General features: G+C 45.1%; 4 protein-coding genes across 4 annotated transcripts; 2 read left to right on the top strand and 2 right to left on the bottom strand.

The window, feature by feature from the left end:
• Positions 1 to 9758: 9758 nt before the first annotated feature.
• LOC112928710 (olfactory receptor OR51C1-like) lies at positions 9759 to 10730 on the bottom strand. The gene has a single exon (XM_072727456.1). It carries the CDS (start codon positions 10728 to 10730, stop codon positions 9759 to 9761), a length of 972 nt encoding a protein of 323 aa, XP_072583557.1.
• An 18979-nt stretch (positions 10731 to 29709) lies between these two features.
• LOC140594371 (protein FAM90A5-like) lies at positions 29710 to 36015 on the bottom strand. Its single transcript, XM_072725327.1, has 5 exons — positions 35959 to 36015; positions 32564 to 32740; positions 31859 to 32061; positions 31298 to 31406; positions 29710 to 30642 (listed from the first exon to the last, which is right to left on the bottom strand). Exons 1-5 carry the CDS (start codon positions 36013 to 36015, stop codon positions 29710 to 29712), a joined length of 1479 nt encoding a protein of 492 aa, XP_072581428.1.
• A 4691-nt stretch (positions 36016 to 40706) lies between these two features.
• On the top strand, positions 40707 to 46996 carry LOC140594370 (protein FAM90A5-like). The gene is made up of 5 exons (XM_072725326.1): positions 40707 to 40763; positions 43971 to 44147; positions 44645 to 44847; positions 45300 to 45408; positions 46064 to 46996. Exons 1-5 carry the CDS (start codon positions 40707 to 40709, stop codon positions 46994 to 46996), a joined length of 1479 nt encoding a protein of 492 aa, XP_072581427.1.
• An 11626-nt stretch (positions 46997 to 58622) lies between these two features.
• Positions 58623 to 63104, top strand: LOC140594369 (protein FAM90A5-like). Its single transcript, XM_072725325.1, has 5 exons — positions 58623 to 58805; positions 60069 to 60245; positions 60753 to 60955; positions 61408 to 61516; positions 62172 to 63104. Exons 1-5 carry the CDS (start codon positions 58623 to 58625, stop codon positions 63102 to 63104), a joined length of 1605 nt encoding a protein of 534 aa, XP_072581426.1.
• Positions 63105 to 71020: the final 7916 nt, after the last annotated feature.

Here is a 71020-nt window from a genome sequence, read left to right as displayed (position 1 = left end):
CAGTAGAGTTCCAGGCTTTGCCTGTGTCAGCTTCTAATTTGGTTTGCTGGCTACTCATGGAGTTTTCTGCAAAATTTTACATGCTCTTTGTTTTTAGGACACTTGTCATCTTTTCCCAGTTACTTTCACTTCTGTTAACTTTGGATAATTTCTGAAGACTGAGCATATGCCATGTCTATTCTCATTGATAGATTTTGGTTGGAAACCTGTGCTCATTATTCTCACTTCCCTTCCCAGTGACATAGATCTGCTCATTCTTCTTTGCTTTTCTTGATGCTCTAGATGTCGACTTAAATGTGCTGATATGGTCCAGTTTCTCTTATATACTGACTTCTAATTGGGTTATAAAATGGAGGGCATGAAGAGAAGAAGGAAGGGTGAGAGGAGAGGTCCTACTTTGATAAATATCTTTTATCCTGTTGGCTCCTGGGCTAGTAATGTTTTCTCACTCTCCCTGGTCTCTAGATCTCTCAGCCTCCCCTGTTTGTCTCCTTAACCCCGTCTTCCTTCTGTAATTAAAACTTTCATTAAAGTCTCTTCATTTAAGTTATCCGTGTAGTTTTTGTTTCCTGGTGGTTCTGTAACTGATATGTAGTCTTCAATGAGCAAAGATAATGGCTCCTTGATCTGTCTGGATATACTGCTTCTATTTGAACTACATTTATAAGTCAGTTTTGAGTATGAGATGCATGAGATGGGTACTAATTAATCTTTTTGTCACCTGAGGCATAAAGTAATGCCTTTTTCTGAGCCTCTCATTCCAGGTCTTAGTACCAAGAGCCTTGCTTCAGACACATAGAAGAAACCAGGTCCAGTCCCACCATGGTGATTCCTAGACATAGAGGGTGATATAGGATTTTCCTCTACATCCTCTCAGGGTCTGGACCAGAAAGTTGGATGGAGTAGCCATCTGACATCTTGGCTGGCTGGTCTGTGGGAATCTGGGTACACAACCTGGTATATTTTCTCTAGTGCAAAATATATAGATTGCTGTCTGACAGCCAGAATTCCAGACTGGGAAGGGGGAGAGAAGCTTTGATTCTTTCCCAAAATTCCTTCTTTGGACTTTACTATCATAAAATTATAAAGTTGAAAGAATATACTCATTGTTTACTTTGTACTTAACCTTCTAGATCCAAAGTTTATAAGATAAATAGCTGTTAAGGATGTAATGTATAACATGCTAACTATAGTTAGTATTGCTGTATGGTATATATGAAAGGATTTAAAATTGAATCCTAGGAGATTTTTTGGTATATATGTTTATTGGAAGTCATTTTGCCAATATATAGCATAACACCCAGTGCTCATCCCCTCAAATGCCCTCCTCAGTGCCCGTCACCTAGTCACCCCAACCCCCTGCCCACCCTCTTTTCCACCACCCCTTGTTCATTTCCCAGAGTTAGGTGTCTCTCATGTTCTGTCACCCTAACTGATATTTCCCACTCATTTTCTCTCCTTTCCCCCTTATTCCCTTTCACTATTTTTTATATACCCCAAATGAATGAGACCATATAATGTTTGTCCTTCTACGATTGACTTACTTCACTCAGCATAATACCCTCCAGTTCAATCCACGTTAAAGCAAATGGTCGGTATTTGTCCATTCTGATGGTTGAATAATATTCCACTGTATACATAAACCATATCTTATTTATCCATTCATCTTTCAGTAGACCATAGCTCCTTCCACAGTTTGGCTATTGTGGACATTGCTGCTATAAACATTGGGGTACAGGTGTCCTGCAGTTTCACTTCATCTATATGTTTGGGGTAAATCCCCAGCAGTGCAATTGCTGGGTCGTAGAGCAGTTCTATTTTTAACTCTTTAAGGAACCTCCACACAGTTTTCCAGAGTGGCTGCACCAATTCACATTCCCACCAACAGTGCAAGAGGGTTTCCCTTCCTCCACGTCCTGTCCAATATTTGTTGTTTCCTATCTTGTTAATTTTCGCCATTCTCACTGGGGTGAGATGGTATCTCATTGTGGCTTTGATTTGTATTTCCCTGATGGCTAGTGATGCGGAGCATTATCTCATGTGCTTCTTGGCCATGTCTATGTCTTCCTCTGTGAGATTTCTGTTCATGTCTTTTGCCCATTTCATGATTGGATTGTTTGTTTCTTGGGTGTTGAGTTTAATAAGTTCTTTATAGATCTTGGATACTAGCCCTTTATCTTGATATGTCATTTGCAAATATCTTCTCCCATTTTGTAGGTTCTCTTTTAGCTTTCTGGACTGTTTCTTTTGCTGTGCAGAAGCTTTTTATCTTGATTAAGTCCCAATATTTATTGTTGCTTTTGTTTCCTTTGACTTCATCGACGGATCTTGCAAGAAATTGCTGTGGCCAAGTTCAAAAAGGGTGTTGCCTGTGTTCTACTCTAGGATTTTGTTGGATTCTTGTCTCACATTTAGATCTTTCATCCATTTTGAGTTTATCTTTGTGTGTGGTGTAAGAGAATGGTCCAATTTAACTCTTCTGCACGTGGCTGTCCAGTTTTCCCAGCACCATTTATTGAAGAGATTGTCCTTTTTCCAGTCGATAGTCTTTCCTGCTTTGTCAAATATTAGTTGACCATAGAGTTGAGGGGGGCATTTCTGGGTTCTGTATGCTGTTTCATTGATCTATGTGTCTGCTTTTGTGCCAGTACCACACTGTCCTGATGATCACAGCTTCATAGCACAATCTTAAATCTGGCATCGTGATGCCCCTGGGTCGGGTTTTCTTTTTTAATATTCCCCTGGCTATTCGGGGTCTTTTCTGATTCCACACAAATCTTAAGATGATTTGTTCCACTCTCTGAAGAAAGACCATGGTATATTGATAGAGATTGCATTAAATGTGTAGATTGCCCTGGATAGCATTGACATTTTCACAATATTAATTCATCCAATCCATGAGCATGGACTATTTTTCCATCTCTTTGTGTCTTCCTCAATTTCTTTCAGAACTGTTCTGTTCAGTCTCTTCAATAAATGGTGCTGAGAAAATTGGACATCCACATGCAGAAGAGTGAAACTAGACCACTCTCTTCCACCGTACACAAAGATAAACTCAAAATGGATGAAAGACCTAAACGTGAGACAAGATTCCATCAAAATCCTGGAGGAGAACACTGGCAACAACCTTTTTGAACTTGGCCACAGTAACTTCTTGCAACATACATCCATGAAGGCAAGAGAAACAAAAGCAAAAATGAATTTTTGGTACTTCATCAAGATAAAAAGCTTTTGCACAGCAAAGGATACAGTCACCAAAACTAAAAGACAACCTACAGAAAGGGAGAAGACATTTGCAAATGACGTATCAGATAAAGTGCTAGTATCCAAGATCTATAAAGAACTTATAAAACTCAACACCCAGGAAACAAACAATCCAATCATGAAATGGGCAACAGACATGAACAGAAATCTCACAGAGGAAGACATAGACATGGTCAACAAGCACATGAGATAATGCTCCACATCACTTGCCATCAGGGAAATGCAAATCGAAACCACAATGAGATACCACCTCACACCAGTGAGAATGGGGAAAATTAACAAGGCAGGAAACCACAAATGTTGGAGAGGATGTGGAGAAAGGGGAATCCTCTTGCACGGTTGGTGGGAATGTGAACTGGTGCAGCCACTCTGGAAAACTGTGTGGAGGTTCCTCAAAGAGTTAAAAATAGATCTGCCCTATGACCCAGCAATTGCACTGCTGCAGATTTACTCCAAAGATACAGATGCAATGGAATGCCAGGACACCTGCACCCTGATGTTTATAGCAGCAATGTCCACAATAGCCAAACTGTGGAAGGAGCCTCGGTGTCCATCAAAAGATGAATGGATAAAGAAGATGTGGTCTATGTATACAATGGAATATTACTCATCCATTAGAAATGACAAATACCCACCATTTGCTTCGATGTGGATGGAACTGGAGGTTATTATGCTGATTGAAATAAGTCAATCGTAGAAGGACAAACATTATATGGTCTCATTCATTTGGGGAATATAAAAAATAGTGAAAGGGAATAAAGAAAGGAGAAAAAATGAGTGGGAAATATCAGAAAGGGAGACAGAACATGAGAGACTCCTAACTCTGGGAAACTAACTAGGGGTGGTGGAAGGGAAGGTGGGTGGGGGGTGGGGGTTACTGTGTGACGGGCACTGAGGGGCCACTTGAGGGGAGAGCACTGGGTGTATTCTGTATGCTGGCAAATTGAACATCAATAAAAAATAAATTTATTTAAAAAAGAACTGTTTTGTTGTTTTTTAGTGTATAGATCCTTAACCTCTTTGGTTAGGTTTATTCCTAGGTATCTTAGGCTTTTGGGTGCAATTGTAAATGGGATTGACTCCTTAATTTCTCTTTCTTCAGTCTCATTGTTAGTGTATAGAAATGCCACTGATTTCTGGGCATTGATTTTGTATCCTGCCACACTGAGGAATTGATGTATGAGTTCTAGCAATCTTGCGGTGGTTTTTTGGGTTTCCTATGAACAGTATCATGTCATCTGCAAAGAGTGAGAGTTTGACTTCTTCTTTGCCAATTTGAATGCCTTTGATATCCTTTGTTGCTTGATTGCTGAGGCTAGGACTTCTAGTACTATGTTGAATAGCAGTGGTGAGAGGGGACATCCCTGTCTTGTTCCTGATCTTAGGGGTGGCTCCCAGTGTTTCCCCATTGAGAATGATATTTGTTGTGGGCTTTTTGTAGATGGTTTTTAAGATGCTGACGAATGTTCCCTCTATCCCTACTCTCTGAGGAGTTTTGATCAGGAATGGATGCTGTATTTTGTCAAATGCTTTCTCTGCATCTATTGAGAGGATCCTATGATTCTTGTTTTTTCTCTTGTTGATAGGATCTATCACGTTGATTGCTTTATGAGTGTTGAACCAGCCTTGCATCCCAGGGATAAATCGCACTTGGTCATGGTGAATAATATTCTTAATGTATTGTTGGATCCTATTGGCTAGTATGTTGGTGAGAATTTCTGCATCTGTGTTCATCAGGGATGTTGGTCTATAATTCTCCTCTCTGGTGGGTTCTTTGTCTGATTTTGGAATTAAGACTATTCTGGCCTCATAAAACGAGTTTGGAAGTATTTCATCCCTTTCTATCTTTCGGAACAGCTTTAGTAGAATAGGTATTGTTTCTTTAGATGTTTGATAGAATTTCCTTGGGAAGCCATCTGGGCCTGGACTTTTTGTCTTGGGAGGTTTTTGATGACTGCTTCAATTTCCTCACTGGTTATTGGCCAGCTCATGTTTTATGTCTTCCTGTTCTAGTTTTGGTAGTTTGTGGTTTTCCAGAAATGTGTCCATTTCTTCTAGATTGCATAATTTATTGGTGTTTAGCTGCTCATGATATGTTTTTAAAATTGTTTGTATTTCCTTGGTATTGGTGGTGATCTCTCCTTTTTCATTCATGATTTTATTAATTAGAGTCTTTTCTCTTTTGTTTTTAATAAGGCTGGCTAATGGTTTATCTATCTTATTAATTCTTTCAAAGAACCAACTCCTGGTTTTGTTGATCTGTTCTACAGTTCTTCTGGTCTCTATTTAATTGAGTTCTGCTCAAATCTTTATTAACTCTCTTCTTCTGCTTGGTGTAGGTTTTATTTGCTGTTCTGTGTCCAGTTCCTTTAGGTGCAAGGTTAGCTTGTGTATTTGAGTTTTTTCCAGTTTTTTGAGGGATGCTGTATTGCCATGTATTTCCCTCAGGACTGCTTTTGCTGTATCCCAAAGATTTTGAATGGTTGTATCTTCATTCTCATTAGTTTCCATGGATCTTTTTAATTCTTCTCTAATTTCCTGGTTGACCCTTTCATCTTTTAGTGGGATGCTCTTTAACCTCCACGTGTTTGAGTTTCTTCCAAATTTCATCTTGTGATTTAGTTCTAGTTTCAAAACATTATGGTCTGAAAATATGCAGGGGACAATCCCAATCTTTTTGTATCTGTTGAGACCTGATTTGTGACTCAGTATGTGATCTATTCTGGAGAAAGTTCCATGTGCACTTGAGACAAATGTGTATTCAGTTGCATTTGGATGTAAAGTTTTGTAAATATCTGTGAAATCCATCTAGTCCAGTGTATCATTTACAGCCCACGTTTCTTTGGAGATGTTGTGCCTAGAACATCTTTCATTTTTAGAAATTGCTGTGTTAAAGTCTCCCAGTATAAGTGTATTATTACTAAGTATGTCTTAACTTCCGTTATTAATTGATTGATATACTTGGCAGCTCCCATATTAGGAGCATAAAAATTCATTATTGTTAGGTCCTCTTGTTGGATAGATCCTTTAAGTATGATATTGTGTCCCTCTTCATCTCTTACTACAGTCTTTGGGATAAACTTAATTTATCTGATATGAGGATGGCTACTCCTGCTTTCTTTTGAAGACCATTTGAATGGTAAATGGTTCTCCAACCTTTCATTTTCAGGCTGTAGTGTCCTTACTACTAAAATGAGTCTCTTGTAGACAACAAATAGATGGGTTTTGCTTTTTTATCCAGTCTGAATAAAAACTGTGTTTTTTGATGGGATCATTAAGCCCATTCACATTCAGAGTTACTCTTGAAAGATATGAATTTAGTGTCATCATAATACCTATTTAGTCCATGTTTTTGTGGGTTATTTCTTTGTGCGTCCTCTTTCTTTTATAGAGTCCCCCTTAATATTTCTTGCCGAGCTGGTTTGGTGGTCACATATTCTTTCAGTTTCTGCCTATCTTGGAAGCTCTTTCTCTCCCCTTCTATTCTGAATGAGAGCCTTGCTGGATAGAGTATTCTTGGCTGCAGGTTCTTCTCATTTAGGACCCTGAATATATCCTACCAGCCCTTTCTGGCCTGCCAGGTGTCTGTGGAGAGGTCTGCTGTTAGCCTAATATTTCTCCCCATATAAGTTAGGGATCTCTTTTCTCTTGCTGCTTTAAGATCTTCTCTTTATCTTTGGAATTTGGAAGTTTCAGCATTAGGTTTCGAGGTGTTGAACAGTTTTTATGGATTTTAGGGGGAGGATCTCTCTATCTCCTGGACCTGAATGCTTGTTTCCCTCCCCGGGTTAGGGATGTTCTCAGCTGATTTGTTCAAATACACTTTCTGGTCCTCTGTCCCTTTCAGTGCCTTCTGGAACCCCAATTAAATGTAGATTTTTTACCTTCTGAGGCTGTCATTTATTTCCCTTAACCTTTCCTCATGGTCTTTTAATTGTTTTTCTCTTTTTTCCTCAGCTTCCTTCTTTGCCATCAACTTGTCTTATATGTCACTCACTTGTTCAACCTCATTAACCCTCGTCGTTAGGTACTCCAGTTTGGATTGCATCTCATTTCATTGATGTTTCATTTCAGCCTGATTAGATCTAAATTCTGCAGTCATGAAGTCTCTTGAATCCTTTATGCTTTTTTCCAGAGCCACCAGTAGCTTTATAATTGTGCTTATGAATTGGCTTTCTGACATTAAATTGTAATCCAAATTCTGTTACTCTATGGGAGAGAGGATGTTTCTGATTCTTTCTTTTGTGGTTATTTCTTCTTTCTAGTCATTTTGCTTAGTTCAGAGTGGCTAAAAACCAGTTGTACTGGAAAAAGGAAGAAAAAAAGGAGAAAAACAAACAAACAAACAAACAAAGAAGGAGGGGTATCCTCTGATTCTATATACTGTAAATCCCTTGACTTCCCCTTGAGTTTTCCAGTACTTCTTGGTCAAGCACATGCTTTTCCCCTGTCCTTCCAGCTGGTCTTCTGAGGGAGGGGCCTGATGTGCTGATTCTCAGGTGTGTGCACCTGGGGGTGCTGCCCAGCCCCCTGCCAGGTGCACAGCTCAGTGGGAGCTGTTTATCCTGTGAGGCCTTTGTTCCCTGGTGGCCCACTCTGTTCCAGGCAGAAGGTGACACAAGGAGGAAGAACAACACTGCTGGAAGCCAGGTCTCCAGCCCTGGAGTCAGCTTTCCAGAAAATACTGCAGGTCCCATTCCGCACTGGCCTGGATGCTCTGGGGGCGGGGGGGGGGGGGGGGGCGGCGCTGATCTGTACAGCTCGGGGCCGCTGAGCGCAGGAGCGTCCTTGTTGTCCTGTGCCTTCCCTGCCTCCGCCTGTCCCAAAGGCAGCGCCGGATTCTGGTATGTGTCCCCTGGGATCCGGGGCCTGTGCTGCTGGAATCGTGCTCCCAGAGCGTGCAGCTCCCTCTGGCCGGAGCTGCCACCTGAGCTTCTCCCAAGGTCCCGTGGGACACTTGCTCCAGCCCTTCAGCCTGCTCCGCGGGTGTGTGGCGCGTCCCCCCTCCCCCCGCTCCGGGCGCACTTCCTCTGTTAGTGACCCTGGGAATCTGGAAGCTCCACTGCCCTTCCTGGGATCCTGCCCAAGTTCCCTGTGAATGCCTTTCCCTCCTGTAAGAATCTCGTGTGGATTTTTAAAAGTTCCTGCTTCTCTGGGACTGGGCTTTCCAGTCCTGGAGGCTTTTGCCACCTGGCTTTAGCCGGGCTCCTTGCAGGGAGCCCTCCCCCACTTGATTCTTTTTCTTTTTCTTTTTCTTTTTTTCTCTTTCTTCTTTCTTTCTTTCTTTCTTTCTTTCTTTCTTTCTTTCTTTCTTTCTTTCTTTCTTTTCTTTCTTCTTTCTTTCCTTTCTTGTTAGAAGCACAAACTCTTCTCTCTGTAGCATTCCAGCTGTTTTCTCTTTAAATCTCAGGCTAAATTAGTAGGTTTTCAGGACGATTTGAAAGTTATCTAGGTAAGTTGGTGGGAACAGGTGACTTGGGGACCCTACTCCTCCACCATTTTGCCCTGCCTACCTATCTGTAAGGCTTTTTTAATTAGGGAATTTAGAAGCTTGTGACAGCCTATATTTATATTTATTTATATTTTTATATAGTCAAAAGTACATAAAGGGGAAAAAAGGATCCTGGCAAAACACTATAAAGGACAAAATATGGGACACCTGGGTGGCTCAGAAGGTTAAAGATTTGCCTTCAGCTTAGGTCGTAATCTCAGTTTCCTTGGATCAAGCCCTGCATCAGACTCCTTGCTCAGCAGGGAGTCTCCTTCTCCCTCTTCCTCTTCCTCCCCCCCCCCACTCATTCTCTCTCTATCAAACGAATAAATAAAATCTCGTTTTAAAAAAAGACAAAATATGGAAGGAGAGGTCAAGTGTCATTGGGGAAATCATGAAAAATTTAATGAAGAGGATATTTAAAGACAAGACTTGACATATAAGTAGAATTTCAAGGTGGAAAGTGGGTGTCAAGGTTGAAGTGTAGTCAACAGTGAAGCTTGCCTTTAGGATAGTTGCATGTTCATGAAGGAATAGGTAGAAGACTGGTTTTCTTAGACTGTGGAGTATATGGAAAGAAAAAGGGGTAGATTAAATTTTAAAGGAAAGTTGAATCCAAGTTGTGGAGGACATTGTCAGAGCTAGGAATGGTTACTTCATTTAGTTGGTGTATGAGAAATAAACATGGAAGAGATGCTTATTGATTTGTGACTAAATTTTATTTGTACTGGATATTTGGAAAATTAATTCAAAGTGAGTTATGTGTGGTTTTAGGTAGAAACAGTAGAAAGACAGGAAGTCAGTCATCTATAGGAAAAGGGTATCAGAGGTACTGAAAATCTGAGTTAGTATTTTGGTGGGAGAAAAGGTAAGGTTGCCTTAGGTAGGACTCATAGAATTGGATGGCACCTAATTTCACCCAACTCTAAAATTGCATGGGTTATAACTCCAATTTATGATCAACTTTCAGACTTTGAAATAGGTCTTTATGGATCAGGAATTGTTAAATACGAGTTCCCTTGGAACATACAACTTTGAGCACAGCTTTTTGAATCTGCTTTGTTTTCACACTATAGATGATGGGATTCATCACAGGGGGAATGAGCAAGTAAATATTAGCAATCAGTGTGGGCACATATGGTGGAGAATGTTTTCCAAATCTATGAACAAAAGACAGGCTGATTAAAGGGATGTAGAATATGGCCATAGCCAGGATATGAGAAATGCAGGTGCTAAAGGCAGGTGCTAAAGGTGCGAAATGCAGGTGCTTTTTCCTTTCCTCCACGGATGCAATGTTGAGAACTGAGTGAATGATCAGGACATAGGAAAGTAGGATAAAGATAGAGTCCACTCCAGCAGTAGAGATAATTGCAGTTAGTCCAAATGCACTGTTGATCTTTGTGTCTGAACACGAGAGCTTCATTACATCAGGGTGGAAGCAGTAGGAATGATGGAGCACATGACTTCGGCAGAATGATAGGTGCTTAAGAAGCAAGACTAGTGGTGTCAGAATGACAGTCCCCCTGGTAATGACTGCCAAACCAATCTGTGTGATCCTTGCATGAGTTAGAATGGTCGCATATCTCAAGGGGTTGGAAATGGCCAAAAAACGGTCAAAAGCCATAGCCAGGAGCACTGAAGATTCCATGAACGTGAAGAGGTGAATGAAGAACATTTGTGATAAGCAAGCATTAAAGCTGATCTCCCGGGCATTGAGCCAGAATATTGCTAGTACTGTCACCAGTGTAGAGATGCATAAGCCAATGTCAGTGGTGGACAACATGGAGAGGAAATAGTACATGGGCTCATGGAGGCTTGGTTCAGTGAGGACTACAAACAGGATCAGGGTATTCCCAGAAAGAGCAGTTAAATAGAGGCAACAGAAGGGAATTGAGATCCAGGCATGGGCCCACTCACGTCCAGGGACCCCAGTCAAGAGGAAAGTAGGAAAAGTAGAATTATGGAAAATTGGCATTATGATCTGCAGAAGCTGAATTCTCTTGTAATATCTTGATTTTCTAAATTTATAATTTTAAAATTACTTTTAAAGTTTAGTACACATTTAGTAAAGTGCTCAAAACTTTTGAATACAGCTTAATTAGTACAGCTTAATGTATCTGTGCACACTCATATAACCACTTTCAAGATAACTGATAGAACATTACCAGCAACCCAGAAGGCTTCCTAATGCCTCATCCTCATCAATATCCTCTGCTGTTATAATCATTAGTCTGACTTCGATTACCATAATTACTTTTCCCTGTTCTTGATCTTGATATAAACAGAATCATGCAGTATGTATTAATTGCATCTGGCTCCTTTTACTCAATATTATGTCTGTGGGATTCATCACTGAAATAAGATATTTAATTAAGTTCAATTTAATTTCATACTTAGCTAAATTTGTTGTTTATCACTAATTTGGACTCTTATCTTTTTGTTAAATTTTTATCCTTCAACTGGATTATGAATTTATACTTATTAATATGGTCTTATTAGAATAAGAGTTTATTTTTAGCTAATCTTTGCTTAGTAGAATTATTTGCTCATAGAAGGTAGCAAATATATTTTTGCTAATTTCTGTTTTATTTGCTTTTCCTGAAATACTCTAATGATGAGTAGGTCCAATCCTAAAAAAGAAATTAGTTTTGTCTTGGAATTTTAGAATTATTAAACTCAATTTTCTAACTGAAAATTTATTTTAACTTAGCCAGAAAACATCTCTTTTCATGGATAACCTAAAAATCCACATTAGATAATGCCAGTTCATGCTGTCTCACCCTCATTACTAGAGGGAACTGAAGAAAGTTGCTTCAGTTTCTATGGATCTGAAGCTTAATACTCTTCTTAATTTGTAAACTAAAATACTGGCTTGTTTACCATAATGTAACCTGCCTCTGTTGTGGTAAATATCAATGAGTAAAATGATAATCTTTTGTATACCCTGGTCTTTAATCTGACTTTTGATTTCTTATTGGGTTATTTGAATATATATTATGTGAATGATAAGATGTTCCATATAATGTTCTAAGTATTTTGCTAGATACTTCATTTGACTCTTGGAAAACCTAAGGGAGAAGTATTTTTATTTGTTATAGATACATAAGGTGAAGTTTAGAAGTTTGGTTAAATAGCTGAAGATCATAAAATCTGAAGGTACTGATGTTGGGAATCAGAGAAAATAAGACTTTAGAACCTGTGCTATTAGCAACTACACTGCACTTTTCAATAATAATAATGATATAGTAACAATAATAATGATATATTTCTACTTCTATTTCTACTATAATAATTATAATACCCTATCAATAAATAAGGAAAATGTGTTAGAGATATCTATGTTTGCAAATCTCCTAATTATTTAACATTTCTATGGTTCAGAGTCAAAACAATTTTATTTCAGAATAGCATACATATTGCATGATACATAAACTAATGAGACTTAATTTTAGCAAATTGTAAGTTCTTAAGGATATTATCAGATATCCTTAAATTAAATCCACTGGATGCTATAATTTAAATTAACCCATGGTGGGGGTGCCTGGGTAGCTCAGTCAGTTAAACGTCCAACTCTTGGTTTCAGCTCACATCATTATCTCAGGGTTGTGAGATTGAGCCCCACCTTGGGCTTCATACTCAGCATGAGATCTACTTGAGATTCTCTCTCCCTCTCCCTCTGTCCTTCCCACTTATGTTCTCTCTCTTTCTCAAATAAATAAATCCTTAAAAAAAAAAAAACCTCTTTAAGATGTCCATTGTTCCATTAGAAGCCATCCATGATAATTTCTATTAAGTATGCCCATTTATCTACAATTTTATTATCTAATTGGCTACATAACTCATTTATGGATATAGATAAAAATTAGTTTGACTATTTAAATAAACATATTGTCTATTTCTGCATTCTTTCAATTCTGTAGGCATTCTATGTACAATGTTTTTATTCATTTATTTTCCTAATTTAGTATACTTCTATTTATCCCAGGCTAATCCCTTAAATATTAGATCCATGTATCTAACTCTTTGATTTTTCTGCTTAAATATCTTTTTTTAAAGATTTTATTATTTATTTATTTATTTATTTATTTATTTATTTATTTATTTATTCATAAGACACAGAGCGAGAGAGAGGCAGAGACATAGGCAGAGGGAGAAGCAGGCTCCATGCAGGGAGCCCGACGTGGAACCCGATCCCGGGACTCCAGGATTGTGCCCTGGGCCGAAGGCAGGCGCCAAACCTCTGAGCCACCCAGGGATCCCCTTTGCTTAAATAGCTTAATGTGAACTTGAGCACAACATGACTGCATCTGAATTAGCCCCCAGAACCCCCACAACTTGTATGTTCTGTTTTCCTCATTTCAATAGAAGAGCTATAGATCTGTGATAGCATGATTTTTCAGATTGTCTGACCCAGAAATCTAAATGTGCTTTCACCTCACATTTGTTAATCATCAATTTCTGTCTGTACTGCAATTGTTTGTAATTTATACAACACATTTATTTCAGAATTTTCTTTCAAAGATTTAAGATAGACTTCCATTTTAAAGTAATTTTAGCCAGTATTGCCTGAAACAGTTTTCCCCAACTTTCTGTTACATTTTTGATAAAGATAAAAGATAAAAGGGAACAGACCAAAGAAGTACAAATGCTAAAACTGAAGTCCTATATCCAAGATATTTTGAGGGTGATTAACTCCTAACTGAGGAATATGGAGATCTATTGAGTCAAAATGCAGGACAGCACTTGAGCAATCAAGGAAAAGTAAAACACCTCTATTCTTTTAGGAAGGAAAATTATAGTCTGATTTTCTAGAGTACTAGTCATTTCATATAAAGAAAAGTTTGGAGTTATATCCTGCTGCTGAGGAAAATCAGTTACCATCACATGATGGTCTGTCAAAAACAATGAATAACAATACAATATCCCTAGAAAGGCAAAATGCTTTGCCATCATTGAAAATGCCTGGATTCAGTTAATTTACTTATCCATTCAGAGAACCATTTGAGAGTCCTTCATTGTATCTTTCTGAATTTATGAATGTTACAAAGTTAACCACTTACACAGAGAGTAAGCAGTTCCTGTATCCTGTGAACATGCTGACCTGAGAGGTATTGTAGTCTTCATGTCCAGAGCCTGGGCTGAAATATGCTCTAAGTGAAAGGTTGGAAGACCAGTGAGAGGGTAGCCCTAGTAGTATTCTTAGTGAGAAGAGAAAATACTGAACCAGGTTCTCTGCCTGTTGTTGCTTTAGTTCCATAGCACCATTAATAGGCTATAACTAACATTCTCAGCTTTTTGGTGAGAAGACTTTGGTTCAGAGTGAAGGTCCCCCTAGACAGGATAATAGGGCCAGTGTGTGAATCCAGGTCTGTCTGATTCTCTAAGTATGCTCATTTAACCATGTCATACTGCTTCTGGTGTCTAGTCAAAATTAAAAAGAAACAAATCAGATTGCTGCAGATTTGAGAAACTGAGTAGAATAGTCATGTTATAGTTAAGTGTAAACCAATTAGAAATATAAGTAAAACAATAGATATACCAGTGATTTTGGGCTTTGGTTATTATATGTGTCAGAAAATATATACATTAGAAGAAGCTCAGTTTTGCTATGATTAGCTAAACAGATGAGGACAAAATGTCTTTATGGAATTTGTAATTTCTGAATATGTATCAGTCAGGTTCATGGAAATGAGCCAAACATTGGAGAGTAAATGTAATCAGTGGCTCCGAGGGTTTGGAGATCAGAGGCCAGGGGTAAGTGGGGAGAGTCTTACCTTCAAGATGTGGAAAATTAGAGAGGATTCGAATAAGATGTTGAAGGAGCAATGCCAGAGACTAAATGAATTATTGTCTTTAACTTCACTTCCAAGAAATCTTTCCTTATATTTATCTAAGCTAAATTACTCATGATGGAGCTGAAAGTCCTCAGATATTTTATTATAGACACAATGAAGTACTGGTGCTGATCTGAGCAGCTGCTTGACTTGGCCTTTAGACAAGGAAAGGAGCTTCTCTTACTCTTATATAGAGTGGGGTATATTAAGGTCATCTATTTACCTCTATGTAGGGAAAATTTTTATAAAGAACGTTAATGGTGTAATAATTTACCCAACTAGGATAAATATACCCTTGGGGGATTTCAGTGCCATTCTATTATGCTTCACCTCTCTGCCGCCAAGTTATTTAACTGGCACCAGGGACTGTGGATGCTCCAACAGGCAAAGAAGAACCAAAGAAAAATAAACATTGACATGGTAACTCTGTGTTTATGTGTTTTAACTAAAAAATGAAATTGAATCATTACTTTGAACATGGATACAACATTTAAGATGAGGATCCAATATTTCTTCTTGACTTTTATTCTATATGTTTCTTGAAAATAGTCTATTATATAGATTTTTGTGTACAACTAAGTGGAATAACAAATACTTTGAAAGTATCTCTAGATAATAGCATAGTGCCAAGTACATAGTACATATGAATGAATATTTGTTAAAACGAGGAAATGGATTCCTACCATTCAGAAACCAACAGTAAAATAGAATTGCAAAGTCACGGGGTTCCATGAAGGTTACCCTTTCAATAGAAGGAAGATTTGTCAGCATAACCACTCAAATGGAAGAAACTCCATTTGAGGAAAAAAAAAGGTAGATTGGCTCTTCTTCAGGGATTATGTTAATTAACATCTGTATAGTGATTGATTTTTACGAGTAATTTCAGGTACATTATCTTATTTAGTCTTAGTTTTTCAGTCTAAAACAAACATTTGTGATTTATCTGACAAATACTGATAAACATAGTACTTGACACAAAATCAGTGGTCAATAGTGTTTATCAAATTAATTTATCCCTCACTCTTGCAGATCCATTTCACAGTCCAGGAAAAAAATCATAAATAAGCAAAATAGAAGCCATGTTATTCAACTCTATTTTGATTGATGATTAGGCTAATTAGCTAATAAAGTTGGTTAAATATAGGAATCATAAAAGTAATTTTAAAGTACGTTAAACATTTTATTTTAACCTGAGTCTTAAATGTGTAATTTATTCATCATTGTTTATGTAGAGTTAGGGCCTTTCAATGTAGTTTTGCAAATTGCAATTTTATATTACTTGCTAATTGGAGAAAGAGCTATGAGTGTTCAACTGGCTACTAGCATTACTCAGTATGTTCTATAGAGGGAATACATATTGCTGTATAATTTAGCAATCTTATTCAGTAGAACTTTTGTGGAAATCTTTTTTTTTAAACCATTTTATTGAGGTTTGATTGACATATAGAAAGCTGTATATATTTAATATGTATAACTTGATGGATTTGGGAATAAGTATACAACCATGAAACCATTATCATCATAAAGGCCATAAACATATGTTACCTCCAAAAGTTTTCTCCCACCCCTTTTAGTATTATTTTGTGTATGTATATATGTGGTAAAACATTTACCACAATACCTACCTTTTCACATAATACCTTTTCACAACAGGTGGGTGAAAAGATGCTCGACATTAATAATCATCAAAACAAATCAAAATCACAATAAGATATCATCTAACACTTATTAGGATGCCTGCAATTGGGAAAAAAAGCAGCAAAAAATAAAAGATAACAAATGTTGGTGAATATGTGGAGAAAAGGGAATGCTGGTACACTATTGGTGGGAATTTAAATTGGTACAGCCACTATAGAAGATAGTATGGAGGATTCTCAAAAAAATCTTAAAAAGAACTAGTATATGATCCAACAATTCCATTCCTGGGTATTTATCCAAAGGAATTGAAATCAGGATCTCAAAGTGAGATTTGCTCTCCCATAATTATTGCATAGAAATCTTTATACTTAAATTTTTTTTGTACATTTTTAGAAAAGTGGAAACACAGGGGGGAAAAAGAAACTCATCAAATATGGCAGGCAAATAGTTGAAGCATCTCCAGTTTTGAGAGAAACAGGGTAGTAGAGTTCTAAAAGTCCTATATTATTCAACCATAAAACTTTGCTCTGCTAATAATGAAAAAAAAAAAACACACCATAGAATGATGAACTAGATAATCTTTGAAAATTTTAAAGAAAAGTACGCAGGATTAGAATATAATGTTTTTTTGGTTGGCAGAACTCATGTACAACTTGGACAGCAAGAGAAGCTATTGAAGATTTTAAGCAATGTTGTGATTCTATTATAAGATTGATCTGATATTTGCATAGAAGGTAAATTAGAATCAAGGGAGATTGAAAGTGGGGCCACCTGGTAGAGTGTGCTTGTAGTACTGGCAGATTCTGAAGATACTGAATAGTGGAGTTGGAAATGAGAAAAGTATACTAATTGCAGCATCAAAGAAGTTATTTATGTTATGTTACCACTTTCAGTGTGGAAAGACATGTTGCCAGGGGTCGGAGGAGGCTGGTGGGGTTTTTGCAAAGTAAAACTTTTAATCACTTTACATTCTTCACTATCAAGGATGATTTCACTCATCAACAGAAGGATCAGATTGTAAATGAAACAAAATAAATTTGGCTTTGGACTTGCTGAATTTTAGATACTGAAAGGACTCATGGATCAGTTTGGTAGGAAGAAATGTTTCATGAGGGACACCTGGGTGGCTCAGTGGTTGAGCCTCTGCCTTTGGCTCAGGTCGTGATCACAGGGTCCTGGGATTGAGTCCCACATCAGGCTCTCCAGGGGAGCCTATGTCTCTGCCTTTTTGTGTCTCTCATGAATGAATAAGCAAACAAACAAACAAACTTAAAAAAAAAATAAATGTTTAATGAGAGTATAAGTCCTTGGAGATCATGTTTTATTTGTTCTTACATGTAGTAGGTGTTGATAAATATTTATTGAATGAATAATGAACAAATTACAATTTTGTGGAAATTAGTTTTGCATAATGGATTTTTCTGTCTGCTTCATGTAGGGAAATGAGTACAGAAACAGAGTTAAGATGCTATGGACATTTGGTAATTGTTTTTGCATATTTTCTTCAATTTTCATAAATTTTCCCAGACTAAGAATTATGCTTTCTTTTATTTTTAAAGATTTTATTTATTTATTCATGAGAGACACAGAGACAGAGGTAGAGACCCAGGCAGAGGGAGAAACAAGCTCCATGCAGGGAGCCAGATGTGGGACTCAATCCTGGGACTCCGGGATCACGTCCTGAGCCAAAGGCAAGATGCTCAACCACTGAGCTACCCACGTGTCCCTAAGAATTATGTTTTCTTAAGGTTTAATGGTATATAGCATTATTTATTATTAATAGCAAAGCATCTGGCATTGTATTGAATTTATAAAACACTAATTGTCAGAATAAGTAATTCTTTAATATAGTAAACATGAAAATTTCATGAAGAATCTAAATGTAGACATGAGGGACATTTTATTGTTTCTGTGTCTAACAAAGTTGATTTTTAATCTTGATCATTTTTAAATCATTGCTTCAGAATATCTGAATCTGTCTCTTCTGCCCTGAAGGAAAGATATGACATGCTAATATATGTACTTACATTTTATAAATTTACATAACTGTCTTGTTATTCATCTAATCGGTGATTTTGTAATCCTTGGTACTTTTGCCTTGAGGAGTTTTGCTAAAGGGAAATTTTCACATTTAAAATATCAGAAAGGGAGACAGAACATGGAAGACTCCTAACTCTGGGAAACGAACGACCTAGGGGAGGTGGAAGGGGAGAAGGGCAGGGGGTGAGGGTGACTGGTTGGCGGGCACTGAGGGGGGCACTTGATGGGATGAGCACTGGGTGTTATTCTGTATGTTGGCAAATTGAACACCAATAAAAAATAAATTTATTAATAAAAAAAACCACAATGAGATACCACCTCACACCAGTGCGAATGGGGAAAATTAACAAGACAGGAAACCACAAATGTTGGAGAGGATGCGGAGAAAAGGGAACCCTCTTACACTGTTGGTGGGAATGTGAACTGGTGTAGCCACTCTGGAAAACTGTGTGGAGGTTCCTCAAAGAATTAAAAGTAGACCTGCCCTACGACCCAGCAATTGCACTGCTGGGGATTTACCCCAAAGATACAGATGCAGTGAAATGCCAGGACACCTGCACCCCGATGTTTCTAGCAGCAATGTCCACAATAGCCAAACTGTGGAAGGAGCCTCGGTGTCCATTAAAAGATGAATGGATGAAGAAAATGTGGTTTATATATACAATGGAATATTACTCAGCCATTAGAAATGACAAATACCCATCATTTGCTTTGACGTGGATGGAACTGGAGGGTATTATGCTGAGTGAAGTAAGTCAATCGGAGAAGGACAAACATTATATGGTCTCATTCATTTGTGGAATATAAAAAATAGTGAAAGGGAACAAAGGGGAAAGGCGAAAAAATAAGTGGGAAATATCAGAAAGGGAGGCAGAATATGGAAGACTCCTAACTCTGGGAAACGAACTAGGAATGGTGGAAGGGGAGGAGGACAGAGGGTGGGGGTGACTGGGTGGCGGGCACTGAGGTGGGTACTTGACGGGATGAGCACTGGGTGTTATTCTGTATGTTGGCAAATTGAACACCAATAAAAAATAAATTAAAAAAATAAAATATTCTGCTTAGTCAACCATTTAATTCTTAGGATATTTGTCATTAATCAAATGTTCTTAATGCACTCTTTTGGATAAAAAGCAGGTATTTGAGTGGTGTTGGGTAGTTCTTTGGTAAAATATTTTCCCTTTTCTGGTAGACCCAAACATAGAAGTAGGCCCAATATAGTCCTGTACAAATGAACCTGATTAAGTATTACTAGGGGCTTAGATACCTGTCTCAAGAAGGGTCAATCAAATATTTTCTCATGAGAATTTTTAAATTTTTATTTTATAGAGAGAGATAGAGAGTGCACAAGCAGGGGTTGGGTAGGGCCAGAGTGAGGGGGAGAGAGAATCTTGAGCAGGCTCCATGCCCAGCAAGGAGGCCAACATGGGGCTTGATCTCATGACCTTGAGATCATGATATGAGTCAAAATCAAGAGTCAAATGCTTAACTGAGCCACCCAGGCATGTCTTCTTATGAGAATTTTTAACAGTGAATTTCAAAATAATTTCTGGGTTATAGAAAAGCTGCAAAAACAATACTAAAATTTTCATATCCTTCACTTTGATATTCAATTTTCTGAGTATTTGAAACTTCAAGGGAAGCCCATGATCCTGAGAAATGGCAGACTGTTAAACTTCTCCTGAGCAGCCCAGAGCTGCTCTGGCTTCTCTGTCTCAAGGTCTGATTCTTTGGCTCCTTGTATTGCCCTGCATAGTTTCCTCTTAATTTAATAGATATGGTTATTGTTAAATATGCCCTTAAAATTTCTGATTAACTCAATGGTCCTAGTTTTCAGCTCTTAATTCATCACATTCCCCAGAGGTCACATTTCCGTGAACTGTTTTCAGCTAATGACTGAACGTAGTCGGGAAACTAGGGCAGGCCCATTCATAGAAGGTGCAGGACACTTCTGATAGATGACTTTGACTTTAGGATAGCCAATGGCCTTGAATAATTGTTTAGAATTGCCTGACAATCTCAGATGTTTCTTTGTACCAAAACCTCTTTCCTTATTTTCTCCCTAACTCAAGGTGAAGCTTATATCAATGTATGACAGTTCTTCTTATCCATTCTTGTCTCCTTGTTACCTAGCACCTTGTTGGCTCTTTGTCTATTTTGCTTCAGGGATGTCATACTCTATTAACCATACTCATAACTGCTTGAAGTTTAAGCTCTCTTGCATGCCCTTTGGGTCTTGTTTGCTTGTATGATAACTGCAGCCCTCCAGTGTTTGGTGGTTACATAGCCTCTGTTATGTCCAGACCTCATCACATGTATGGATATTAATGAGCTTGGCTCAGTGACTGCATCTGTTGTTGTCCCTGTCAGCAGAGAAGAGCCACTTTTCAACTCTCAGTGATGCTAGTATCATTTTTGCAGCTCATTCCTAATTAGCTTAGTGACTACTGTATCCTCTAGGCTTCTTATGGAATGCCATCTAGGATAGGTCTTCTGACCTTGTATGATTTATCCATCCCAATGTGCTCACTTTCCTCAGCTACTTTATAATTCTAAAGAATTATTCATAAAAGTAGAATCATGAATACAATGTGGATTAAAAGAAAAAGTGGAAGGAATGTGGTATTTTAGCGTGGGAAGAAGCATGATTTAACTTGAAGTTAAATTTGACGAATGGTAAGAATACAAGTCAGTTGGAATACCTGGCTAATGAAGTAGATAAGCAAGCATGCTTTACTTCAAAACTGAGAGACTGGATCCATCCTTCTGAAGGAAATATTTTTATTCCATTTTTTCCATAATTAAACAGATGACAGTTTACTGGATGGACCAAATGAAGAGAAAAAAAGGCAAGGAACACAGTAGATGTACACAAATGAAAGAATCAGGACATATACAGTGTATGGAAAAACATAATGAAAATAATCAAATGCCTTCACATGCAGAGGACTTGTTTTTTCCTTTCTTGCCAGTCGCTTTTGTTTCTACATGTAACCTATAGGATGACCTATTCAGATCCTCAATACTCTCCTGGGAGAATCTCTTTTTAAAAGATTGATTGATTGATTGATTGACTGATTTATTTTAGAGAGAGAGAGGGAGTGGAAGAGAGAGGCAGAGAGAGGGAGAGAGCAACCCAGGCAGACTTGTTGTTGAGCCTGACTCAGGGCTCAATCTTACGACCCTGAGATCATAATCTGAGCCAAAACCACGAGTCAGTGCTCAACCAACTGCAGCAATGAGGCATCCTATCCTATGAGAATCTTTTTAATAGTTCCCCTTTGAACTACTGAACTTTATTAGAATGTTAATTTAATAAATTTACCTAAATCCCACTCTATACACTAAGCCAAGCACTAGTTTATCCTCTTTAATGAATTACACTAAGTTACATGTATATGTAGTATCCTAGACATTTTGGAGATCAACAGTACAACTCAAACTAAATAAGATTATCCAATGTTTTGCTTGGACCTCATAAAGTTCCCCCAAAATGTGTCCCTTTTGCTATTACCTTGTTCTCTTACTCAATTCCAGGTAGGTTTCCAGAGATATCTAGAGTCTTTTCTTGGGCAGACTGTTAGGAGTAAGCTTTGTAATATTGTAGCCCTTTGAATATTTCAATATGTAAGTCCCTCAACTTTAATATTATCATGTATTCTATCTTTCTGAAGCTCTAAGCACCTAACAGGCATGTGGAATTACCAGAACAGAAGTCCCCCGTACATTCAGGTAGCACGTCCAAATTTCTAAACCAAATCTACAAATCAACTCCCTTATAAAATAGTATTGTTCAAGCAAAAGATGTTCTTTTAGCAACTAATACAAACTCTGCAGTCTAAATTCACTTAAAATAATCTGATGGATAGAGAAGAGAGAGGAAAAAAGGAAGTAAAGTTTTGTGTTTTTATATTCTTCAACACTATATCCAGATTGGACTAATGAATTTGAAACTCAAGAGTATTCTCCTGTGAAGAGTAAAATGGTGATAAAGTACTTCTCACATTCTTCCACAGAACAGATTTGCTTCCAAAATGCACTTCTCCTCTATGTACCTTTGGGAACATTTTCAACTTAGATGACAACAAAAACAAGGGGTATAATTTTGTATTACCAACCATCACAACTCTTAATACATTACTTTATAATTTTTTTGTCTATGTCATTGCTTCATACACTAAACTTTAAGCTTCTAGTGCAGGGGGAATATGTTTTTTTGAACTTTTAATTTCTGTTGCTTCTCACAAAGCCAAATATAAAGTTGACTCCCAGTCATTGGTATGCTGGTAAACTGAATTTCTGAAAAATAAAAATTCCCCATTTGTAGCATTTGTCAGTTCCTAAGTATAAATGGTGATTTCAGGCTGCCAATATGACATTATTGAACATAAGAATTGAGATGAGATGCACGGTATGGCTGCTTGCAAAGCTGATATGTGCTGGCTATAGCACATTGCTGCCTCCAGTGTTTGTGGGATTTGTGAAATATCCCTCCTTTTGATTACTTTTCCAACTGCAAAATAATTGATGTGATTACCATCAGCTTTCCACCTCCACTTTCTTTTCATTTTTTAAAAGATTTTATTTATTTATTTATTTATTTATTTATTTATTTATTTATTTATTTATGAGAGATAGAGAGAGGCAGAGACATGGGCAGAGGGAGAAGCAGGCTCCCTGGAGGGAGCCCGATATGGGACTTGATCCTAGGTCTCCAGGACCACACCCTGGGCCAAAGGCAGGAGCTCAGCCACTGAGCCACCCAGGTGTCCACAACCTCCACTTTCTAATGCATTTTTTTTTTTTACCATTTTATACAACTGAGTTTTAAGCTTCTGCTTGTTTCTTAATGTGATTTGGTTACCAAAAAAGTATTTTCTTAAGGAACCATATTTTAGGTACCACTAAGTACAGACATTTATAGGCTGAGCATTATGAATTATTTAACTTTGTTCTTTGGTTGGTTAAGAAAGCTATAGTAGGTCCTCTGTGGCATTTATGAAACCTCTGAAATTTTAAGGAAACTATAAATGTATTTATTTATTTTTTTATAAATTTATTTTTTATTGGTGTTCAATTTGCCAACATATAGAATAACACCCAGTGCTCATCCCATCAAGTGCCCCCGTCAGTGCCCGTCACCCCCACCCCCTGCCCACCTCCCCTTCTACCACCCCTAGTTCCTTTCCCAGAGTTAGGAGTCTCTCATGTTCTGTCTCCCTCCCTGATATTTCACACTCATTTTTTCTCCTTTCCTCTTTATTCCCTTTCACTATTTTAATACCCACCATTTGCTTCGACGTGGTTGGAACTGGAGGGTATTATGCTGAGTGAAATAAGTCAATTGGAGAAGGACAAACATTAAATGTGTTTATATGTGATTTTTCTGTGGAGAAGGGCTAATAGATTTCATTAGATTCCAAGGGAACTGTTATGCTTAAAAGGGGTTAAGAAGCTCTGGTTCAAACTTTTTCCAGTGCTCCAAAGTTCCCATTTCCTATAATAAATTAGCAAATTCCCCTAATCACTGAAGCCATGCTATTGACTATCCAATAGTAGATACTGGTCTATGGCTTACATGGCATGACATATCTATTCCTACCTTTGAAATATTAACTGTGAATGAAGAAACAAGCTGAAGTATTCTCTAGGAAGACAACACACTTTTTCAAAAGGCATGATGTATGAACAAGACTCAGTTCTTATTTTTGATCTCATAATATTTTTCCTAGATGCTTTTGGAACATTAGAGTATTAGTACACTAGTGAAGAGCATGGCATCTAACATGCAGAAAGCCTGGATTCAGATCAATGTTAGATGTCTGGTTGATGGCCTACATGTCCTTAGGCCTCAGTTTCTTCATCTCCAAAATGTAATTAATATTATTAATTAATATTAATATTATTATATATTGGGTTGTGGGGTTTTTTTGTATACTTTTCTATTGGGGTTCGATTTGCCAACATATAGTATAACACCCAGTGCTCATCGCGTCAAGTACCCCCCTCAGGGCCTGTCACTCAGTCACCCCAACCCCCTGCCCACCTCCCTTTCCACCATTCCTTGTTCCTTTCCCAGAGTTAGGAGTCTCTCATGTTCTGTCACCCTCACTGATATTTCCCACTCATTTTCTCTCCTTTCCTCTTTAATCCCTTCCACTATTTTTTATATTCCTAAATGAGCAAAGCCATATAATATTTGTCCTTCTCTGATTAACTTACTTCACTCAGCATAATACCTTCCAGTTCTATCCACGTTGAAGCAAATGGTGAGTATTCCTCATTTCTAATGGCTGAGTAATAGTCCGTTGTATACATAGGCCACATCCTCTTTATCCATTCATCTTTCTAGGGACACCGAGGCTCCTTCCACAGTATGGTTATTGTGGACATTGCTGCTATAAACATTGGGGTGTAGGTGTCTTGGTTTTGCACTGCATCTGTATCTTTGGGGTAAATCCCCAGTAGTGAAATTGCTGGGTCATAGAACAGTTCTATTTTTAACTCTTTGAGGAACATCCACACAGTTTTCACAACACAGAGTGGTTGTACCAGAAGATTAATCACCATGACCAAGTGGGATTTATCTCTGGGATGCAAGGCTGGTTCAACACTCATAAAGCAATCAACGTGATAGATCATATCACTAAGAGAAAAAACAAGAACCATAAGATCCTCTCAATAGATGCAGAGAAAGCATTTGACAAAATGAACAGCATCCATTCCTGATCAAAACTCTTCAGAGACTAGGGATTGAGGGAACATTCCTCAGCATCTTAAAAGCCATCTACAGGGGATCCCTGGGTGGCGCAGCGGTTTAGCTCCTGCCTTTGGCCCAGGGTGCAATCCTGGAGACCCAGGATCGAATCCCACGTCGGGCTCCCGGTGCATGGATCCTGCTTCTCCCTCTGCTTCTCCCTCTGCCTGTGTCTCTGCCTCTCTCTCTCTCTCTCTCTCTGACTATCATAAATATATAAAAATTAAAAAAAGAAAGTTTAAAAAAAAAGCCATCTACAAAAAGCCCACAGCAGATACCCTTCTCAATGGGGGAAACACTGGGAGGCTTTCCCCTAAGATCAGGAAGACGACAGGGATGTCCACTCTCACCACTGCTATTCAACATCAAACTAGAAGTCCTAGCCTCAGCAATCAGGCAACAAAAATAAATCAAAGGCATTCAAATTGGCAAAGAAAAAGTCACTCTCCCTCTTTGTAGATGACATGATACTATACATAGAAAACCCAAAAGACTCCACCCATGATTGCTAGAACTCATACAGCAATTTGGGAGTGTGGCAGGATACAAAATCAATGCCTGGAAATCAGTGACATTTCTATATACTGAGACTGAACAAAGAGAAATTAAGGAGTCAATCCCATTTACAATTGCAGCCAAAAGTATGATACCTAGGAATAAACCTATCCAAAGAGGTAAAGGATCTATACCCTAAAAACTACAGAACACTTCTGAAAGAAACTGAGGAAGACAGAAAGATATGGAAAAATATTTCATTGAGTTGTTTGAAGAATAAATGGAGTATGTCTTAAAAGCTGTTAATAGAACACATAGTATTCGAAAGATGAATGGATAAAGAAGATGTGGTTTATGTCTACAATGGAATATTACTCAGCCATTAGAAATGACAAATACCCACCATTTGCTTCAACGTGGATGGAACTGGAGGGTATTATGCTGAGTGAAGTAAGTCAATCGGAGAAGGACAAACATTATATGTTCTCATTCATTTGGGGAATATAAATAATAGTGAAAGGGAATAGAAGGGAAGGGAGAAGAAGTGTGTGGGAAATATCAGAAAGGGAGACAGAACATAAAGACTCCTAACTCTGGGAAACGAACTAGGGGTGGTGGAAGGGGAGGAGGGACGGGCACTGAGGGGGGCACTTGACGGGATGAGCACTGGGTATTATTCTGTAAGTTGGCAAATTGAACACCAATAAAAAATTTATTATAAGAAAAAAGAAAAAAAGAAACCAGTTCAATCAGGACACTGATCACGTATGGGACTAAACGAAGAATACTGATCTATAGTGTCAGGTCAATTCATCTCCAACTGATGGGCAATAGGTTTCAAAAGGGATTTTTTGGGAGTGTTGGGCCTGAACATTTTTTTTGTAATACAACAGACTCAGCTGACAATTAGGCGGGGAATACAAGAATCTGGAGTGGGATCATGAGTTATATTTTTATGAACTAAATCAGCTTGAATTTGAACAAATAAAATAGTCATCTGCCGAAAAATAAAGGCTAAAAGCAGAATAGGGAAGTATCAAATGAAAAGTCCACTGGCCAATTTGCATGCACCAAGGTTGGACCTGTTTCCTCCTCAATTCAAGGGTCCATGGGGATTTCCTCTTTTCCTATACAATCCACCAGGGGGTCCGATGGACAGTTTGAGATGCTATGAACTCTGACCTCTGTGGACTTAGCAGAGCAGAATGTCCTCCTTGGTGGGGTGACCTCAGCCAGTCAAGCCATGGCCTTCCTGGAGCACACAGCTGGCCTATGTCCCAGGAGGAAAAACCTGCCCCCATGCGACAGCATTGGCAGTGACACAATGGTCGTTCCCAGGTCTCCAGCCTGCCAGCTTTCACACTGGAAAGACAGCATGGGTTCTCCTTGTCCCTGGCACTCAGACCAGGCCAGGGTATTGCCAGTGCGGATGGAGGGCTATGCACTGGCCCCAAAAGAATACTTTTACCCCCTATCTCTCTGTCCTCTGTCCTCTATCTGACATCCATTCCTGCATACGTCACCTTTGGGAAATGACTCCATCTTCTAGTATCTACCTGGGGATTTCTCTCATCCTTTCTGTGGTACCCCTTCGATTCAGTCCTGGAGATGTTTTGTCAAGTCGAATGCCTTGGATACACATGTGGATGACAGGCCATATTGCTTCTTTGACATCCAGAGAGTTGGATTCCCATCATTCATGGACATTTGCAGTGGACTCTTTGAGAGACGATTCTTCATTGGCAACTAGAAGGCAGTTTTGCCTCTCTCCTTCTGAAAGACAATCATTATATGATCTCATTCATACAGGGGAATATAGAAATTAGTGAAAGGGACTATCGGGGAAAGGAGAGAAAAGATGGTCTCCACTCTGGGCAAGGGAGCAGGTCCCATAAGTACATGGCAGCTAGGAAGTGAATATATCAGAAGTACAAAAATGTTGGGTCGTTTCAGCCGCTTCCCAAGGGGATGCCTGTTTTCTCACATCCACTTGCAAAAATGGAGTCCAACTGCATTGCGCAGTGTCAATCCCCATCATGAATTTGAGTGAATAATAGGGGAGTTGGTCTTTCTAAGAATTTTGGAGGTCCATGCTGATGGACTGTGGCCAATACCAGTCCTACTGTCTCTGCTCCAGAAATTGACCCTGGGTTGATTCCAAGTGAGGGCACACTCCTGGTATATCCATAACCTATACCAGTTTGTCCAGAATTTAACTCTTCTTCCGTATCTGGATGAGAGTGGATTTTCCTTTGGGAAGATAGCTTTGGTTTTGTTTGGTTCGGTTTGGATTTTTGTTGGCGGAGAAGCAAAAGACACGAGAGGTGACTAGAGGGGGAGAACAGGCCTGCTCAGGACTTCTTCAGCTAGGCTCTCTCACTGATCTCCCTGGGCACATGGAAGGAATCCCCTCAACTGCACATGAAGTGCCACTTCTGCTGGAGAGCCCAGCATTAAGGCCCTTCGCTCAAGCCTGCCTGCCTCCTCACCCCTGTGCCCTATATACCTGCAGGTCCAAGAATCCTTAGGCTACTTGACTAGCTCCAATCCTGAGATTCCCCCGTGAGGATAGGCCTTTCTAACCTTGGGCCTCTGGGATCTTCATAGGCTTCCAGAAGGTAGGGAATGTTTGTTTCCCCACCTGTACATTGACTGGCCAGAAATCAAGAGCCAGGAAGCCGGGTTTTCCTCAGAGGCCATGAGATAGCAATAGGGCAGCATTAACGGGATGAGACAGGGGCTGGAGGCTCAACGGGCCAGACTCTGACCCCGGTCACATAATGACTGCATGGATGGGAGTTACGGAGGGCTTGGGGGCAGGAGAGGGATCCCAAACCAGCTTCTGTACTGTCCTCTGCCTCTTAAAAATCTAGTGTGCTCATCGAGGAGCTCCTCCACCCTTCAGCTACAGGCATCTGCACAGAAAGAGAGAGCACCCTTAAATAGGTGCTCTGGAGTGAGGAAAGACCAGTCAGTTGCTCTTCCTAGGAAAGGAATCCTCTCAACACCACTATGGCTTTGTTTGCTTTGGCTTGGTGTGGTATCGTTTTGTTTCCATGGGTTCTCATCAGAGATTTCCTAGAGACAGACAGACAGACAGACAGACAGAGAGAGAACTGTAGCCTGGATCTCATGCTATTTGGGCCAGCACGGACCCAGTTGTCAAACATTGCTTCCTAAAGCATCTTGAGGGTGAAAAATCTCCATGCCGAGGCCTCAGAAAGGAGTCATCATGATCCAACATTGAAGTGGGTTCCGGAATATGCATAGAGGGAGACCACCAACTCATCCCTTCATAGACAAATGTGTGACCCTGGCCCCTTGCGGTGCACATGGCACCCACACAGGATGCATGGGGATCAATGTTCCCTATACAGCTCTTCATGCAGGAGAGCTGGGCATACCCAGACCCTCAATGTCTAAGAATTCCCCGGTCATAACATGCTGCTGTCTGTTCTCAGGTAATTAAGGCTGGAGGAATTAAAATAACGATAGAGAGGTTCAGAAATGCTGAGCAACAACAACAACAACAACAACAACAACAACAAAACCCCACAAAACAAAATCAAAAGAAAGACATGCACACTATTCACGGGTGCTAACATTTTATTAAGGGAAATAAAACACTACACACAACTCTAAGGTAACGTTGAAGAAGAACAATGAACTTCATGGGTGAAATATTGCCCATCACAATTCCCACAAAGCTACCACCAGAGAGTCAAGAAAAACTCAACTCAGGAGAGAATACGGCATCCATTTGCAGAGCACCCAGTGGGTACTCCATGCTGAATCCCCAAACTCAGACATGCGTAAACCAAAGGGAGCTTAACATCTTACATTTCATTTCCATTGGAGTGACAAGCCCTCACTCAAATCTCCCTCCATCTCACAGATAATGTATTTCCAGAAGGACAACTTTACATTCCACAGGGAAGAGTAGCCTTTGCCACAGCCCATGGATTTCCCTAAAGAACAGTACAGTGTGTCTGTTGAGGGGTGGGCATCTGAGCACAGCCCCCAGAAACATGAGAGGCAGCACCCGGTGGACCTGAAATTTTCCATGCAAGGCAGCTGAGCAAGCGCCGATTCCCCCCATCAGTCCAGGAGTGGGCCACGTCCTCAGGTCCACAGACACCCCGTCAGGGTACAGTGGCGTGGAGGACAAGCGTCCGAGGCCAGAGGCTGGCTCATTCGCTCTCAGTGTCTTCTGAGGATGAGGACACCTGTAGATCATCGTGGAGGATGCTCCGGGGGACATAGTCACGGGCTCCATCCGACATGTGGGCGGCAGGAAGGCCCTGAGCAGGGCCTGGCATCTCGGGAGGAAGGAATGAGGGAGCTGCTAGGAACCTGGAGCTCCAGCAGCTTCTGTCCAATCTGGTGAAGACCATTCTCAGGGGCTGAGTGGGGGCCGGCACAGAGGGCGGCCGTGGGGGCACGGTGCACGGCTGCAGCGTTTCCAGGGGAGGTGTGGCAGGTGTGGGCCGGGTACCCGTGCTTGGCAGGAGGGCAGGTGTCTTCTTGGTCTGCGGGGGCACGGCCGTGCATCCACGTGCACATCTGCTTCCTGGAGGACATAGAGTCCCCGAAATCCCCACGTGGGCTCCCTGGATGCTCCTGGGGGTGTGCTGGGTGGGGCTCCATCGCGCTTTCTTTCGGGGGTTCTGGGTCCTGTCTAGGGGCATCTGGGCACAGTTCTTGCCTGGAGTCTGGAGGGGCATTTGGGAACTGTCTGCCAATGCGTTGCTCACAGCGGGACAGGTGTTCTCCTCAGGATACTTGGGTGGTGCCTGGGTGTGTCCCAGCCCATGGACCCTGGAGCCAGCTTGGGCACCTGCGAGGGAGACTCGGCAGGGCCTCTTGGCTCTCTGCTGCACAACCAGGCTATCAGCCCTGACACAGGGTTGGCGTGCCGGCTGAGGGGTGTCAGCAGCCGGCATTTCCTGGACACCAGGAGGCCCACTAGGTGGGCTGAGGCTAACTTTAGGGCTACTGAGAGGAGATGTGGAATGGGACCGCACGCTCACATCAGGGTTCTCAGTACGTGCCTCCATCGGCAGGGACGGCTCAGGGAGAGAAGGCCTCCTGGCGGTGTAGACGGGCATCGGCATGTGTGGACGCTGTGGGAAAAGAGAACACACGGGACACCATGAGTGTGGCCTCGGCACCAAGGCAAAATGAACATTCAGGAAAGAAAGAAACCAACAAATGCCTAAGACCTTATTAACCACCCCCTCCCCCAGAGCAGCGAAAGAAAGAGATGGGGTCTGTTGACCTAGAAGTAGGGAATCCGGCTCCAGGCCTGCTCCGGAACAAAGGCATGACCGGATGCTGTTGATGCACTTTTGACATCGGGGAGGAGCACACACATTTTAGCCTCACATTGATGCTTCCTCCATTGGACCAGCTCTTCCATCCGCTCTGCTCACGAGGCTATAGGAGTCCTGCTGCTGGAGAGTCACAGTGGCAGCTCCTGAGGAGGGATGGGCAGTCGGGGAATGTGTCACGAAGGACAGCGGCTTGTTCTTCTCTAAGGATGGTATGTGTTCCAGGAGTGTCCGCCAATGACCTTCACATGTCCACAGACCCACTGTTTGCACACATTCAAGGCATAAGGCAACATCATGGGCACCAAGGGAAAAATGGGTGCAAAGACCGGGCCACTCAACTGCCCCTGGTCAGAGTGGAAGTGGAGCCCCGCCGTCCCCCAGGAGGCCAATGGAGCCCAGCGAGTCCCCCACAGAGCACAGCAGCCGGGAAGCAGCGCACACTCACCCTCACATAGTCACAAGATTCGGTGCCTTCCTTCCAGGTGCGCCTCTGCCCCTCTCGGGGTCTCCTGGGGAACCTCTGGAGCAGGGCCTTCCTCTGCTCGGCTTCTTGCCTGCACAAGAAATCAAAGCATGCAAAGGAGAAGGAAGCCCCTTCCCTGTCTTCCAGCTGGACACCAGCCACGGGCTTGGGCCAACATGGTCCTTTCCCTACTCAGCCCTTTGACGCCCACGCCTGCCCCTCACCCTGACTAAAGTGAGCCCACCAGGTCGTCCAGGCAGTTTCTCTCATTCAGAGCCTATGAGAGAGTCTGCCTTGTTTCGTGCCAAGCTCCATACATTCACTGGTGCAGGCACACTGCTCCAGCCACAAAACCCCACACCAAATCAGCAAGGACAGCACCATCACCCAAATGTGGACCCCTGTTAGCCTGGGAGCTCCTCTGCCTGCCTCGCCTCGCCTGACTCTGCCCGCACGCTGCAGTGCACACAGTGTGCATGCACACGGACACGGTGTCTGTCGGTGTCATCCCTGGCATTCGGGTCAGCAAGCCCCATGACTCACCTTCGTCTCTCTACCTTCTCCCTCTCAGCCTGGTTCAACAGCCCAGCCTTGTGCCGCTGGTCCCGCTGACTCCACGGCTCCACATTCTCCTTCAGCCTCCTGGAGCCCAAGGCCACGGGAAGGAGGGTTGCGCCCCAGTGTTTTATGGGGCACCTGGTGCTTGATGCCTTGTGTCCGAAGGCCCCACAGTCCCTGCACTTTACCTGGGGGAGGAAGGGGGAGGAGTCAGTGCATCCATTCAAATGCCAGGGAACCTGCCAAGCACACGAATGGGAGGCCATCCTCAGGGATGGCACATGGGATGAGGACAGGGGACAACCTATCTGGCTAGTGAAGTGCAGGCAGAGTAAAGACCTCAGGATGCTTCCTCCCCAGCCCAAGGAGAGGGGAGGGGTGGGGAGGGGAGGGCAGGGGTGGGGAGGGGAGGGGGCGGAGGGGACGAGGCATTGGAGGTGTCAGGATGAAGACCAGGGGAAGCATCATTAAGATTAAGATTCGGGACAAACACAAGGCTGAATCTGTTCTTACGGTGCCCTGGGGCTGATGCTCAGAGCCTCTGAGTGTCCCAATGTGTAGCCTGGGGTATTTCCTGCCCATGTCACAATGGACAACTGAGTCAGGGCCACGATCTTCTGGGCTCCTAGCCTGTCTCAAGACTCCTGGAAGAGCCCCTGCTTCAAAACCCATGCCAGCCTCCCCACTTACCCTGGGATCCTCCTCCTCTGGCCTGGGAACTGTGGGGGCCAGTCCTGCTGTCTGTGGCCTCTTGCCCTTCTGGGTTCTCAAGGGTCTGTCGGGCCCAAGCAGGGTGTGACGGGCCGCCATCAGTCCCACGTCCTGGAGGGACAAGTCAGTCTGCCTCCCTGATGGTTTTCGGGTAGCCTGAGGGAAAAGAAACAAGTGAGTCCTATTCACCATGACATCGGCCTCCTCCCTGTACCATCTTACCAAGGAGGCATTAGCGAGTGTCAGGACATTTGTGCCCAACACACAATTCCCACTGCCACTTCTCTTTGCTCCTTCCTGCCTACGCCCTCCTGGTCAAGCCGCATCCCCGCTTGAGGAAGCCCACCCTTAAGCAGGGACTCTTGTTGACACTATCATTAAGTCTCTCCAAATCCCCTGTGGAAACAAACCCAGGGACGGGACCTCTCCCAGTTGAGGTCCAGTGGGATCCACCATGGAGCACGCAAAGGGCAAAAGCGTCAGGAAAGTGGGCTTCCCTCTGTCATATCTGAATGACCCTTGTGACGCCAGAGGAAGCCATAGTTAAGTCCAGATACATTGGGAAAACACAGTCCCCGCTGCTCGATGGGAAGCTGCCCATCTGAACACTTCCATTCCATGTGTTCGTGGCAGGGCCCCAATTAACTGCCATCGAAACTTTGGGAAGTGAATTTCTTTTCACCTCGGGATCCAGGTAATTCTTCTATAACTCTGGGAAATTTTTCCCTAACTCTGGGAAATGAACTAGGGGTAGTGGAGGGGGAGGAGGGCGGGGCGTGGAGGTGAACGGGTGACGGGCACTGAGGGGGACACTTGACGGGATGAGTACTGGGTGTTATTCTGTATGTTGGTAAATTGAACACCAATAAAAAATTAATGTATTTAAAAAAACGAAAAAAAGTATCAGTTATTATTGGAGAGGGAGAGTGTTTGTGTGTGTGTGTGTGTGTGTGTGTGTGAATAAGGGAGAGTGATCACCTGAGCCGTACGAAGGACAGATGGAGAAGCAGAAACTCCCTGGGCAGGAAACCCAGTGGAGGCCTGGATTCATCTCCAGAGCCTGAGATCATGACCCGACCCAAGTCAGACCCTGAAACAATGGAGCTGCGCAGGCGCCCTGATCCTGTGTCTTCTCTAGGTCTGCAGCACCCACTGAGACGTTTACAGGCCTTCTGTCCCTGCTCGTCTACCACCCCACACCAATGTGACACTCGAGGCCCCATTCCATTGGCATTGGAACCTCCGGGTGTCCTGGGCATTCACAGCCATGCCTTGGCTCAGTCCCTGCTCTCAGAACATGTTAGACCAGAAAGAGTCCTTAACCCGTGGAGGAAGGGCCAATCCCTCCACCATTTCCTCACTGTCCCATTATTCGCTCAGGGAAGGTAGGACCAGTGGTCCAAAAACTCACCTGAAGTGCAATTGTGGTACTCACGCCTGTCGGGAGATGCTGGGAAAGGACCTGGGCAGGCTCCACTGCAGGAGACTGTGTGTCCCGTGGGAGGGAGGGATGGTGAGGAATGGCCACTTCCGTTGCTCCCTGACTTTTATACCGCCCCGAGGTCACGTGACGTTTCACCCACTTGAAAGACATCCATCTAATCCTCTTAGCTGCAGTAGGGTTGGAGCCAATCAGCAGCTGCAAGGAAGCTAATGATGCCCTCATGAGAAAGATTTCTATGACTCTGTGTGTGTGCCTGTGTGTGTGTGTGTGCCTGAGTGTGTGTGTGTGTGTCTCGGTGTGAATGGAGATGTAAGTCCATGCGGACTTGGTGGATACCAAAATTTTTGCAAGTGAAATTATATTGGTATATTTCAGCATGGGAATTAACCTCGGGACTCATGTTTCCTGAACTATATGTATTTTGCCAACACTTCTGCTCAATTTAGAGCTAATAGCAATAACAATGGGGTCAGACTTTGAGGTTATTCATAATGTAATATCCTTTTCGTCAATTAACTTTCAGTTAAAAAGTGTAATATTATAAAAAGCATTCTACACAAGATTCTTATTTGACTACAGAATCAATATCCTAAAACATGGTGGCTTCAGAGATGACACTTTTATTCCCTTAGTGTCCAGGGATGACAAGTGAACATCAAGAATTCAGCAGGGCCCCAGGGCTTGTGAAGCCCAGTCACTGACCATGGTCTGGCAAAACTTTCCTGTTTCTCTTGGCCTCTGTTCAGTAAAGAAGACACATAGACTCTGGTTTCCACCTTTCCTAAGACTTTACAATTTCCTAAACTTCATTATTCTGGTAATTCTATCCTGCACAAGGATGCCTCCTTTGCCAGTGAAAGTGATCATGGTCAGAAGTAGGAATGAATGGTCAAGTCGACTCAAAAATCTTTCAGCAGACACTACCAATTTTGTAGGCGGAATAAGCCATAGTGACACTTTCAAACCGCAAGCTAACCCAGTGCCTTCCTCCCTGCATCTACAACTGCCAAGCCCATAATGTGGAAAAAGGCACAAGCCTACAACGTACTCCAACTGAATCAGGAGAATATAAAGGATATTGGGGTGGAATTCCCTGAGGAGCACTTAAAATGAGGCATATAAACACTGCATTTGGGATATAGACTCTTGTAGGAAAGGGAGTTTCAAAGGAATGTTCCCCAAAAGCATAAAGCCAACCAGAGGATTTCTCTTGTGGTGGACCCGGGCCACACCTAGGCAGATACTGGTATTCATCAAAACCTTCATACACTTTGTAGATTGAAATCATAGTTGAGAGAGATGGAAGTGTAGAAGCAAAGCATGGACACCATATTCCCAAAATAATTGGTCACAGCTACAGAGACTCTGACTGGTGAGGAGAACGTGTTCCTATGTGATACCTGAGCTCCTTTGGGAAGGAGATCTTCCCTGTCCTAGAGCACTAACGGCTAACTCTCCTTTGCTCACTTGATGTTGCTCAAGAAGAAAACGGACATTCATGAAGGTATCCATTCAACATGGAACCTGATCAAATTCTGTTCAGAAAGGTGCAGGGGCTGTTAGGGAGGTTGAGAAAGACCTGAAGGTGCTGTCTGTTGAGGGAGGCAACATTAGGAGGTGCGCTGGCCTGATAGGGCTCTATGAGCAAGGGACCACACCCAAATCCCTTAATCCAATCAAGTGATTAGCGCCAATTGGAAGCTTTTGCTCTTTATGATATTTCAGCCTTTTACTGAAAGTTAATTGACGAAAAGGATAATTCATTACGAATAACCTGTGGTTGTCTCTCACCAGATCAGATTGCTAAGGCTTGCAACTGTGGGCTCCGTGGCCCTTTCCTTTCCCAATCCTGGGATGTGTAAACTGCCTGCCCTGGCTTTTGCCTTCTGATGTATCACTTTGGATTCTCGTCTCGCATCTCCCCCCTTGCCCAGGGTGGTCGCTTTTCTACTTGCAGAGGTCCAGCAAGTCCTTTATTAAACGTCATGTTGACTTCCTGGCTGTTCACAATGATTTGATAGCATCTACCTACCTTCAAGGATCCAGATGAACTGAGGTCCCCAATTCTTCTACCATCCTGCCCCTTCCCTAGAATTTTTCATTTCAATTGTAGCTTTGCCACTGATTTACAGACTTGAACTCATTGCGTTTTAAAATATATTTATTCTTGAGATAACAATAATCAATTTGTCAGGCTCCCTGTGGAGTTGGTACATGCACAATGCCTAATATCTTTTGTAAGTTCTTATGAAAATACAAGTACTGTGGTGAAGCTATTTTGAGTTTATGATGTGCATAGAAGCAGGGTAAGAGGATGATAATACCTCAGTTCATACCCAGCAGTAGATACTGATGCATTTATGGGTAGCCAGAATGGTCACTGTCCTCCTAATTTCTGTCAAATGCACCTAGTCCTATTTGGGAAATTTCAAATTTGATGTAGAATACTCTTCTTGCTTAACTGATGTTCAGTATCTGATGACTCCGGCTTTGCTTATTTAATAGAGGATGCACGGGCATAGCTCGTTGTTTTCCTATCCCGAGGAATCCACGCACACGGAGAGAAAGTATCCTCTTGTCTTTTATAATATAAAATAAATACGTGTCACTTGCTTCCAAAAGTTAATATACACTGGATCCAGAAGTGATGAGGTCTGAAGACAGGTGCAAAACCATTTGTCTTTCTTAGACAATATTTAGATTCGTTCATTTATGTGTGGATGTGTGTGTTCTCTGAGTATCTGTGTGTGTTGGGGGTTTGTTTCAGCAAAGAGGGTCTACCTGGAGGAAGACCAGACCTTGCCCATCCCACAACCTGTCCTCCGAAGCCCCATCTGCCCTGACAACTCTAGTGAGGAATGACCTGTCACTCTTCCTGCAATTTTCTCTATCCTACAACAGTCATGTCTGGGTCCAGGTGTGACTCTGAGCCTGGGTTGGGGATCTCCTCCTAAATAGTTCCCTCTGTGCCCTGAAATCCTGTGTCTGTCATTTTGGCTGGAGACATTTTGTAACACCTCCCACCCTCTCCATCCCTGGATCCAGGAGTTCCAGATCAAAGAAGACTGATATTGTAGTTTTGGAATTAAAGGGTTTAAATTCACAAAGTGGAGTTCGATTTTGAATGACTATATCCGATGATGTCAATTTTACTGTTGATTTCATCTAAACTGACAAGAATCTTAAGTGAAACGGAAATAGGGCAGCACGCATAACGACGAAGGAAAAAGCCACAGAAAAATCCACATATACAAGTCAATCTGTAGATTTTGGTTTCCATATTACTGCTGGATTAACATGTGCTTTCATACACACACACACACACGCACACACACACACACACACACACACAAGCACACACATTATTTGATCTGAGGTCAGATCAAAAGAAAACACCCAAAATTACCCATTCAGCTCCCTGCAGGGTGTGGCCAGCACCTCCAGGAGGACCTTCTCCCACCTGTGCTACCCACACCTGAGGAAGTCCACCCACCTGTTTCCCATTCCATAGGGGAGGTCACAGGAAGGAGCCTTGCATGGTGATCTCAGACCAGCAGAGGGAGACACTGTCTTTCCAATTCAACAATTCTATTTAATGTGTGTGTGTTTGTGTGTGTGTGTGTGTGTGTGTGTGTGTGTGTGTGTGTTTGACTGTGAGTGTTTTCCAGGAAGGAAGTCTGCATGGAAGAAGGTCGGAGTCAGAAGGTATACATCTGGACTCCTGTTGTGATTCTGAGTCTGGCACTGTGGATTTGCTCCTGAATGGGACTCTCTGTGCCCTGTAACCCTGGGTCAGGTGTTCAAAACTGCAGCTATTTCAGAAAACCGTCCTTTCTCTTCACACTTCGATTCACATCACTTGAGTTACACATTCAAGAAGACTGACTCCACACAAATTATTCCAAATTAAATGATCTGTATGTTGGACACGCACGCTCACTAACTCATGTGCTATTTAGAAGAGTCCAGAAGGAGGCTGGTTGTTTCCTATGTCTTCTGGGACACTTGCTTTCACAGAACTGAAGCTCCAGTGCAGCTAGTGTGTGCTGACTGTGTCATAGCGATGGGGAAGGCTATAGGTGTTGGGGCAAGCGCTCAGGACTATAAAGGATCAGGCTCTGGGCCAGGCCACGTGCAGATATGTTCATTCCCAAGTTAATGGAGGACACTGTGGTGTTTGTGCAAACTGGGGTTCCTCTACTTTCCTTTTCTCTTCTCTTGGTCATGGAGTTATTCACCAGGAAGTAGCAGCATTGCAGGCAGGATGTTTAAGAGAGGTAGAAGTCAACATGCCTGTGCCAATGTCATTTTTAATGGTTTTTTCAAAAAAAAAATAATGGTTTTTCCACAAGCTAAGTCATTTTAAAACACAAGACAGTTATGTTTAAAACACAAGACCATGTACTGGGCCAAGACAGTCCTGCCTTAGTCGTTTCTGTGACATCAGGTGCACAGCAGCGGGAAAATCATCTCCTCTCCTATTTTGTGAAAGTGAATATGTGCATTGTGATGCATGAGAAATTTTTCGGTGTATGATGTAGAGATGATGGAGGAGAGATGGATTACAGAGAGGTTCTTCAGGGATACGTGGAAAAAACAGTAGATGGAGAAATAGGGAGTAACAATGTGCTTGAGAGCGATTCCTCAGGCCTCCTTCCCTGCTTGGAAGGTCCTAGCAGAGGTGAATCTTGAGGAGCAATTACCAGCAGGGCAATATTATCAGAAACTTCCTGGCACCTACAGGGTCACAACCTTATCTACTCTTTTCCAAACCAATATTTAACTCTCAGTAGGGCCTCCAGTCTTCCATTGAAAGCCATGATTTCCACAGATGCAGGGGCTGCACAGGGGATGAGCAAGGACTGCAGAGTATTGGAAGCACAGCACATGAAGGATTTTTTCACCTTTCCTCAGAATGCAGTGTCCAGCTGTGCCAACATTAGAGTTGTAAGGTGGGAATAGCCCGTTCGCAGACCTCATGCAAATATTCATCGTGCCTCTGCAGCTCTAGCAAAGGCTTACGCTGCAGCCCAAAGTGTGGAGCTGCACACCTGCCAGCCTGAGCTACTGCACAAAGTGGGGTCCTCCTGGAAGCCTAGGAAAACCTTGTGCTGGCCAGCGTCTCCCTCTGCTGGTCTGAGATCACCATGCAAGGCTCCTTCCTGTGACCTCCCCTATGGAATGGGAAACAGGTGGGTGGACTTCCTCAGGTGTGGGTAGCACAGGTGGGAGAAGGTCCTCCTGGAGGTGCTGGCCACACCGTGCAGGGAGCTGAATGGGTAATTTTGGGGGTTTTCTTTTGATCTGATCTCAGATCAAATAATGTGTGTGCTTGTGTGTGTGTGTGTGTGTGTGTGTGTGAAAGCACATGTTAATCCAGAGAAATTTGGAAACCAAAATCTACAGATTGACTGTATATGTGGATTTTTCTGTGGCTTTTTCCTTCGTCGTTATGCGTGCTGCCCTATTTCCGTTTCACTTAAGATTCTTGTCAGTTTAGATGAAATCAACTGTAAAATTGACATCATTGGATATAGTCATTCGAAATCGAACTCCACTTTGTGAATTTAAACCCTTTAATTCCAAAACTACAATATCAGTCTTCTTTGATCTGGAACTCCTGGATCCAGGGATGGAGAGGGTGGTAGGTGTTACAAAATGGCTCCAGCCAAAATGACAGACACAGGATTTCAGGGCACAGAGGGAACTATTTAGGAGGAGATCCCCAACCCAGGCTCAGAGTCACACCTGGACCCAGACATGACTGTTGTAGGATAGAGAAAATTGCAGGAAGAGTGACAGGTCATTCCTCACTAGAGTTGTTAGGGCAGATGGGGCGTCGGAGGACAGGTTGTGGGATGGGCAAGGTCTGGTCTTCCTCCAGGTAGACCCTCTTTGCTGAAACAAACCCCCAACACACACACATACTCAGAGAACACACACATCCACACATAAATGAACGATTCTAAATATTGTCTAAGAAAGACAAATGGTTTTCCACCTGTCTTCAGACCTTATCACTTCTGGATCCAGTGTATTTTAACTTTTGGAAGCAAGTGACACGTATTTATTTTATATTATAAAAGACAAGAGGATACTTTCTCTACGTATGCGTGGATTCCTCGGGATAGGAAAACAATGAGCTATGCCCGTGCATCCTCTATTAAATAAGCAAAGCCGGAGTCATCAGATACTGTACATCAGTTAAGCAAGAAGAGTATTCTACATCAAATTTGAAATTTCCCAAATAGGACTAGGTGCATTTGACAGAAATTAGGAGGACAGTGACCATTCTAGCTTCCCATAAATGCATCAGTATCTACAGCTGGGTATGAACTGAGGTATTATCATCCTCTTACCCTGCGTCTATGCACATCATAAACTCAAAATAGCTTCACCACAGTACTTGTATTTTCATAAGAACTTACAAAAGATATTAGGCATTGTGCATGTACCAACTCCACAGGGAGCCTGACAAATTGATTATTCTTATCTCAAGAATAAATATATTTTAACACGCAATGAGTTCAAGTCTGTAAATCAGTGGCAAAGTTACAATTGAAATGAAAAATTCTAGGGAAGGGGCAAGATGGTAGAAGAATTGGGGACCTCAGTTCATCTGGATCCTTGAAGGTAGGCAGATGCTATCAAATCATTGTGAACTGCCAGGAAGTCAACATGACGTTTAAGAAAGGACTTGCTGGACCTCTGCAAGTAGAAAAGCGACCACCCTGGGCAAGGGGGGAGATGCGAGACGAGAATCCAAAGTGATACATCAGAAGGCAAAAGCCAGGGCAGGCAGTTTACACATCCCAGGATTGGGAAAGGAAAGGGCCACGGAGCCCACAGTTGCAAGCCTTAGCAATCTGATCTGGTGAGAGACAACCACAGGTTATTCGTAATGAATTATCCTTTTCGTCAATTAACTTTCAGTAAAAGGCTGAAATATCATAAAGAGCAAAAGCTTCCAATTGGCGCTAATCACTTGATTGGATTAAGGGATTTGGGTGTGGTCCCTTGCTCATAGAGCCCTATCAGGCCAGCGCACCTCCTAATGTTGCCTCCCTCAACAGACAGCACCTTCAGGTCTTTCTCAACCTCCCTAACAGCCCCTGCACCTTTCTGAACAGAATTTGATCAGGTTCCAAGTTGAATGGATACCTTTATGAATGTCCGTTTTCTTCTTGAGCAACATCAAGTGAGCAAAGGAGAGTTAGCCGTTAGTGCTCTAGGACAGGGAAGATCTCCTTCCCAAAGGAGCTCAGGTATCACATAGGAACACGTTCTCCTCACCAGTCAGAGTCTCTGTAGCTGTGACCAATTATTTTGGGAATATGGTGTCCATGCTTTGCTCATACACTTCCATCTCTCTCAACTATGATTTCAATCTACAAAGTGTATGAAGGTTTTGATGAATACCAGTATCTGCCTAGGTGTGGCCCGGGTCCACCACAAGAGAAATCCTCTGGTTGGCTTTATGCTTTTGGAAAACATTCCTTTGAAACTCCCTTTCCTACAAGAGTCTATATCCTAAATGCAGTGTTTATATGCCTCATTTTAAGTGCTCCTCAGGGAATTCCACCCCAATATCCTTTATATTCTCCTGATTCAGTTGGAGTACGTTGTAGGCTTGTGCCTTTTTCCACATTATGGGCTTGGCAGTTGTAGATGCAGGGAGGAAGGCACTGGGTTAGCTTGCGGTTTGAAAGTGTCACTATGGCTTATTCCGCCTACAGAATTGGTAGTGTCTGCTGAAAGATTTTTGAGTCGACTTGACCATTCATTCCTACTTCTGACCATGATCACTTTCACTGGCAAAGGAGGCATCCTTGTGCAGGATAGAATTACAAGAATAATGAAGTTTAGGAAATTGTAAAGTCTTAGGAAAGTTGGAAACCAGAGTCTATGTGTCTTCTTTACTGAACAGAGGCCAAGAGAAACAGGGAAGTTTTGCCAGACCATGGTCAGTGACTGGGCTTCACAAGCCCTGGGGCCCTGCTGAATTCTTGATGTTCACTTGTCATCCCTGGACACTAAGGGAATAAAAGTGTCATCTCTGAAGCCACCATGTTTTAGGATATTGATTCTGTAGTCAAAAATCTTGTGTAGAATGCTTTTTATAATATTACACTTTTTAACTGAAAGTAAACTGACGAAAAGGATATTACATTATGAATAACCTCAAAGTCTGACCCCATTGTTATTGCTATTAGCTCTAAATTGAGCAGAAGTGTTGGCAAAATACATATAGTTCAGGAAACATGAGTCCCGAGGTTAATTCCCATGCTGAAATATACCAATATAATTTCACTTGCAAAAATTTTGGTATCCACCAAATCCGCATGGACTTACATCTCCATTCACACCGAGACACACACACACACACACACACACACACACACACACACAGAGTCATAGAATTCTTTCTCATGAGGGCATCATTAGCTTCCTTGCAGCTGCTGATTGGCTCCAACCCTACTGCAGCTAAGAGGATTAGATGGATGTCTCTCAAGTGGCTGAAACGTCACGTGACCTCGGGGCAGTATAAAAGTCAGGGAGCAACGGAAGTGGCCATTCCTCACCATCCCTCCCTCCCACGGGACACACAGTCTCCTGCAGTGGAGCCTGCCCAGGACCTTTCCCAGCATCTCCTGACAGGCGCGAGGACCACAATTGCACTTCAGGTGAGTTTTCGGACCACTGGTCCTACCTTCCCTGAGCGAATAATGGGACAGTGAGGAAATGGTGGAGGGATTGGCCCTTCCTCCACGGGTTAAGGACTCTTTCTGGTCTAACATGTTCTGAGAGCAGGGACTGAGCCAAGGCATGGCTGTGAATGCCCAGGACACCCGGAGGTTCCAATGCCAATGGAATGGGGCCTCGAGTGTCACATTGGTGTGGGGTGGTAGACGAGCAGGGACAGAAGGCCTGTAAACGTCTCAGTGGGCGCTGCAGACCTAGAGAAGACACAGGATCAGGGCGCCTGCGCAGCTCCATTGTTTCAGGGTCTGACTTGGGTCGGGTCATGATCTCAGGCTCTGGAGATGAATCCAGGCCTCCACTGGGTTTCCTGCCCAGGGAGTGTCTGCTTCTCCCTCTGTCCTTCGTACAGCTCAAGTGATCACTCTCCCTTATACATACACACACACACACACACACACACACGAACACTCTCCCTCTCCAATAATAACTGATATTTTTTTTTCGTTGTTTTAAATACATTAATTTTTTATTGGTGTTCAATTTACCAACATACAGAATAACACCCAGTGCTCATCCCGTCAAGTGTCCCCCTCAGTGCCCGTCACCCGTTCACCTCCACGCCCCGCCCTCCTCCCCCTCCACCACCCCTAGTTCATTTCCCAGAGTTAGGGAAAAATTTCCCAGAGTTATAGAAGAATTACCTGGTTCCCCAGGTGAAAAGAAATTCACTTCCAAAAGTTTCGATGGCAGTTAATTGGGGCCCTGCCACGAACACATGGAATGGAAGTGTTCAGATGGGCAGCTTCCCATGGAGTAGAGGGGACCGTGTTTTCTCAATGTATCTGGACTTAACTATGGCTTCCTCTGGCGTCACAAGGGTCATTCAGATATGAGAGAGGGAAGCCCACTTTCCTGACGCTTTTGCCCTTTGCGTGCTCCATGGTGGATCCCACTGGACTTCAATTGGGAGAGGCCTCGTCCCTGGTTTTGTTTCCACAGGGGATTTGGAGAGACTTAATGATAGTGTCAACAAGAGTCCCTGCTTAAGGGTGGGCTTCCTCAAGCGGGGATGCGGCTTGACCAGGAGGGCGTAGGCAGGAAGGAGCAAAGAGAAGTGGCAGTGGGAATTGTGTGTTGGGCACAAATGTCCTGACACTCGCTAATGCCTCCTTGTTAAGACTGTACAGGGAGGAGGCCGATGTCATGGTGAATAGGACTCACTTGTTTCTTTTCCCTCAGGCTACCCGAAAACCATCCCGGAGGCAGACTGACTTGTCCCTCCAGGACGTGGGACTGATGGCGGCCCGTCACACCCTGCTTGGGCCCGACAGACCCTTGAGAACCCAGAAGGGCAAGAGGCCACAGACAGCAGGACTGGCCCCCACAGTTCCCAGACCAGAGGAGGAGAATCCCAGGGTAAGTGGGGAGGCTGGCATGGGTTTTGAAGCAGGGGCTCTGCCAGGAGTCTTGAGACAGGCTAGGAGCCCAGAAGATCGTGGCCCTGACTCAGTTGTCCATTGTGACATGGGCAGGAAATACCCCAGGCTACACATTGGGACACTCAGAGGCTCTGAGCATCAGCCCCAGGGCACCGTAAGAACAGATTCAGCCTTGTGTTTGTCCCGAATCTTAATCTTAATGATGCTTCCACTGGTCTTCAACCTGACACCTCCAATGCCTCGTCCCCTCCGCCCCCTCATTTCCCCTCCTGTCCCCTCCCCACCCCTCCCCTCTCCAAGGTCTTGGGAGGAAGCATCCTGAGGTCTTTACTCTGCCTGCACCTCACTAGCCAGATAGGTTGTCCCCTGTCCTCATCCCATGTGCCATCCCTGAGGATGGCCTCCCATTCGTGTGCTTGGCAGGTTCCCTGGCATTTGAATGGATGCACTGACTCCTCCCCCTTCCTCCCCCAGGTAAAGTGCAGGGACTGTGGGGCCTTCGGACACAAGGCATCAAGCACCAGGTGCCCCATAAAACACTGGGGCGCAACCCTCCTTCCCGTGGCCTTGGGCTCCAGGAGGCTGAAGGAGAATGTGGAGCCGTGGAGTCAGCGGGACCAGCGGCACAAGGCTGGGCTGTTGAACCAGGCTGAGAGGGAAAAGGTAGAGAGACGAAGGTGAGTCATGGGGCTTGCTGACCCGAATGCCAGGGATGACACCGACAGACACCGTGTCCGTGTGCATGCACACTGTGTGCACTGCAGCGTGCGGGCAGAGTCAGGCGAGGTGAGGCAGGCAGAGGAGCTCCCAGGCTAACAGGGGTCCACATTTGGGTGATGGTGCTGTCCTTGCTGATTTGGTGTGGGGTTTTGTGGCTGGAGCAGTGTGCCTGCACCAGTGAATGTATGGAGCTTGGCACAATACAAGGCAGACTCTCTCATAGGTTGTGAATGAGAGGAACTGCCTGGACGACCTGGTGGGCTCACTTTAGTCAGGGTGAGGGGCAGGCGTGGGCGTCAAAGGGCTGAGTAGGGAAAGGACCATGTTGGCCCAAGCCCGTGGCTGGTGTCCAGCTGGAAGACAGGGAAGGGGCTTCCTTCTCCTTTGCATGCTTTGATTTCTTGTGCAGGCAAGAAGCCGAGCAGAGGAAGGCCCTGCTCCAGAGGTTCCCCAGGAGACCCCGAGAGGGGCAGAAGCGCACCTGGAAGGAAGGCACAGAATCTTGTGACTATGTGAGGGTGAGTGTGCGCTGCTTCCCGGCTGCTGTGCTCTGTGGGGGACTCGCTGGGCTCCATTGGCCTCCTGGGGGACGGCGGGGCTCCACTTCCACTCTGACCAGGGGCAGTCGAGTGGCCCGGTCTTTGCACCCATTTTTCCCTTGGTGCCCATGATGTTGCCTTATGCCTTGAATGTGTGCAAACAGTGGGTCTGTGGACATGTGAAGGTCATTGGCGGACACTCCTGGAACACATACCATCCTTAGAGAAGAACAAGCCGCTGTCCTTCGTGACACATTCCCCCACTGCCCATCCCTCCTCAGGAGCTGCCACTGTGACTCTCCAGCAGCAGGACTCCTATAGCCTCGTGAGCAGAGCGGATGGAAGAGCTGGTCCAATGGAGGAAGCATCGATGTGAGGCTAAAATGTGTGTGCTCCTCCCCGATGTCAAAAGTGCATCAACAGCATCCGGTCATGCCTTTGTTCCGGAGCAGGCCTGGAGCCGGATTCCCTACTTCTAGGTCAACAGACCCCATCTCTTTCTTTCCCTGCTCTGGGGGAGGGGGTGGTTAATAAGGTCTTAGGCATTTGTTGGTTTCTTTCTTTCCTGAATGTTCATTTTGCCTTGGTGCCGAGGCCACACTCATGGTGTCCCGTGCGTTCTCTTTTCCCACAGCGTCCACACATGCCGATGCCCGTCTATACCGCCAGGAGGCCTTCTCTCCCTGAGCCGTCCCTGCCGATGGAGGCACGTACTGAGAACCCTGACGTGAGCGTGCGGTCCCATTCCACATCTCCTCTCAGTAGCCCTAAAGTTAGCCTCAGCCCACCTAGTGGGCCTCCTGGTGTGCAGGAAATGCCGGCTGCTGACACCCCTCAGCCGGCACGCCAACCCTGTGTCAGGGCTGATAGCCTGGTTGTGCAGCAGAAAGTGAAGAGGCCCTGCCGAGTCTCCCTTGCAGGTGCCCAGGCTGGCTCCAGGGTCCATGGGCTGGGACACACCCAGGCACCACCCAAGTATCCTGAGGAGAACACCTGTCCCGCTGTGAGCAACGCATTGGCAGACAGTTCCCAAATGCCCCTCCAGACTCCAGGCAAGAACTGTGCCCAGATGCCCCTAGACAGGACCCAGAACCCCCGAAAGAAAGCGCGATGGAGCCCCACCCAGCACACCCCCAGGAGCATCCAGGGAGCCCACGTGGGGATTTCGGGGACTCTATGTCCTCCAGGAAGCAGATGTGCACGTGGATGCACGACCGTGCCCCCGCAGACCAGGAAGACACCTGCCCTCCTGCCAAGCAAGGGCACCCGGCCCACACCTGCCACACCTCCCCTGGAAACGCTGCAGCCGTGCACCGTGCCCCCACGGCCGCCCTCTGTGCCGGTCCCCACTCAGCCCCTGAGAATGGTCTTCACCAGATTGGACAGAAGCTGCTGGAGCTCCAGGTTCCTAGCAGCTCCCTCATTCCTTCCTCCCGAGATGCCAGGCCCTGCTCAGGGCCTTCCTGCCGCCCACATGTCGGATGGAGCCCGTGACTATGTCCCCCGGAGCATCCTCCACGATGACCTACAGGTGTCCTCATCCTCAGAAGACACTGAGAGCGAATGAGCCAGCCTCTGGCCTCGGACGCTTGTCCTCCACCCCACTGAACCCTGACGGGGTGTCTGTGGACCTGAGGACGTGGCCCACTCCTGGACTGATGGGGGGAATCGGCGCTTGCTCAGCTGCCTTGCATGGAAAATTTCAGGTCCACCGGGTGCTGCCTCTCATGTTTCTGGGGGCTGTGCTCAGATGCCCACCCCTCAACAGACACACTGTACTGTTCTTTAGGGAAATCCATGGGCTGTGGCAAAGGCTACTCTTCCCTGTGGAATGTCAAGTTGTCCTTCTGGAAATACATTATCTGTGAGATGGAGGGAGATTTGAGTGAGCGCTTGTCACTCCAATGGAAATGAAATGTAAGATGTTAAGCTCCCTTTGGTTTACGCATGTCTGCGTTTGGGGATTCAGCATGGAGTACCCACTGGGTGCTCTGCAAATGGATGCCGTATTCTCTCCTGAGTTGAGTTTTTCTTGACTCTCTGGTGGTAGCTTTGTGGGAATTGTGATGGGCAATATTTCACCCATGAAGTTCATTGTTCTTCTTTTTTTTTTTTTTATTTTTATTTTTTTTAAATTAATTTTTATTGGTGTTCAATTTACCAACATACAGAAAAACACCCAGTGCTCATCCCGTCAAGTGTCCACCTCAGTGCCCGTCACCCATTCCCCTCCAACACCCGCCCTCCTCCCCCTCCACCACCCCTAGTTCCTTTCCCCGAGTTAGGAGTCTTTATGTTCTGTCTCCCTTCCTGATATTTCCCAACATTTCTTCTTGAACGTTACCTTAGAGTTGTGTGTAGTGTTTTATTTCCCTTAATAAAATGTTAGCACCCGTGAATAGTGTGCATGTCTTTCTTTTGATTTTGTTTTGTGGGGTTTTGTTGTTGTTGTTGTTGTTGTTGTTGCTCAGCATTTCTGAACCTCTCTATCGTTATTTTAATTCCTCCAGCCTTAATTGCCTGAGAAGAGACAGCAGCATGTTATGACCGGGGGATTCTTAGACATCGAGGGTCTGGGTATGCCCAGCTCTCCTGCATGAAGAGCTGTATAGGGAACATTGATCCCCATGCATCCTGTGTGGGTGCCATGTGCACCGCAAGGGGCCAGGGTCACACGTTTGTCTATGAAGGGATGAGTTGGTGGTATCCCCCTATGCATATTCCGGAACCCACTTCAATGTTGGATCATGATGACTCCTTTCTGAGGCCTCGGCATGGAGCTTTTTCACCCTCAAGATTCTTTAGGAAGCAATGTTTGACAACTGGGTCCGTGCTGGCCCAAATCGCATGAGATCCAGGCTACAGTTCTCTCTCTCTCTCTGTCTGTCCGTCTGTCTGTCTCTAGGAAATCTCTGATGAGAACCCATGGAAACAAAACGATACCACACCAAGCCAAAGCAAACAAACCCATCGTGGTGTTGAGAGGATTCCTTTCTTAGGAAGAGCAACTGACTGGTCTTTCCTCACTCCAGAGCACCTATTTAAGGGTGCTCTCTCTTTCTGTGCAGATGCCTGTAGCTGAAGGGTGGAGGAGCTCCTCGATGAGCACACTAGATTTTTAAGAGGCAGAGGACAGTACAGAAGCTGGTTTGGGATCCCTCTCCTGCCCCCACGCCCTCCGTAACTCCCATCCATGCAGTCATTATGTGACCGGGGTCAGAGTCTGGCCCCTTGGGCCTCCAGCCCCTGTCTCATCCCGTTAATGCTGCCCTATTGCTATCTCATGGCCTCTGAGGAAAACCCGGCTTCCTGGCTCTTGATTTCTGGCCAGTCAATGTACAGGTGGGGAAACAAACATTCCCTACCTTCTGGAAGCCTATGAAGATCCCAGAGGCCCAAGGTTAGAAAGGCCTATCCTCACGGGGGAATCTCAGGATTGGAGCTAGTCAAGTAGCCTAAGGATTCTTGGACCTGCAGGTATATAGGGCACAGGGGTGAGGAGGCAGGCACGCTTGACCGAAGGGCCTTAATGCTGGGCTCTCCAGCAGAAGTGGCACTTCATGTGCAGTTGAGGGGATTCCTTCCATGTGCCCAGGGAGATCAGTGAGAGAGCCTAGCTGAAGAAGTCCTGAGCAGGCCTGTTCTCCCCCTCTAGTCACCTCTCGTGTCTTTTCTTCTCCGCCAACAAAAATCCAAACCGAACCAAACAAAACCAAAGCTACCTTCCCAAAGGAAAATCCACTCTCATCCAGATACGGAAGAAGAGTTAAATTCTGGACAAAGTGGTATAGGTTTTGGATATGCCAGGAGTGTGCCCTCACTTGGAATCAACCCAGGAGCAATTTCTGTAGCAGAGACAGTAGGACTGGTATTGGCCACAGTCCATCAGCATGGACCTCCAAAATTCTTAGAAAGACCAACTCCCCTATTGTTCACTCAAATTCATGATGGGGATTGACAATGCGCAATGCAGTTGGACTCCATTTTTGCAAGTGGATGTGAGAAAACAGGCATCCCCTTGGGACGCGGCTGAAACGATCCAACACTTTTGTACTTCTTAGTGAGCCTGTAATTTTTGGCTCCTAGTCTGTAACCTCCATGCTGATGGCAATTCAAGTCCTTTCTACTGCCCCCACCTACTTCATTTGGTATGAATATAAGAACAATAAAAGCACTAAACAGTACTTGTAAAGCTTATTCATCTTTTACTTCATTCATTTCTTATTTTAATTCAATGAGCCAGCATACGGGACATCACTGCCTGGATCCCCCTACCTGAGTCCACTCCTGGAGGAAGCTTAAGGAGCAGGGGTCGGGGCTGCCAGCGGCTCCCCGCTCCCTGCAGGCAATGGCCTGTGTGCACACAGTGACACAACCGCACCCCTCTCCGCAGGCCCCAGGGAAGGACTGTGTGCAGCCAGGGCCCCAGCCTGGAAACACACCTGGGTTCAGACACAACTTTCCATTCTTCCCTGGTTTTCACCCCTCAGAAGCCATTGTGCCCGTCGGGATTGGTCTGCGTCTTGCCTGTGGGACAGGGAGTATCCTGGCACGTGCTTCCTCCAGACGTCCCCAGGCCACTGTGGCATCATATCTATGACATTGGAGGTGGGTGTCACATGCAGGAAATACCTCCCACCACATGTTCTTCCTTGGTGTGTACATGCGTCCAGGCCCACAAGTTCCAGTGTGCGCACACAAGGGCAGCAGTATTCTCATTCTGGAGGCCCAGAAGATGACAGTCCCACTGGGGGAGGATCGGTGATAGCTTCGCATGATCCTAGGCTCCTGAATCCAAGGTAAACCCTGCAGAAGGTCTCAGCGTCTTGGCCTAGAAGGTGTGAGGCTGTCCTCATCCTGAAACCCTGCCTCTCGTGTGTTGCAGGCCATCCCTCATTTCCAGTGGGTGAGCTGTGGACAGCGATGCACCCAGTGTGTTCCCCTGACCTGGGCTCTTCCTCATACTAGAACGTGCTGGAATGCCTCCCGTCTGGGCTGTCAATGCCCACGCCCACCCCCGCCACATCTCCATGTCTGTAGCCAGTTCCATCCACACAACCTCTTCCCAGCCCCCTCAGGAAAGGAGGGGCAGCAGTGGCCCCTAACAGAGGACACAGAGCTGGCTTCGTGCCCCCTTCTGCCTCCTTCCCAGGCTGTGATCCTGGCGAGGCAGTGGCCCTGCTGGGGTCTGCACCTCCTCCCCTCATTGGCTCCCTGGAGCCCCAGCTGCTGCGTTTCTCAAAGCTCCACAGGTTGTCACAGCCTCACCTGCAGAGCTCAGGAGCCCGAGGTAGCACCAGGCTCTTTTTCTAGGGAGCAATGGCTCTTTTCATTCCTGATGATGTTCCGTATTTTGTCCATCTTTCCCCCTGGAGCATGAGCTCCGAGAGGGAGGACCTGGTCTGCTTCTCCACTCTGGCCCTCTCCGTGCTCAGGGCTCAGTGGCTGAAGGAGCAGGTGGGAAATCCCATCCCACGAAGGGCCAGCTCAGCGGTGGGAGCCTTATTGACTTGGGGCATTTTTAAATACTTGTGCTTTTCTTTTTTTTTAAAGGAAACCCTGTGCCCGATGTGGGACTCAAACTCACTACTCCGACATCAATAAGCACAGGACCTTCAGACTGAGCCTGGCAGGCGTCCATTGGTCATTTGAAAACTAGTAGACTGCCCCCCTCAGGACAGTTGATGGGATGAGCACTGGGTGTTATTCTGTCTGTTGGCAAATTGAACACCAATAAAAAATAAATTCATTGTTAAAAAATATAAAAAATAAATAAATTAAAAAATAAAATAATCCTTCCTACATGCTATTAAAAAATAAAACTAGTAGACTGATAGGTATTTCAGTTAATTTGGTGATCCACATTTTAGGTCTATCCCATTGTTATTAGCTCTAAATTGAGCAGAATCGTGATAAAGTTAAAAAAATTCAGCAGACACGAGGCCTCAGGATATAAAGGAAGCGAAAAGAAATGTTGGGAAATATCAGGAAGGGAGACAGAACATAAAGACTCCTAACTCTGGAAAACGAACTAGGGGTGGTGGAAGGGGAGGAGGGCGGGTGTTGGAGGGGAATGGGTGACAGGTACTGAGGTGGACACTTGATGGGATGAGCACTGGGTGTTTTTCTGTATGTTGGTAAATTGAACACCAATAAAAATTAATTAAAAAAATGAAAAATAAAAAAATAAAAAAAACCCACAGTAAAATCAACCAATATGGGACTATTGGTAGAAACTTTGGTACTGCTCTATCCCAAGGAGTTTGAATGGTTGTATCTTCATTTTCATTAGTTTCCATGAAACTTTTTAATTTTTCCTTAATGTCCTGGTTGACCCTTTCATCTTTTAGCAGGATGGTCCTTCACCTCCACGTGTTTGAAATCCTTCCAAACTTCTTCTTGTGATTTAGTTCTAATTTCAAGGCCTTATTGTCTGAGAATATGCAGGGGACGATTCCAATCTTTTGTACCAGTTCAGAACTAATTTGTGACCCAATGTGTGTTCTATTCTGGAGAAAGTTGCATGTGCACTTGAGAAGAATGTGTATTCCGTTGTATTTGGATCTAAAGTTCTGTAGATATCGGTGAAATCCATCTGGTCCAATGTATCATTTAAACCTCTTGTTCTTTGGAGATGTTGTGCTTAGAAGACCTATCGGGTGTAGAAAGGGCTAGATTGAAGTCACCAAGTATAAGTGTATCGTTATCTCAGTATGTCTTAACTTTGGTTATTAATTGATCTATTTGGCAGCTCCCACATTCGGGGCCTATATATTGATGATCCTTAAGTCCTCTTCTTGCATAGATCCTTTAAGTATGATGTAGTGTCCCTCTTCATCTCTCACTACAGTCTTCGAATAAATTTTAGTTTATCTGATATATGGAGGGCTACCCCCGCTTTGTTCTGAGGACCTTTTGAATGGTACATGGTTCTCCAACCTTTTGTTTTCAGGCTGTAGGTGTCCTTACCTCTAAAATGCGTCTCTTGTAGTCAGCAAATAGACGGGTCCTGCTTTTTTATGCAGTCTGAAACCCTGCACCAAATTCCTCATGTACTTCCATCTCTAATCACAGAGCCACGCACACACGGCACATGCTCATCGTGATTGAAATGGTCCTCAAGAGGACATTCATTAGCATCCTCGCAGCTCCCTGCATGATTGCTGCTGGCAGCTCCCACATGAATTTCTGCAGTGCACTCACACCTAAGGAAGTCCACTCTCTTGGCTTCATGTTCTCCAGGGAGGCCACCCCAGGGAGTCGTGTAAGGAGCCCTTGGACCAGCAGGGGGCGACGTGGGCCAACAGAATCCTTTCCTAAGCTTCCAGGAGGCTTTGACACTGTGCAGGTGCCCAGGGAGGGAGGTCTGCATCTCCATGGCTTGAGGTTGCAGTGTGAGCATTTCCTAGGGCCCGAAGGGGACAGTGGGTAATTTCAGAATATCTGGGGGCCCAGAATTGCCCCTAGTGACGCTACTTTGAGAAATGCTGGACCCTGGGCTCTGAACTCAGGTGAAAGATTTGCAGGAAGCTCAGGCAATGGTATTACGTTCTCGAAGCTTTTCAGGAAAACTTCTTGCAAAATCTGTATCCAACTCAGTCAAGGCTTTGGATAATAACAACGCAGTGATTGGCCAAGAGACACTGGTTAAGGGAACACTGAGGGTGCCCTCCCTTGGACCAGTATTTGAGCAATTACTGATGCCAAGGCAGTGGATTTGGTCTTGCCCCATGCAGTCATCCTAAACATCCACGTTTTTAAAGGAAATATTCACTCACAGAAATAACACTTCTTTTTATACAGAGCATTGATGAGCCTATCGTCAGACAATTTAAAAACTCATTTAATATCGTGCAGTCGGAAGGAAGCATTTAGGGAAGGCAAGTTATCTCCTTGTCCTTTCGTTTTCCATCACACTCATGGAGTATTGTTTGGAAGGATTAAAGTTTAAATAGAACACTGTTCTTGCCAAAGTTTGTCAAGAGAAAATGATGCATTCTCTGATGAGTGTTACTTTTGCTCCTCTGAAAACAAAAAACAAAAACAAAAACAAAAGAAACCATGATGTGCTAATGTGCCTCATCATTTCTCTTTCCTGAGTAATTCAGAGACACATCCAAGTAACAAACCACTTGTCCTCTTCTTTAAACATGTGTTAGAGATAAGTTGTTTGCTTCAACGTGCGGAAATACATTGAAGCAAAAAGTGATGGGAAAATATCTGGAAAACCATTTGCCTTTCCAATTCAACAATTCTATTTAATGTGTGTGCGTTTGTGTGTGTGTGTGTGTGTGTATGTGTGTGTGTTTGACTGTGAGTGTTTTCCAGGAAGGAAGTCTGATGGAAGAAGGTCGGAGTCAGAAGGTATACATCTGGACTCCTGTTGTGATTCTGAGTCTGGCACTGTGGATTTGCTCCTGAATGGGACCCTCTGTGCCCTGTAACCCTGGGTCAGGTGTTCAAAACTGCAGCTATTTCAGAAAACCGTCCTTTCTCTTCACACTTCGATTCACATCACTTGAGTTACACATTCAAGAAGACTGACTCCACACAAATTATTCCAAATTAAATGATCTGTATGTTGGACACGCACGCTCACTAACTCATGTGCTATCTAGAAGAGTCCAGGAAGAGGCTGGTTGTTTCCTATGTCTTCTGGGACACTTGCTTTCACAGAACTGAAGCTCCAGTGCAGCTAGTGTGTGCTGACTGTGTCATAGATATGGGGAAGGCTATAGGCCTTGGGGCAAGTGCTCAGGACTATAAAGGATCAGGCTCTGGGCCAGGCCACGTGCAGATATGTTCATTCCCAAGTTAATGGAGGACACTGTGGTGTTTGTGCAAACTGGGGTTCCTCTACTTTCCTTTTCTCTTCTCTTGGTCATGGAGTTATTCACCAGGAAGTAGCAGCATTGCAGGCAGGATGTTTAAGAGAGGTAGAAGTCAACATGCCTGTGCAAATGTCATTTTTAACGGTTTTTTCAAAAAAAAAATAATGGTTTTTTCACAAGCTAAGTCATTTTAAAACACAAGACAGTTATGTTTAAAACACAAGACCATGTACTGGGCCAAGACAGTCCTGCCTTAGTCGTTTCTGTGACATCAGGTGCACAGCAGCGGGAAAATCATCTCCTCTCCTATTTTGTGAAAGTGAATATGTGCATTGTGATGCATGAGAAATTTTTCGGTGTATGATGGAGAGATGATGGAGGAGAGATGGATTACAGAGAGCTTCTTCAGGGATAGGTGGACAAAACAGTAGATGGAGAAATAGACAGGGAGTAACATTGTTCTTGAGAGCGATTCCTCAGGCCTCCTTCCCTACTTGGAAGGTCCTAGCCAGAGGTGAATCTTGAGGAGCAATTACCAGCAGGGCAATATAATCAGAAACTTCCTGGCACCTACAGGTCACAGCCTTATCTACTCTTTTCCAAATCAATATTTAACTCTCAGTAGGGCCTCCAGTCTTCCATTGAAAGCCATGATTTCCACAGATGCAGGGGCTGCACAGGGGATGAGCAAGGACTGCAGAGTATTGGAAGCACAGCACATGAAGGACTTTTTCACCTTTCCTCAGAATGCAGTGTCCAGCTGTGCCAACATTAGAGTTGTAAGGTGGGAATAGCCCGTTCGCAGACCTCATGTAAATATTCATCGTGCCTCTGCAGCTCTAGCAAATGCATACGCTGCAGCCCAAAGTGTGGAGCTGCACACCTGCCAGCCTGAGCTACTGCACAAAGTGGGGTCCTCCTGGAAGCCTAGGAAAACCTTGTGCTGGCCAGCGTCTCCCTCTGCTGGTCTGAGATCACCATGCAAGGCTCCTTCCTGTGACCTCCCCTATGGAATGGGAAACAGGCGGGTGGACTTCCTCAGGTGTGGGTAGCACAGGTGGGAGAAGGTCCTCCTGGAGGTGCTGGCCACACCCTGCAGGGAGCTGAATGGGTAATTTTGGGGGTTTTCTTTTGATCTGACCACAGATCAAATAATGTGTGTGCTTGTGTGTGTGTGTGTGTGTGTGTGTGTGTGTGAAAGCACATGTTAATCCAGCAGAAATTTGGAAACCAAAATCTACAGATTGACTTGTATATGTGGATTTTTCTGTGGCTTTTTCCTTCGTCGTTATGCGTGCTGCCCTATTTCCGTTTCACTTAAGATTCTTGTCAGTTTAGATGAAATCAACTGTAAAATTGACATCATTGGATATAGTCATTCGAAATCGAACTCCACTTTGTGAATTTAAACCCTTTAATTCCAAAACTACAATATCAGTCTTCTTTGATCTGGAACTCCTGGATCCAGGGATGGAGAGGGTGGTAGGTGTTACAAAATGGCTCCAGCCAAAATGACAGACACAGGATTTCAGGGCACAGAGGGAACTATTTAGGAGGAGATCCCCAACCCAGGCTCAGAGTCACACCTGGACCCAGACATGACTGTTGTAGGATAGAGAAAATTGCAGGAAGAGTGACAGGTCATTCCTCACTAGAGTTGTCAGGGCAGATGGGGCGTCGGAGGACAGGTTGTGGGATGGGCAAGGTCTGGTCTTCCTCCAGGTAGACCCTCTTTGCTGAAACAAACCCCCAACACACACACATACTCAGAGAACACACACATCCACACATAAATGAACGATTCTAAATATTGTCTAAGAAAGACAAATGGTTTTCCACCTGTCTTCAGACCTTATCACTTCTGGATCCAGTGTATTTTAACTTTTGGAAGCAAGTGACACGTATTTATTTTATATTATAAAAGACAAGAGGATACTTTCTCTACGTGTGCGTGGATTCCTTGGGATAGGAAAACAACGAGCTATGCCAGTGCATCCTCTATTAAATAATCAAAGCCGGAGTCATCAGATACTGAACATCAGTTAAGCAAGAAGAGTATTCTACATCAAATTTGAAATTTCCCAAATAGGACTAGGTGCATTTGACAGAAATTAGGAGGACAGTGACCATTCTGGCTTCCCATAAATGCATCAGTATCTACTGCTGGGTATGAACTGAGGTATTATCATCCTCTTACCCTGCGTCTATGCACATCATAAACTCAAAATAGCTTCACCACAGTACTTGTATTTTCATAAGAACTTACAAAAGATATTAGGCATTGTGCATGTACCAACTCCACAGGGAGCCTGACAAATTGATTATTGTTATCTCAAGAATAAATATATTTTAAAACGCATGAGTTCAAGTCTGTAAATCAGTGGCAAAGTTACAATTGAAATGAAAAATTCTAGGGAAGGGGCAAGATGGTAGAAGAATTGGGGACCTCAGTTCATCTGGATCCTTGAAGGTAGGTAGATGCTGTCAAATCATTGTGAACAGCCAGGAAGTCAACATGACGCTTAATAAAGGACTTGCTGGACCTCTGCAAGTCGAAAAGCGACCACCCTGGGCAAGGGGGGAGATGCGAGACGAGAATCCAAAGTGATACATCAGAAGGCAAAAGCCAGGGCAGGCAGTTTACACATCCCAGGATTGGGAAAGGAAAGGGCCCCGGAGCCCACAGTTGCAAGCCTTAGCAATCTGATCTGGTGGGAGACAACCACAGGTTATTCGTAATGTAATATCCTTTTCGTCAATTAACTTTCAGTAAAAGACTGAAATATCATAAAGAGCAAAAGCTTCCAATTGGTGCTAATCACTTGATTGGATTAAGGGATTTGGGTGTGGTCCCTTGCTCATAGAGCCCTATCAGGCCAGCGCACCTCCTAATCTTGCCTCCCTCAACAGACAGCACCTTCAGGTCTTTCTCAACCTCCCTAACAGCCCCTGCACCTTTCTGAACAGAATTTGATCAGGTTCCATGTTGAATGGATACCTTTATGAATGTCCGTTTTCTTCTTGAGCAACATCAAGTGAGCAAAGGAGAGTTAGCCGTTAGTGCTCTAGGACAGGGAAGATCTCCTTCCCAAAGGAGCTCAGGTATCACATAGGAACCCGTTCTCCTCACCAGTCAGAGTCTCTGTAGCTGTGACCAATTATTTTGGGAATATGGTGTCCATGCTTTGCTCATACACTTCCATCTCTCTCAACTATGATTTCAATCTACAAAGTGTATGAAGGTTTTGATGAATACCAGTATCTGCCTAGGTGTGGCCCGGGTCCACCACAAGAGAAATCCTCTGGCTGACTTTATGCTTTTGGGAAACATTCCTTTGAAACTCCCTTTCCTACAAGAGTCTATATCCTAAATGCAGTGTTTATATGCCTCATTTTAACTGCTCCTCAGGGAATTCCACCCCAATATCCTTTATATGCTCCTGATTCAGTTGGAGTACGTTGTAGGCTTGTGCCTTTTTCCACATTACGGGCTTGTCAGTTGTAGATGCAGGGAGGAAGGCACTGGGTTAGCTTGCGGTTTGAAAGTGTCACTATGGCTTATTCCGCCTACAGAATTGGTAGTGTCTGCTGAAAGATTTTTGAGTCGACTTGACAATTCATTCCTACTTCTGACCATGATCACTTTCACTGGCAAAGGAGGCATCCTTGTGCAGGATAGAATTACAAGAATAATGAAGTTTAGGAAATTGTAAAGTCTTAGGAAAGTTGGAAACCAGAGTCTATGTGTCTTCTTTACTGAACAGAGGCCAAGAGAAACAGGAAAGTTTTGCCAGACCATGGTCAGTGACTGGGCTTCACAAGCCCTGGGGCCCTGCTGAATTCTTGATGTTCACTTGTCATCCCTGGACACTAAGGGAATAAAAGTGTCATCTCTGAAGCCACCATGTTTTAGGATATTGATTCTGTAGTCAAATAAGAATCTTGTGTAGAATGCTTTTTATAATATTACACTTTTTACCTGAAAGTTAATTGACGAAAAGGATATTACATTATGAATAACCTCAAAGTCTGACCCCATTGTTATTGCTATTAGCTCTAAATTGAGCAGAAGTGTTGGCAAAATACAAATAGTTCAGGAAATATGAGTCCCGAGGTTAATTCCCACGCTGAAATATACCAATATAATTTCACTTGCAGAAATTTTGGTATCCACCAAATCCGCATGGACTTACATCTCCATTCACACTGAGACACACACACACAAACACACACGCACACAGGCACACACACACACAGGCACACACACACAGAGTCATAGAAATCTTTCTCATGAGGGCATCATTAGCTTCCTTGCAGCTGCTGATTGGCTCCAACCCTACTGCAGCTAAGAGGATTAGATGGATGTCTTTCAAGTGGGTGAAACGTCACGTGACCTCGGGGCGGTATAAAAGTCAGGGAGCAACGGAAGTGGCCATTCCTCACCATCCCTCCCTCCCACGACACACACAGTCTCCTGCAGTGGAGCCTGCCCAGGACCTTTCCCAGCATCTCCCGACAGCCGTGAGGACCACAATTGCACTTCAGGTGAGTTTTTGGACACTGTCCTACCTTCCCTGAGCGAATAATGGGACAGTGAGGAAATGGTGGAGGGATTGGCCCTTCCTCCACGGGTTAAGGACTCTTTCTGGTCTAACATGTTCTGAGAGCAGGGACTGAGCCAAGGCATGGCTGTGAATGCCCAGGACACCCGGAGGTTCCAATGCCAATGGAATGGGGCCTCGAGTGTCACATTGGTGTGGGGTGGTAGACGAGCAGGGACAGAAGGCCTGTAAACGTCTCAGTGGGCGCTGTAGACCTAGAGAAGACACAGGATCAGGGCGCCTGCGCAGCTCCATTGTTTCAGGGTCTGACTTGGGTCGGGTCATGATCTCAGGCTCTGGAGATGAATCCAGGCCTCCACTGGGTTTCCTGCCCAGGGAGTCTCTGCTTCTCCCTCTGTCCTTCGTACGGCTCAGGTGATCACTCTCCCTTATTCACACACACACACACACACACACACACACACACAAACAAACACTCTCCCTCTCCAATAATAACTGATACTTTTTTTCGTTTTTTTAAATACATTAATTTTTTATTGGTGTTCAATTTACCAACATACAGAATAACACCCAGTACTCATCCCGTCAAGTGTCCCCCTCAGTGCCCGTCACCCGTTCACCTCCACGCCCCGCCCTCCTCCCCCTCCACCACCCCTCGTTCATTTCCCAGAGTTAGGGAAAAATTTCCCAGAGTTATAGAAGAATTACCTGTTTCCCGAGGTGAAAAGAAATTCACTTCCCAAAGTTTCGATGGCAGTTAATTGGGGCCCTGCCACGAACACATGGAATGGAAGTGTTCAGATGGGCAGCTTCCCATCGAGCAGCGGGGACTGTGTTTTCCCAATGTATCTGGACTTAACTATGGCTTCCTCTGGCGTCACAAGGGTCATTCAGATATGAGAGAGGGAAGCCCACTTTCCTGACGCTTTTGCCCTTTGCGTGCTCCATGGTGGATCCCACTGGACCTCAATTGGGAGAGGCCTCGTCTCTGGTTTTGTTTCCACAGGGGATTTGGAGAGACTTAATGATAGTGTCAACAAGAGTCCCTGCTTAAGGGTGGGCTTCCTCAAGCGGGGATGCGGCTTGGCCAGGAGGGCGTAGGCAGGAAGGAGCAAAGAGAAGTGGCAGTGGGAATTGTGTGTTTGGCACAAATGTCCTGACACTCGCTAATGCCTCCTTGGTAAGACTGTACAGGGAGGAGGCCGATGTCATGGTGAATAGGACTCACTTGTTTCTTTTCCCTCAGGCTACCCGAAAACCATCAGGGAGGCAGACTGACTTGTCCCTCCAGGACGTGGGACTGATGGCGGCCCGTCACACCCTGCTTGGGCCCGACAGACCCTTGAGAACCCAGAAGGGCAAGAGGCCACAGACAGCAGGACTGGCCCCCACAGTTCCCAGAGCAGAGGAGGAGGATCCCAGGGTAAGTGGGGAGGCTGGCATGGGTTTTGAAGCAGGGGCTCTGCCAGGAGTCTTGAGACAGGCTAGGAGCCCAGAAGATCGTGGCCCTGACTCAGTTGTCCATTGTGACATGGGCAGGAAATAGCCCAGGCTACACATTGGGACACTCAGAGGCTCTGAGCATCAGCCCCAGGGCACCGTAAGAACAGATTCAGCCTTGTGTTTGTCCCGAATCTTAATCTTAATGATGCTTCCACTGGTTTTCAACCTGACACCTCCAATGCCTCGTCCCCTCCGCCCCCTCCTTTCCCCTCCTGTCCCCTCCCCTCCCCTCCCTACCCCTCCCGTCTCCGTGGGCTGGGGAGGAAGCATCCTGAGGTCTTTACTCTGCCTGCACCTCACTAGCCAGATAGGTTGTCCCCTGTCCTCATCCCATGTGCCATCCCTGAGGATGGCCTCCCATTCGTGTGCTTGGCAGGTTCCCTGGCATTTGAATGGATGCACTGACTCCTCCCCCTTCCTCCCCCAGGTAAAGTGCAGGGACTGTGGGGCCTTCGGACACAAGGCATCAAGCACCAGGTGCCCCATAAAACACTGGGGCGCAACCCTCCTTCCCGTGGCCTTGGGCTCCAGGAGGCTGAAGGAGAATGTGGAGCCGTGGAGTCAGCGGGACCAGCGGCACAAGGCTGGGCTGTTGAACCAGGCTGAGAGGGAGAAGGTAGAGAGACGAAGGTGAGTCATGGGGCTTGCTGACCCGAATGCCAGGGATGACACCGACAGACACCGTGTCCGTGTGCATGCACACTGTGTGCACTGCAGCGTGCGGGCAGAGTCAGGCGAGGCGAGGCAGGCAGAGGAGCTCCCAGGCTAACAGGGGTCCACATTTGGGTGATGGTGCTGTCCTTGCTGATTTGGTGTGGGGTTTTGTGGCTGGAGCAGTGTGCCTGCACCAGTGAATGTATGGAGCTTGGCACGATACAAGGCAGACTCTCTCATAGGCTGTGAATGAGAGAAACTGCCTGGACGACCTGGTGGGCTCACTTTAGTCAGGGTGAGGGGCAGGCGTGGGCGTCAAAGGGCTGAGTAGGGAAAGGACCATTTTGGCCCAAGCCCGGGGCTGGTGTCCAGCTGGAAGACAGGGAAGGGGCTTCCTTCTCCTTTGCATGCTTTGATTTCTTGTGCAGGCAAGAAGCCGAGCAGAGGAAGGCCCTGCTCCAGAGGTTCCCCAGGAGACCCCGAGAGGGGCAGAAGCGCACCTGGAAGGAAGGCACAGAATCTTGTGACTATGTGAGGGTGAGTGCGCGCTGCTTCCCGGCTGCTGTGCTCTGTGGGGGACTCGCTGGGCTCCATTGGCCTCCTGGGGGACGGCGGGGCTCCACTTCCACTCTGATCAGGGGCAGTTGAGTGGCCCGGTCTTTGCACCCATTTTTCCCTTGGTGCCCATGATGTTGCCTTATGCCTTGAATGTGTGCAAACAGTGGGTCTGTGGACATGTGAAGGTCATTGGCGGACACTCCTGGAACACATACCATCCTTAGAGAAGAACAAGCCGCTGTCCTTCGTGACACATTCCCCCACTGTCCATCCCTCCTCAGGAGCTGCCACTGTGACTCTCCAGCAGCAGGACTCCTATAGCCTCGTGAGCAGAGCGGATGGAAGAGCTGGTCCAATGGAGGAAGCATCGATGTGAGGCTAAAATGTGTGTGCTCCTCCACGATGTCAAAAGTGCATCAACAGCATCCGGTCATGCCTTTGTTCCGGAGCAGGCCTGGAGCCGGATTCCCTACTACTAGGTCAACAGATCCCATCTCTATCTTTCCCTGCTCTGGGGGAGGGGGTGGTTAATAAGGTCTTAGGCATTTGTTGGTTTCTTTCTTTCCTGAATGTTCATTTTGCCTTGGTGCCGAGGCCACACTCATGGTGTCCCGTGTGTTCTCTTTTCCCACAGCGTCCACACATGCCGATGCCCGTCTACACCGCCAGGAGGCCTTCTCTCCCTGAGCCGTCCCTGCCGTTGGAGGCACGTACTGAGAACCCTGATGTGAGCGTGCGGTCCCATTCCACATCTCCTCTCAGGAGCCCTAAAGTTAGCCTCAGCCCACCTAGTGGGCCTCCTGGTGTCCAGGAAATGCCGGCTGCTGACACCCCTCACCCGGCACGCCAACCCTGTGTCAGGGCTGATAGCCTGGTTGTGCAGCAGAAAGTGAGGAGGCCCTGCCGAGTCTCCCTCAAAGGTGCCCAGGCTGGCTCCAGGGTCCATGGGCTGGGACACACCCAGGCACCACCCAAGTATCCTGAGGAGAACACCTGTCCCGCTGTGAGCAACGCATTGGCAGACAGTTCCCAAATGCCCCTCCAGACTCCAGGCAAGAACTGTGCCCAGATGCCCCTAGACAGGACCCAGAACCCCCGAAAGAAAGCGCGATGGAGCCCCACCCAGCACACCCCCAGGAGCATCCAGGGAGCCCACGTGGGGATTTCGGGGACTCTATGTCCTCCAGGAAGCAGATGTGCACGTGGATGCACGGCCGTGCCCCCGCAGACCAAGAAGACACGTGCCCTCCTGCCAAGCAAGGGCACCCGGCCCACACCTGCCACACCTCACCTGGAAACGCTGCAGCTGTGCACCGTGTCCCCACGCCCGCCCTCTGTGCCGGCCCCCACTCAGCCCCTGAGAATGGTCTTCACCAGATTGGACAGAAGCTGCTGGAGCTCCAGGTTCCTAGCAGCTCCCTCATTCCTTCCTCCCGAGATGCCAGGCCCTGCTCAGGGCCTTCCTGCCGCCCACATGTCGGATGGAGCCCGTGACTATGTCCCCCGGAGCATCCTCCACGATGACCTACAGGTGTCCTCATCCTCAGAAGACACTGAGAGCGAATGAGCCAGCCTCTGACCTCGGACGCTTGTCCTCCACCCCACTGTACCCTGACGGGGTGTCTGTGGACCTGAGGACGTGGCCCACTCCTGGACTGATGGGGGGAATCGGCGCTTGCTCAGCTGCCTTGCATGGAAAATTTCAGGTCCACCGGGTGCTGCCTCTCATGTTTCTGGGGGCTGTGCTCAGATGCCCACCCCTCAACAGACACACTGTACTGTTCTTTAGGGAAATCCATGGGCTGTGGCAAAGGCTACTCTTCCCTGTGGAATGTCAAGTTGTCCTTCTGGAAATACATTATCTGTGAGATGGAGGGAGATTTGAGTGAGCGCTTGTCACTCCAATGGAAATGAAATGTAAGATGTTAAGCTCCCTTTGGTTTACGCATGTCTGCGTTTGGGGATTCAGCGTGGAGTACCCGCTCTGTGCTCTGCAAATGGATGCCGTATTCTCTCCTGAGATGAGTTTTTCTTGACTCTCTGGTGGTAGCTTTGTGGGAATTGTGATGGGCAATATTTCACCCATGAAGTTCATTGTTCTTCTTGAACGTCCTTAGAGTTGTGTGTAGTGTTTTATTTCCCTTAATAAAATGTTAGCACCCGTGAATAGTGTGCATGTCTTTCTTTTGATTTTGTTTTGTGGGGTTTTGTTGTTGTTGTTGTTGTTGTTGTTGCTCAGCATTTCTGAACCTCTCTATCGTTATTTTAATTCCTCCAGCCTTAATTGCTTGAGAAGAGACAGCAGCATGTTATGACCGGGGGATTCTTAGACATCGAGGGTCTGGGTATGCCCAGCTCTCCTGCATGAAGAGCTGTATAGGGAACATTGGTCCCCATGCATCCTGTGTGGGTGCCATGTGCACCGCAAGGGGCCAGGATCACACGTTTGTCTATGAAGGGATGAGTTGGTGGTCTCCCTCTATGCATATTCCGGAACCCACTTCAATGTTGGATCATGATGACTCCTTTCTGAGGCCTCGGCATGGAGATTTTTCACCCTCAAGATGCTTTAGGAAGCAATGTTTGACAACTGCGTCCGTGCTGGCCCAAATCGCATGAGATCCAGGCTACAGTTCTCTCTCTCTCTCTGTCTGTCCGTCTGTCTGTCTCTAGGAAATCTCTGATGAGAACCCATGGAAACAAAACGATACCACACCAAGCCAAAGCAAACAAAGCCATCGTGGTGTTGAGAGGATTCCTTTCTTAGGAAGAGCAACTGACTGGTCTTTCCTCACTCCAGAGCACCTGTTTAAGGGTGCTCTCTCTTTCTGTGGAGATGCCTGTAGCTGAAGGTTGGAGGAGCTCCTCGATGAGCACACTAGATTTTTAAGAGGCAGAGGACAGTACAGAAGCCGGTTTGGGATCCCTCTCCTGCCCCGAAGCCCTCCGTAACTCCCATCCATGCAGTCATTATGTGACCGGGGTCAGAGTCTGGCCCGTTGAGCCTCCAGCCCCTGTCTCATCCCGTTAATGCTGCCCTATTGCTGTCTAATGGCCTCTGAGGAAATCCCAGCTTCCTGGCTCTTGATTTCTGGCCACTCAACGTATAGGTGGGGAAACAAACATTCCCTACCTTCTGGAAGCCTATGAAGATCCCAGAGGCCCAAGGTTAGAAAGGCCTATCCTCACGGGGGAATCTCAGGATTGGAGCTAGTCAAGTAGCCTAAGGATTCTTGGACCTGCAGGTATATAGGGCACAGGGGTGAGGAGGCAGGCAGGCTTGAGCGAAGGGCCTTAATGCTGGGCTCTCCAGCAGAAGTGGCACTTCATGTGCAGTTGAGGGGATTCCTTCCATGTGCCCAGGGAGATCAGTGAGAGAGCCTAGCTGAAGAAGTCCTGAGCAGGCCTGTTCTCCCCCTCTAGTCACCTCTCGTGTCTTTTGCTTCTCCGCCAACAAAAATCCAAACGGAACCAAACCAAAGCTACCTTCCCAAAGGAAAATCCACTCTCATCCAGATATGGAAGAAGAGTTAAATTCTGGACAAACTGGTAAAGTTTATGGATATACCAGGAGTGTGCCCTCACTTGGAATCAACCCAGGAGCAATTTCTGGAGCAGAGACAGTAGGACTGGTATTGGCCACAGTCCATCAGCATGGACCTCCAAAATTCTTAGAAAGACCAACTCCCCTATTATTCACTCAAATTCATGATGGGGATTGACAATGCGCAATGCAGTTGGACTCCATTTTTGCAAGTGGATGTGAGAAAACAGGCATCCCCTTGGGAAGCGGCTGAAACGATCCAACGTTTGTGTACTTCTTAGTGAGCCTGTAATTTTTGGCTCCTAGTCTGTAACCTCCATGCTGATGGCAATTCAAGTCCTTTCTACTGCCTCCACCTATTTCATTTGGTATGAATATAGGAACAATAAAAGCACTAAACAGTACTTGTCAAGCTTATTCATCTTTTACTTCATTCATTTCCTATTTTAATTCAATGATCCAGCATACGGGATATCACTGCCTGGATCCCCCTACCTGAGTCCACTCCTGGAGGAAGCTTAAGGAGCAGCGCTCGGGGCTGCCAGCGGCTCCCCGCTCCCTGCAGGCAATGGCCTGTGTGCACACAGTGACACAACCGCACCCCTCTCCACAGGCCCCAGGGAAGGACTGTGTGCAGCCAGGGCCCCAGCCTGGAAACACACCTGGGTTCAGACACAACTTTCCATTCTTCCCTGGTTTTGACCCCTCAGAAGCCATTGTGCCCGTCGGGATTGGTCTGTGTCTTGCCTGTGGGACAGGGAGTATCCTGGCACGTGCTTCCTCCAGACGTCCCCAGGCCACTGTGGCATCATATCTATGACATTGGAGGCGGGTGTCACATGCAGGAAATACCTCCCACCACATGTTCTTCCTTGGTGTGTACATGCGTCCAGGCCCACAAGTTCCTGTGTGCACACACGTGGGCAGCAGTATTCTCATTCTGGAGGCCCAGAAGATGACAGTCCCGCTGGGGGAGGGATCGGTGATAGCTTCGCATGATCCTAGGCTCCAGAATCCAAGGTAAACCCTGCAGAAGGTGTCAGAGTCTTGGCCTAGAAGATGTGAGGCTGTCCTCATCCTGAAACCCTGCCTCTCGTGTGTTGCAGGCCATCCCTCATTTCCACTGGGTGAGCTGTGGACAGCGATGCACCCAGTGTGTTCCCCTGACCTGGGCTCTTCCTCAGACTAGAACGTGCTGGAATGCCTCCCGTCTGGGCTGTCAATGCCCAAGCCCACCCCCGCCACATCTCCATGTCTGTAGCCAGTTCCATCCACACAACCTCTTCCCAGCCCCCTCAGGAAAGGAGGGGCAGCAGTGGCCCCTAACAGAGGACACAGTGCTGGCTTCGTGCCCCCTTCCGCCTCCTTCCCAGGCTGTGATCCTGGCGAGGCAGTGGCCCTGCTGGGGTCTGCACCTCCTCCCCTCACTGGCTCCCTGGAGCCCCAGCTGCTGCGTTTCTCAAAGCTCCACAGTTTGTCACAGCCTCACTTGCAGAGCTCAGGAGCCCGAGGTAGCACCAGGCTCTTTTTCTAGGGAGCAATGGCTCTTTTCATTCCTGATGATGTTCCGTATTTTGTCCATCTTTCCCCCTGGAGCATGAGCTCCGAGAGGGAGGACCTGGTCTGCTTCTCCGCTCTGGCCCGTGCTCAGGGCTCAGTGGCTGAAGGAGCAGGTGGGAAATCCCATCCCACGAAGGGCCAGCTCAGCGGTGGGAGCCATATTGACTTGGGGCATTTTTAAGTACTTGTGCTTTTCTTTTTTTTTAAAGGAAACCCTGTGCCCGATGTGGGACTCAAACTCACGACTCCGAGATCAATAAGCACAGGACCTTCAGACTGAGCCTGGCAGGCGTCCATTGGTCATTTGAAAACTAGTAGACTGCCCCCCCTCAGGACAGTTGATGGGATGAGCACTGGGTGTTATTCTGTCTGTTGGCAAATTGAACACCAATAAAAAATAAATTCATTGTTAAAAAATATAAAAAATAAATAAATTAAAAAATAAAATAATCCTTCCTACATGCTATTAAAAAATAAAACTAGTAGACTGATAGGTATTTCAGTTAATTTGGTGATCCACATTTGTAGGTCTATCCCATTGTTATTAGCTCTAAATTGAGCAGAATCGTGATAAAATTAAAAAAATTCAGCAGACACGAGGCCTCAGGATATAAAGGAAGCGAAAAGAAATGTTGGGAAATATCAGGAAGGGAGACAGAACATAAAGACTCCTAACTCTGGGAAACGAACTAGGGGTGGTGGAAGGGGAGGAGGGCGGGTGTTGGAGGGGAATGGGTGACGGGCACTGAGGTGGACACTTGATGGGATGAGCACTGGGTGTTTTTCTGCATGTTGGTAAATTGAACACCAATAAAAATTAATTAAAAAAATGAAAAATAAAAAAAATAAAAAAAACCCACAGTAAAATCAACCAATATGGAACTATTTGTATAAACTTTGGTACTGCTCTATCCCAAGGAGTTTGAATGGTTGTATCTTCATTTTCATTAGTTTCCATGAAACTTTTTAATTTTTCCTTAATGTCCTGGTAGACCCTTTCATCTTTTAGCAGGATGGTCCTTCACCTCCACGTGTTTGAAATCCTTCCAAACTTCTTCTTGTATTCCGTTGTATTTGGATGTAAAGTTCTGTAGATATCGGTGAAATCCATCTGGTCCAATGTATCATTTAAACCTCTTGTTCTTTGGAGATGTTGTGCTTAGAAGACCTATCGGGTGTAGAAAGGGCTAGATTGAAGTCACCAAGTATAAGTGTATCCTTATCTCAGTATGTCTTAACTTTGGTTATTAATTGATCTATTTGGCAGCTCCCACATTCGGGGCCTTTATATTGATGATCCTTAAGTCCTCTTCTTGCATAGATCCTTTAATTATGATGTAGTGCCCCTCTTCATCTCTCACTACAGTCTTCGAATAAATTTTAGTTTATCTGATATATGGAGGGCTACCCCCGCTTTGTTCTGAGGACCTTTTGAATGGTACATGGTTCTCCAACCTTTTGTTTTCAGGCTGTAGGTGTCCTTACCTCTAAAATGCGTCTCTTGTAGACAGCAAATAGATGGGTCCTGCTTTTTTATCGAGTCTGAAACCCTGCACCAAATTCCTCATGTACTTCCATCTCTAATCACAGAGCCACGCACACACAGCACATGCTCATCGTGATTGAAATGGTCCTCAAGAGGACATTCATTAGCATCCTCGCAGCTCCCTGCATGATTGCTGCTGGCAGCTCCCACATGAATTTCTGCAGTGCACTCACACCTAAGGAAGTCCACTCTCTTGGCTTCATGTTCTCCAGGGAGGCTACCACAGGGAGTCATGCAAGGAGCCCTTGGACAACAGGGGGCGACGTCGGCAACCAGAATCCTTTCCTAAGCTTCCAGGAGGCTTTGACACTGTGCAGGTGCCCAGGGAGGGAGGTCTGCATATCCATGGCTTGAGGTTGCAGTGTGAGCATTTCCTAGGGCCCAAAGGGGACAGTGGGTAATTACAGAATATCTGGGGGCCCAGAATTGCCCCTAGTGACGCTACTTTGAGAAATGCTGGACCCTGGGCTCTGAACTCAGGTGAAAGATTTGCAGGAAGCTCAGGCAATGGTATTACGTTCTCGAAGCTTTTCAGGAAAACTTCTTGCAAAATCTGTATCCAACTCAGTCAAGGCTTTGGATGATAACAACGCAGTTTTTGGCAAAGAGACACAGGTTAAGGGAACACCAGAGGGTGCCCTCACTTGGACCAGTATTTGAGCAATTACTGATGCCAAGGCAGTGGATTTGGTCTTGCCCCATGCAGGCATCCTAAACATCCACATTTCTAAAGGAAATATTCACTCACAGAAATAACACTTCTTTTTATACAGAGCATTGATGAGCCTATCGTCAGACAACTTAAAAACTCATTTAATATCGTGCAGTCGAAAAGAAGCATTTAGGGAAGGCAAGTTATCTCCTTGTCCTTTCAGTTTCCATCAAACTCATGGAGTATTGTTTGGAAGGATTAAAGTTTAAATAGAACACTGTTCTTGCCAAAGTTTGTCAAGAGAAAATGATGCATTCTCTGATGAGTGTTACTTTTGCTTCTCTAAAAACAAAAACAAAAACAAAAACAAAAGAAACCATGATGTACTAACGTGCCTCATCATTTCTCTTTCCTGAGTAATTCAGAGACACATCCAAGTAAAAAACCACTTGTCCTCTTCTTTAAACATGTGTTAGCGATGAGTTGTTTGCTTCAACGTGCGGAAATACATTGAGGCAAAAAGTGATGGGAAAATATCTGGAAAACCATTTGTCTTTCCAATTCAACAATTCTATGTAATGTGTGTGTGTGTGTGTGTGTGTGTGTGTGCGTGTGTGTGTGTGTGTGACTGTGAGTGTTTTCCAGGAAGGAAGTCTGATGGAAGAAGGTCGGAGTCAGAAGGTATACATCTGGACTCCTGTTGTGATTCTGAGTCTGGCACTGTGGATTTGCTCCTGAATGGGACCCTCTGTGCCCTGTAACCCTGGGTCAGGTGTTCAAAACTGCAGCTATTTCAGAAAACCGTCCTTTCTCTTCACACTTCGATTCACATCACTTGAGTTACACACTCAAGAAGACTGACTCCACACAAATTATTCCAAATTAAATGATCTGTATGTTGGACACGCACGCTCACTAACTCATGTGCTATCTAGAAGAGTCCAGAAGGAGGCTGGTTGTTTCCTATGTCTTCTGGGACACTTGCTTTCACAGAACTGAAGCTCCAGGGCAGCTAGTGTGTGCTGACTGTGTCACAGCGATGGGGAAGGCTATAGGCCTTGGGGCAAGTGCTCAGGACTATAAAGGATCAGGCTCTGGGCCAGGCCACGTGCAGATATGTTCATTCCCAAGTTAATGGAGGACACTGTGGTGTTTGTGCAAACTGGGGTTCCTCTACTTTCCTTTTCTCTTCTCTTGGTCATGGAGTTATTCACCAGGAAGTAGCAGCATTGCAGGCAGGATGTTTAAGAGAGGTAGAAGGCAACATGCCTGTGCCAATGCCATTTTTAATGGGTTTTTCACAAGCGAAGACATTTTAAAACACAAGACAGTTATGTTTAAAACACAGGACCATGTACTGGGCCAAGACTGTCCTGCCTTAGTCGTTTCTGTGACATCAGGTGCACAGCAGCAGGAAAATCATCTCCTCTCCTATTTTGTGAAAGTGAATATGTGCATTGTGATGCATGAGAAATTTTTGGGTGTATGATGGAGAGATGATGGAGGAGAGATGGATTACAGAGAGCTTCTTCAGGGATAGGTGGACAAAAAAGTAGATGGAGAAATAGATAGGGAGTAACATTGTTCTTGAGAGCGATTCCTCAGGCCTCCTTCCCTGCTTGGAAGGTCCTAGCCAGAGGTGAATCATGAGGGGCAATTACCAGCAGGGCAATATTATCAGAAACTTCCTGGCACCTACAGGGTCACAACCTTATCTACTCTTTTCCAAACCAATATTTAACTCTCAGTAGGGCCTCCAGTCTTCCATTGAAAGCCATGATTTCCACAGATGCAGGGGCTGCACAGGGGATGAGCAAGGACTGCAGAGTATTGGAAGCACAGCACATGAAGGATTTTTTCACCTTTCCTCAGAATGCAGTGTCCAGCTGTGCCAACATTAGTGTTTTAAGGTGGGAATACCACGTTCCCAGACCCCATGTAAATATTCATCGTGCCTCTGCAGCTCTAGCAAATGCATAGGCTGCAGCCCAAAGTGTGGAGCTGCACACCTGCCAGCCTGAGCAACTGCACAAAGTGGGGTCCTCCTGGAAGCCTAGGAAAACCTTGTGCTGGCCAGCGTCTCCCTCTGCTGTTCTAAGATCACCATGCAAGGCTCCTTCCTGTGACCTCCCCTATGGAATGGGAAACAGGTGGGTGGACTTCCTCAGGTGTGGGTAGCAC

Source organism: Vulpes vulpes, chromosome 11 (assembly GCF_048418805.1).
Source record: "Vulpes vulpes isolate BD-2025 chromosome 11, VulVul3, whole genome shotgun sequence".
NCBI lineage: Eukaryota > Metazoa > Chordata > Mammalia > Carnivora > Canidae > Vulpes > Vulpes vulpes.
This window is presented reverse-complemented; position numbering and strand designations above follow the sequence as displayed.

Coding starts and splice junctions, on each gene's coding strand:
- LOC112928710 (XM_072727456.1), bottom strand. CDS start 10,730: ATGCCAATTTTCCATAATTCTACTTTTCCTACTTTCCTCTTGACTGGG.
- LOC140594371 (XM_072725327.1), bottom strand. CDS start 36,015: ATGACGTTTAATAAAGGACTTGCTGGACCTCTGCAAGTAGAAAAGCGA. Junction 32,741..35,958: donor TAGAAAAGCGACCACCCTGG/GCAAGGGGGGAG, acceptor CTTTTCCCTCAG/GCTACCCGAAAACCATCAGG. Junction 32,062..32,563: donor CAGAGGAGGAGGATCCCAGG/GTAAGTGGGGAG, acceptor TTCCTCCCCCAG/GTAAAGTGCAGGGACTGTGG.
- LOC140594370 (XM_072725326.1), top strand. CDS start 40,707: ATGACGTTTAAGAAAGGACTTGCTGGACCTCTGCAAGTAGAAAAGCGA. Junction 44,148..44,644: donor CAGAGGAGGAGAATCCCAGG/GTAAGTGGGGAG, acceptor TTCCTCCCCCAG/GTAAAGTGCAGGGACTGTGG. Junction 44,848..45,299: donor GAAAAGGTAGAGAGACGAAG/GTGAGTCATGGG, acceptor TTTCTTGTGCAG/GCAAGAAGCCGAGCAGAGGA.
- LOC140594369 (XM_072725325.1), top strand. CDS start 58,623: ATGTCTTTCAAGTGGGTGAAACGTCACGTGACCTCGGGGCGGTATAAA. Junction 58,806..60,068: donor GGACCACAATTGCACTTCAG/GTGAGTTTTTGG, acceptor CTTTTCCCTCAG/GCTACCCGAAAACCATCAGG. Junction 60,246..60,752: donor CAGAGGAGGAGGATCCCAGG/GTAAGTGGGGAG, acceptor TTCCTCCCCCAG/GTAAAGTGCAGGGACTGTGG.